This window comes from Arachis stenosperma, chromosome 3 (genome assembly GCF_014773155.1).
Source record: "Arachis stenosperma cultivar V10309 chromosome 3, arast.V10309.gnm1.PFL2, whole genome shotgun sequence".
Classification (NCBI taxonomy): Eukaryota; Viridiplantae; Streptophyta; class Magnoliopsida; order Fabales; family Fabaceae; genus Arachis; species Arachis stenosperma.
In genome coordinates, this window is record NC_080379.1 from 1746741 (window position 1) to 1818829 (window position 72089).

The 72089-nt window shown below is 36.4% G+C and overlaps 5 protein-coding genes across 6 annotated transcripts in view; 2 read left to right on the top strand and 3 right to left on the bottom strand.

The window, feature by feature from the left end:
* LOC130968771 (uncharacterized) overlaps positions 1-2675 on the bottom strand; it is a 7540-nt gene extending 4865 nt beyond the window's left edge. Inside the window, exons 1-8 of the mRNA XM_057894223.1 lie at positions 2333-2675; positions 2000-2209; positions 1610-1860; positions 1395-1481; positions 1082-1232; positions 729-871; positions 415-606; positions 1-301 (exon numbers count right to left, since the gene is read on the bottom strand). The exon at positions 1-301 is cut by the window's left edge and continues 2257 nt beyond it. Coding sequence (XP_057750206.1) covers positions 1-301; positions 415-606; positions 729-871; positions 1082-1232; positions 1395-1481; positions 1610-1860; positions 2000-2209; positions 2333-2501 — 1504 coding nt within the window. The 5' untranslated portion in view covers positions 2502-2675. The remainder of the gene's footprint in view (positions 302-414; positions 607-728; positions 872-1081; positions 1233-1394; positions 1482-1609; positions 1861-1999; positions 2210-2332) is intronic.
* Positions 2676-4634: 1959 nt separating this feature from the next.
* LOC130965284 (V-type proton ATPase subunit a1-like) lies at positions 4635-14194 on the bottom strand. Its single transcript, XM_057890032.1, has 19 exons — positions 14160-14194; positions 11809-11929; positions 11127-11171; positions 10540-10659; positions 10220-10327; positions 9815-9928; positions 9528-9701; positions 9230-9367; positions 8860-8967; positions 8624-8731; positions 8281-8429; positions 7912-8065; positions 7421-7581; positions 6383-6589; positions 6112-6295; positions 5939-6022; positions 5419-5615; positions 5278-5337; positions 4635-4839 (listed from the first exon to the last, which is right to left on the bottom strand). The coding sequence occupies exons 1-19, from the start codon at positions 14192-14194 to the stop codon at positions 4635-4637; spliced, it is 2472 nt and encodes an 823-aa protein (XP_057746015.1).
* Positions 14195-26051: 11857 nt separating this feature from the next.
* On the bottom strand, positions 26052-28009 carry LOC130969255 (L-ascorbate peroxidase, cytosolic). Its single transcript, XM_057894902.1, has 7 exons — positions 27547-28009; positions 27115-27163; positions 26938-27023; positions 26731-26810; positions 26545-26647; positions 26370-26428; positions 26052-26256 (listed from the first exon to the last, which is right to left on the bottom strand). Exons 1-7 carry the CDS (start codon positions 27904-27906, stop codon positions 26241-26243), a joined length of 753 nt encoding a protein of 250 aa, XP_057750885.1. The 5' UTR covers positions 27907-28009; the 3' UTR covers positions 26052-26240.
* Positions 28010-49900: 21891 nt separating this feature from the next.
* LOC130969174 (uncharacterized) lies at positions 49901-50266 on the top strand. The gene has a single exon (XM_057894797.1). It carries the CDS (start codon positions 49901-49903, stop codon positions 50264-50266), a length of 366 nt encoding a protein of 121 aa, XP_057750780.1.
* A 6860-nt stretch (positions 50267-57126) lies between these two features.
* On the top strand, positions 57127-64389 carry LOC130967684 (uncharacterized). Of its 2 annotated transcripts, none has more exons than XM_057892654.1 (14): positions 57127-57303; positions 58160-58259; positions 58858-58985; positions 59234-59387; positions 59517-59626; positions 59893-59976; positions 60067-60115; positions 60200-60291; positions 60562-60691; positions 60854-60933; positions 61019-62487; positions 62948-63061; positions 63140-63883; positions 64088-64389. In XM_057892654.1, the coding sequence occupies exons 2-13, from the start codon at positions 58167-58169 to the stop codon at positions 63712-63714; spliced, it is 3078 nt and encodes a 1025-aa protein (XP_057748637.1). In that variant the 5' UTR covers positions 57127-57303; positions 58160-58166; the 3' UTR covers positions 63715-63883; positions 64088-64389. The 2 variants fall into 2 exon arrangements, with proteins under 2 accessions (XP_057748637.1, XP_057748638.1); XM_057892655.1 differs by having other exon boundaries at positions 60565-60691.
* Positions 64390-72089: the final 7700 nt, after the last annotated feature.

Below are 72089 nucleotides of genomic sequence, written 5' to 3' on the forward strand. Positions count from 1 at the left end.
CCATTTCTTGCTCACTTATCTTTCCAGGGCCAAATGAATGACTTTCCACTACTGATGCTGTTAAACGATTACTATTTACTTCAGTGCTTGCTTCTGACCTTACATCTGGCAAACTGAATTTCTCAGTGCAGTTATTTATTGTGTTTTCAACAGTGTCAGACCCTTTACTAGATACTTGTGGGAGTCTTGCCTCATCCATACAATGTCTTTCCAACTTCCTTAATTTGGGAAAATTATTCTCTTCAGGTTTGCAAGGTATAGAGCTTTTCTGTAATTGGCTGTGTGAATTGGAAGGTTTGGCCTGCAAAGCAGTTAGAGTTATAAATAATTAAATACGAGATCATACGCATAAGCATCATTTTACAGATGTGTAGATTTAGGTATCAAATATGGAGCCAAATAGGGAAGTTATACCTGAGAAAAGAATCCCAATGAGGGAGATGGCATCCTTAGGCCTGATGGTTTTGTTGTCTGAAACTCTCTCACTTGTTTTTTCTCATTAGTCTCCAAAATAACTTGTGGGACACAAGCTTCTGAAACATTAGGTCCTCTAGATCCTGATTGATGCTGTCCAGATGGTACAGATTTTTCTGAGATTGAGCTATCCTGTGCATGTTCAAAAAACTTAGAGAATAATCGCATGCTTATTATTTAAACTAAAATGACTAAACAACTGATGAAGCAAATAATATTGAAAGCTATAGCCTGTAGAAGGTTAAAGTTCGAACCAAATGCTTTCTAGCTTCCTTGTTGACAGTTCTGGAAATTGAACATTTATCAGCCTGATCAACTTTTGGCTTATTTGGCAATGGCACAATTCTAGGGTTTTTTGACAAGCCTTTTGCTCCAGCATACTTTTGGATATTAGTAGCTGTCGAAGAGACACAAAGTTAACAAAACACAAGCAATTTATTCATCAAATTGAGATTAAAAACCTCAATCAAATTGAATTGTATGACTTTTCGATTTCACACTATAATTATTAATACCAAACAGTAATAGTTTGCAAACATCTCTCTCATATTTAGAGTTGTCAAAGCACCTATTAAAAAAAGAAACAAAAACAAATTGCAAAGCTTACCCGGATGTGCATTGTGATTTCTCTTAGGTAAACTTGTGCTCAACGTTCCTCTCCTGGGCGTATTTGTAACCACCGGTGCATTGGATTTTGGATCAATATTAGTGGCTTTTGATTCCCTATTTGTTGCCTTCACTGGTTCAGGTCTTTTCAGTTTTCAAAGTAGTCAAGGTCAAGGCGTAAAGAAGAAAACCTTTCTATAGTTAAAAATGAAAAGATGCAGAAAACCAGAAACACAAACAACTCAATAAAATAAAATAAGCAAAACACTAAACACCTACTTAACATATAATCTAGGCAATCAATTGCAAGGATATGAAGATGAAGCTGCTGGCCGGAGACACACGTTTCGTTTAGGTCTATTCACAACAGTATCATTGTTTGCAAGCACCTTCCGCTTAGCCTAACAAATCACATATGGTAATCCAAAATTAAATAAAAAAATGTGCATATGATAGATCATAGATATAAACAAAATAATTAAAAAAAAAGGAAAACAACAACAGCAGCAGCAGCAGAATAGAGACTAACCACAGAAGCAAAGGCTTTAACCTTGGTTGATGCTCCAGATTTAGGAGATAGAAAAGCAGCAGCACCAACGCTTCTATTTTCAGTGCAAACAACACCTTCCGAGGATTGCTTAAACAAATTATCTTCAATTTCCTTAAGTGCTATAGAGGCACTAGCTGGTTCTTCCTCGTTGATAGCTTTCAACACCGTGTTAGGCCTCTTAGGAGTGGCAGTGCCACTAATCATAGAAAGTTCCAACGGGTTCAAAACACCTTAATCAATTAACAATCAACATTAATAACTAATTATTAATTATAATTTAGTAATAAATATCACCTTAAAGTGTTTTGCCGCTAATATTCCTCAACTTTATCGATGTGAATCGAGAAATAGTAGAACTGAAAATTATACCTTCTTCCTCGAAGAAAGCACGATTCCACGCCAAGCTTTTTCGCAAATTGTAGCCTCCTTCTTTCTTCTTCCTCTTCATCTGCTGAGGCTCCATGCTGAGCTTCGCCGCTTCCGGTTTGTTGTTCCAAATCACGTTCTCTTTGTTGTTCTTACTGTCTTTCTTCGTCGCGGCACTGGCGTTTTCGGAGTTCACGTCACCAACCCTACCATCTGCGGCATCACACCATCGACAACCGCAGAGGACTACTATTTGAAATCATCGACTTCTTTTGTGAAAATTTTAAATGAAATTGGAAATAACGTAATATAAGAGTTAAAGTACGAAGCACTAACTTGTTCGAGGGAGAGATCGGACAGATATTAGAGGAGAGCAGGAGAAGACGGTGGACGCGGCGGCGGCGGAGGAGACGGCAGAGTCGCCTCCGGCGGTAGAAGCATCTAAGAGTAGGGAATCGTCTTCGGCTGTGATTTCTAAGAGTGGGATGTTAGAAATGGAATCCATGATTTTTCTTCTCTTCTCATCAGTATCGCAGTGAATGCGAATAGATCTGGATTTGGACTTGGCGTTCGGTTACGGTTATTATTATTGTTGGATCTGAATTTTTGAAACGAGGGTTGAGCGGGAAGGGAACAATCACCGTCGCTTTTATACGAGGGTTTGAAGTTACATGATGAGTTCACCTTAAAAAAAAAGGAACTTACAAGATGAGGTATGTGAATTTGAAAGAACTAAGAAGGTGCCATCCAACGGTACGGGAATCAATATGATTGGTCAATGGTCATTGAGCTTAGGAGCTTGGGTTGTTCGGTCGTTAGTTATTTTACCATTTCTTCCAATGTGGCCCGTGAAGTCTAGCCTAGACTTCGGCCCTTTACTGCCCAGATTGAAAAAATAATTTAATTAATCTATTTTGAAAAAATAACTTAAGAAATAAATAACTATATTAAAAATAATTTATAAATAAATTATTTTGTATTTAGATTTTTTATTTTAAAAGTACTTATTTTATAAAAATATAATAAAAAATAATAGGGTAGTGCTAGGGAGCCAATGGTTTAATTGTACAATGTGTACAATAGGTTATTGTGTTATAAAATAAACATTACCTATATTATTCAGAATAACCATTTGAGTACTAGGCATAATAAACATCTCAAGTCTTCATCCAAAAAATTTGAATTGATTTTGGAGTTCACCAAAGATCAAATTCTTGACCTTTCGGATCTAGAACTCTAATACCATATCATGAACCCACTCATCCCAAAAGCGTAACCTGACATGACAATGTAACACTAATACTCATATATCTAATACTTCCTACTAATACTCATATATCTAATACTTCCTAAACCTCCATTGTACACATTGTACGCTTAGACCATTGGCTCCCTATATTTTCTCAAAATAATAATATTACAAGAGAAGTCATTTTTTTAACTTCTCTATAAACTCTTAAATAACTTTTTAAAAAGTTACAATTTAATTTTAAAAATTGCACCAGACATTAATACTATTACTTTTCATAAGTCAAAAAGCTCAAAAATTTTATTTTTGAAGCTTCCCAATAAATTGAGTGAGTCCTTGACTACTTTACCAAGTCCTTGACCAAAGAAAAACTATATTTAATTAGCTAAATCCATTTAATTATCTACTTTATTAGCCTATGCCTTAATCTTTCCTTCAGTTATTCTGCATTTATTTTGTTCATTCGGTCATTCCATTGCAGGGAACTCTAATATTGTGAAGGTTTTTTTTTTATGAAGAATTTTAATTTCGAACAAAATATTTTTTATGCAAACTTAATTATTTATTTAATATATTAATTTCAAGAATGTCAATCTATAACTAGGACTATTACGTGTCTACAAATATTCACTTATATACTCGTTTTAGTTTGGCTGTGTAGCTGCCACCATGACAAGTATCACCACTGTTTTGTGATTCCTCTCTCCAGGGTCACCAGGGGCAGAGGATTAATATATAGTTGATTGCAAGTATCGAAATAATTTTAACAAATCAAAAGCAATAAAGATGAACATGATGATGCATTTTTATTTTATTTTTTCATACGAAAAAGAAAGCATATCTAAGCTGAGGATGAATGTCAAATCCAAAGACGAAGCAGCGGGAAACATGACTACATCACTTGATTGTTGCAGAGGGCATGTTGAAACGCGCGTGAATTATTCAAGTATGTTGCTAGCTATCATTAAAGAAAAGTAAAATGGTATAACTGGTGATTAATCATTACACGAAAATGGTCTACAATTCTACATGCCAGAAAAGCCTACGCTACATTATGTGTGTATAACCCGAAACAACAAAATCCAACAACTTCGTCTCTTTACAAGAATTACTCTAACCATTCCCTTCCCTTATCTCTTCCCATTTCCTAATCTAAGAAAGAAAACCATTCTATTAAGGATATCATCCATGTCAGTTGGCAGAAATCCGTTGCTCCAGCATAGCCACAGGAAAATGAGTCAGAACTTTGTGGTTAGATTGAAATATCAGGCAGCATAACATCAAGCAAACTTCACGTCCAAGCTACCACCACACTGGGTTAGTACAATTTTTCATTTTGTGATCCTTCCATTGAAGTATGTCTTGACAATAAACACACACAAGAATGGATCAATTTTCATCATCTATTAAGGAGGCAAAGGAAAAAGGTTTGAACTTGTAGCCATCGCCATAGTAGAATTTATTTTGAAATTCTACCCAATGAAGACGCAGGGCATGAAGAAACGCACTCAGACTCTCCATCATGAGTAGTATAAAGGCAGTTGCAAAGGCAAAAACAACTAGCCCTATTATCCGAATGATGAGATTTTCATACCTGTTATAGTTATTGATAAGGAATGACATCAATGATTAGGATAAACTGATGACATGAAGAATAACAATGCAACAAATAAATGCAAACATTGAGAGTGGATAATTCTGGAGCCTAAACCATGGCCAAAAAAAAAAAAAAAGAAAGTAAACATGAGAGCGTGCTTTTAATTTCATGGGAATCTGAATTAATTTAACTTAAATTTCTTCACTATCTCCCTAGATGCATAAATATTTATGGTTAACAATGGAAGTTAGATGCATGGTATTTTCATAACACCTAGCCAGCAGAGTACATCAAAGGCCGTTCCAGTGGAATGTATATTTATGGGGAAAAAATCCAAAAGAGACAAAGAAAAGTGAAGCATTTCAATAAAGGACATGAAAACAGCCCAAGTAAAATATTGTACCATATAAAGGCTTATATATAAATCAAACTCACCCCCAAGCAAGAAGCAGGACTTTCTCATAAAAAACAGTAGAAAGTTCTGAGTGAGCCAAGCTGCGAAGTGATGACAAAAATTAATGAATGAGCAGCGACTGAAAACAGAAAATTAAAGAAAAAGCCGAAGCTGATTAAAACCTTAATGCCCAAAGTCGAAGATAAGATGCTGTATTTGAAACTGAGCCTAGAACAAACTCAATGGCGTGAATCATTTGGTGGACAAAGACCTCACTGAAATTGAATTCCTCCTGATGTTGCCCTGCTGAACCCGGTTCCACCTCAGTCTCCATCTCAGTTGTATTAAGCTTACCATAAGTTTGCCCTTGAAAAAATCTCTATAATAATTCAGGATAGAAGAAGATTAATTGCCTGACAAACTCAATGGCCATGTGTTATTAATAACTGGCTATGAAGGAAAGTATAGAACAAGTTGAAATATGGCAACACAAAAAAGTCAGCATAGCCTATAGAAGTAAGTTAGAACAAGCATATTTTAGTCCACAGAAAAAGATCCTGTAATGGATCTCAAGTTGAGTTGAAGTTCAACCACCTTCAGCGGATCAGAATCCTAATAGGGGAAGCTCAAACCCCGACATAATTTACACATATCAAGCTTTCAAGCAATAAAATAAGAGAACCCTGAAAGCAAAAGTGGCACCTCATCATAAAGCTTCTTTAGTATAAAAGGTTTTGGAAAGAGCATCCAAGGAACTGCAATTAGAGCAGAAAGTAACAAAACTACCTGCATAGAAGCCGTAACTCAGAAAAACGAGGAAATAGAACAATAATATATTTATGAAGCAACAATGAAAAAAAGAACCAGAATCATACTTGAAGTACCCCTTGGCCCCAGAATAACTGATTCTCACCAAGTTTCTCAAAAGGGCTTAAAAACATGTAAATCATTACATGATAGAGGTCCGCTTGTGAGCCAGTACACCACTTAACAACAATGAGAAGGGAAAGATACCCAAATAGACTGTTGAGGAAAATCATCTGTGGCACAAACTGGTACCTAGAAAGCAACATGAAGAGTAAGTTGAAAATTTTACTCAAAGGGCGGCAACAATAATAGCTACATCGAGTTAGAAGAGCAACACACCTTATATCTATTGAGTTACCAAAAAAACAAGCGTTGAAATAACTCAACATAATTCCTAAGTTCATATGCACCACACCAAGTAGAATGGACATCTTCATCTTGAGGGAGTTAAGGAAAGCCAATTCTGAACGACTTCCACGCCATCTGGGATCCACACCAAATGGGTATGTTTCTCGATATTTGACTAAACCAATGGTATGCGCATCCCTGATAAAATGTGGAGAATGAAGAAAAACCAAACAGCACAAAGTTAAGACCAGTTAAAAACAGCTTCCCAATCAAGTTCTGAAGCTGTAGAGAGCATTAACAGACAAGTGCATCTTTGCAAGGGACGGCAATAAATTATTCCTCATGGCATAATTTTTTCAACTTATAAATGAAACATCAATAATTTCAAATAAACAGAACAATAGTTTTCCTGTTAGAATTGATCCTATATAAGTATAACAAAAAATAGAAACAAATGTATGATAATATGTACAAACTTCAAACAGGGAGGAAAAGTCAAATAATATTTGCTTCAGTCTTCAAGGATAACTGGCATATGTCACGGTAACTCTTATAAGTTAGAATTGGTAATTGATGGTGTCAAACGAAATGATTATTCACATTGTCGTTCACAACTTAGCAGAAGGACGTGAATTGACATCAGAATTTTAGAAAATGTAAAATTCGGCATATCAAGGAGTTTATACCATAACTTGAATGTTTGAACATAGGACCTCAACCCAAATGACATACATTTCATCAACCTGGCTACAGAACATATTCGAGAATACCTTTGTACATAAAATGCATTAAAGAAGAGAAGGCAATCAACTCATGTTCACAGCAATACCCAACTCCGAAACGCAATAACCAAGTTATTGAAGAACTTTTTCTTTTTATAAATGGAATAGCTCTCAACAATAGTTTTAATAAAGAATGCACAAGTGTAATTCAAAGAAATAATAAAGACAGCATAAAATACCAAGTAATGCATCATGTATTTAGGAAATATAACAAATAAAAAATACTAGCACAAAAGTTATTGAAGACCTGCATGAATTATCTCGGCATTTGTAAGCCGACACTCCAAATATGTGAAAAGGAACACAGAAAAATTCATTGTAGATTAACCCACAGTAGATTGAAAATAATGACATTAAAAGAAGCACATAGCGCCCGCCAAATAGCATCTCCATAAAGCTTCCAAGTCTCTGGGAGAAATAAAATAAAACTATCAGGTGTCTAGTTCCGATGCCAACTTTCAAAGTGCAAGACAAAAGTAAGGCATAACCGGTTTATCTGTATGCAATTATGTGTTTCGCAGAAAATAAATAAAATTTTGTTTTCAATATATTAGAAATTACACTCTGATGCTAGTCTGCTCGTAGTAAGTGGACGTACTAGCTTGTTGAACATCACAATGATCTTATTAGACATTAGATGGAAAAAGAATGATGTTCAATTGATGTGTCACACCCATTATGCATTTGATATAATCTTTTCAATGTTTACTTTATTTGTGACAGTTACAATGAAATCACCTGAGCGCTGAGCTTTTTTTCACATGCTATAAGGACTAATGCTCCAAGCAATAGGCAAATTCCATGACCCCAGTCCCCAAACATCACCGCGAAAAGAAATGGAAATGTAATAACTGTGTAAACTGCAGGATTCGCTTCTTGATATCTTGCAACACTGCCATTAAAAATGTTCGTCAGGAGTATTTTCAGTTTTCCAATAAAGTTATACTTTGTCTTATTTGTAGTGCATCCATGTTGATCTGACGGTTTATTTATCAACTGGCATAGAAGCTATTCATGTATTTCCAATTCCACGAAAAGTAATTAACTTCACTGCGTCTTTAAAGCTTATATGCTACTCTTACAAACCATAATAAATATTGTGCTCACCCATATGCATCAACGATTTCCTGATATGGGCTTGTGAAATTGTTGGTCCTAAAATATGTAGGCGGAGATTCCAGTGCATCCATTGAATGAAAGATTATGCCAACTAGTGAATTGCTATCAAAAGTTGCACGTTGCAAAGCCTCCTGAATCTGGAATATCTTAAATGCAATCTCTTTAGTGATAAACTGATAATATAAATAACCGGTAATGCTAGAGAGACAAAAAAAACAACCAGTTTTATTTAGCATTCATTAGTTGCTGCTAAATCTTTTTGGTTACCAAACATTTCCGATAAATAACAAAGTGTCCCAATTATTAAAAAAAAAATTTAGTTGGGATCTACCTGTGCTGTTGCAGATATAGGGCACCATCCTTCCCCAACAAGACATTTTTTTGTGACATCAAAGTTTAGCATGTTCAATGTATCATAGACAGCTTTCTCTCTTCTTACCTAGGACAGGATGATGAGATTGAGAACCATTACTTGAGAATTATTATCAGAGATTAGTACACTTTTCTAGCTACAACAGACAGAACAAAAAAAATCTGAGACGATTATATTCACAAGTTAACTCTTACCATGTCCATCCATTTTTCAACATTATCTCCTACAGAAGCTAGAGCCTTATTCCGGTGCCTAGTCCCAGCATCCAAAGTAGCTTCTATGTCAGCAAGACGTGATGAAACCTATGACCACCAACTAAGCTTTTCAAATCATATTGTTTTCAATTTCCTATGTATAAGTCACAAATGACGACATAAATGATATAGAGCAGCAGAAACAATCTACTTGGCAAGGCACAGTTCATTTCAATATAATTCACATTTTCTCATGGTACTACTCAATACCAATGAATGATACTGCCAGAAAACAAAACTCAACAGCTTTATGTTACCGTATTCTGAAATCTTATTTAGTATATAAGGATCTTCTTAAGCTCATGTTTACCTCGTTAATTATCTGCCTCTGTTTACTTATATCTTCAGGGACAGGGTAACTATGTGCCCCAAACGCCTCACAAATTTTCAGAATCTTTGTTCTTGCTCGCTCCCCAGAGAAAAGCACCACAAATACTGCTTTCTCTATCTGGAAAGAAAATTTCAGAGGTCAGTCTTCATGCGGACAAAGAATCCATTGATCAGAAAATAAATGGAGGCATAAAATGGTACAATGATTACTTAAATACAGAATAAGAAAATTGTAGCCGAAAATAAATCATCATTAAAGTAATAAGAAGAAAGAAAACCATCTCATTTGAAATAGGATCCATGAGTTGGTCATCAGCTGGTTCCTGATTGAACAGCATGTTGCCTCTTGTAGCACGAAACAACATCCTTTCAAAGCTAAGAACTTTGGATTTACAAATTGTGCCGCTGATAAATCTTAAACCAGATTGATTTGTTGGCTCCATACTCGTTTCCTATTAAATATACAAATAATTGAAGCGCATTCCAAGATAAATAAAATTGAGGGGAAATAAAAGGTAATAGACTAGAGGATTCTAAACTTTTGAATGATGAAATTACGAAGGACCTGTTCAAACAAAAATGGTGTCTCAACATAATCTCCTTTTGAGTTAATATTCTCCTCTAGTTCTCTCTCTTCTGGAACAGCATGGCCATGATTTGAAAATAGAATAGCAGATGCCTGAAATTTACCCATAAAATTATATCATGGATACAGGGAAAAAAGTATATAGTAAGTATTTTATATCAAAGCAAATGGATTAAAATAAAATCAGAAACAATATTAGAATAAGTACAGCATTCTAGTATTTAATGCGAAGTTGTGATCAGAAAGAGCACTATTTGCTAACTAAATTCGAGCGGAGAATATTATTATAATGAAGATAAGAGGAAGCAGATGATCAACTCTAGTACTTTCAAAGAAACATGAGGTTATGAGAATATGTTCAATACTAATCACAAAACGAAATACCTTTTGCAATACAACTTTGAACTCCAAGAGTTCCATATATGATTGCTGAAGCTTCTCACTGTTAGAATTCATTTCAGTTAGCACATGTTCATGCTCAGCAAGTTGTATCTGTTTTCAGAGGAATCCAAGAGACTAAAAACGTCAGCTTCGAGTGTTAAAGTTTCCACATAAAATAGGAAAATGCAGATAACTGACTTAAATTACATCATGTCATTTCTAATTTCTTATCCTGCATCCTGAACATATTAACTTGAATGCAAGCCCTAGGGCACTCACTGACCATATCTGTTGGGGAAAAAGCAGTAAAATAAGAGAAGGACCTCTAAATCCTCTAAGTGAATATCTGGCTGCATTACTGGATCAGAAGATACTACACCAGCTTTACTGATTTGATCCTTGAAGAATCGTAGCTTTCTTGAAATTTCTGCACATCGCTTCACCTGTTAAATACAAATGGGAATTAATATTGATAAATAAATAAATATAGACAAGTAAAAGCATAACCCTGACTTTTGAAGATTGCTGATATCATATCCAATCCAAAAATAAACTAAAAGCGATAACTTTAATGTTTTTTCTATACACGAAGTTCGGTTTACGTAAATTCCAGAAACTTGAGGGAAAACATCTTTTAAAAAACTATTCCAAAGTTACAACAAGTTTTAAAATCAAATCTTGAGGATTTGGATAACAATAGTCTGATTGACATGAAACGATTAATGCTATTTGTCATATTCTTCCAACTAAGTGTATTTAGCAGGATCTCCAATAGGTTTAAATTCCAACTTCACCTCAAATATTGACAAACAAAAATAATACATTTTAAACTTCAATGCAGAAAAGACAACAAATATCGGGGTATAAAGAAACCAACAGGATTCCGGCTAATGAGAGCAGGGAAGATTACCTGGTTAACAAACGTTCTCTGAAAGGGACTTTTCTCAGCATTTAACTGTAGATGAAGAAAGTATGTTCATAAGAGCACAATTATTTTAGATCTTAGAAGAATTTTACAGCAGCAACGTCCAAACCAGGAATTCTGGGAAGGCCAAAAGCACTTCCAGAAGCCCATATATACATCAATGATTCATCAGAAAGTAGTAACTACTTAGGAGAGACCTCCTATAATTATAAACATTCTAAAGAAGTTATGAATGACGAATAATATAACAACAATGAATTGTGAACTGAACTACGCAATTGTTGACCAGCTCTTCAATAGTAAATAGATTCATCATGCAAAGAAATTTCACATAAACACTCAGAACGTTCGATCACAGTTTTCACTAACTGTGCATGTGACAAACAACAAGAGAAACACCATTTGCCATTACCAGATTCATTTCAACTGTGAAAATCAACAACATAGCAATCTTCAACCGTTCCTTGAGAGATACGTAAACAGTTTTTCAGTTTTCATACTGAACTCGAACAAAACGACGAACGAACTCCAAAAACAAACACGAAGAAATCATTCTTCCAAAAGTAAAGATAAAAAACGAGCGAAAAAAATCAAAATGACGGAAAATTTGTGTAAGTAAAAGAAAAAAACACGAAGCTGATCTATGAAAGAGTATTATGGAACGTACGTCTCGGAATTGGAGGAGGCCGAGTTGGCCGAGATAGGAGACGGCTCGGTGAGCGGACTCGGCGGGAATGATGAGTTGGACGAGCGTCATCTTCTCGGAGCGCATCAGATCCATCGGCGGGAGCCGTTCCATTTTCCCGGGAAACAAGCAGGGAGCGGAACTTCGCGTTTAGATCTGAGAAAAGAAAATGAAAAACTTCTCTTTGTTTATTTTTATTTTTATTTTTTACGTGCGAAGAGTGAGAGGTTTGGAGTGCGTGTTTTTTCCTTTTTTTTTTCTTTTCTTTTTTTAAGTTGGAGCCACAGGCATCGGAGTTGATGAAGATAATGCTTGCAGTTTTGCAACTGTCATTACAATACACACACGAACACGATGCAACGTGATGGAACGAACTTGGCGAAAAATAAAGAAATTCAGAGTTTAGTGTGGGAGAAATTACAAACAGAAAACATGGTTAGACACCAAAAAAAAACAGAAAACATGGTTACTCTCTATTTCAAGTTGAGACTTGAGTCCATCAACTTGGATGGAAATGGTTACTCTCTCTTTGTAACTTTGTATGTGTTTGGTGTTTTTCAATCCACTTAAAAAGAATTGATTTTTTATTAATTTATTAGATTCGAAATTATATAAATATATATATATACTAAAAATCAATCAATAAATAAGTTATAATGTATTTTCTGTATTTTTGTATAAGTATATATGTTAATTTTAGGATAAATTTTTGTGTCATGTGACTATGAAAAAATAAATCTCTTCAATTCTTTTTAATAATTTAGAGAATAAAGTATAATTTTTTATTATTAATTTTATAAATAAAACTAAAAAAATTATGAAAAAAAAGAGCCAGATAAAAGGACTACATTAGGTGAAGTAGTCCTTTTCTTGACAATGAACCTTAGATAATCTTACGTGAGCAGGATAAAAATACTACATTATATTACATTTAGGGAAAGTCTTGGGGCCAGCAGCTTTTTGAAAATTTGGCCAGCATTTAACCATCAAGAGAAAATTGAATGATCCTACACCATTAGATTTAATCTCACACCATTAAAAATACTCTTGATGGCTACTTGATGGTTAGAAAACACAAAAATTGTTGACCCCCTAACATTTCTCTTACATTTATTCTCAAGTTGCTTTGTATTGTCGTGTGAAGTGGAATTATTTTAAAATTTAGGCTAGCATTAGCTAAAGTTTGACATTAAAAGTTATATACAAAGTCTTAATAAAGTGTAATAAATCATATTTAATTTATCATTCATGGAATGATCCATTAAGATGGATTTAAAAAGGAGATTGAGATTGAATGACAAAAATTAAAAAAAATATTAAAAGATAAAAAATTGATTAATTTTTTATATTATATTTAATTTATTTAAAATATAATACCGTGTTTAGTTTTAAATAAATATAAATAGAAGCCCTAATTTATTTTTAAAGAGGAACAAAAATTAAAATTTAAAAAGTTAAAAGAAAATATATTTTAAAAAATTTATTAAATTTCAGTATCATATGTATTCATTTTTAAAAAGTATAAAAAAAAATTGAAATCTTGTATCCTAAAATTTAAATTTTAATTTCAATCTCTATCTATTAAATATAATGTTAAGTCCAAGTCCTCTAATCTCAGTTACAATTTCAATAGCTACAAAGAAACACAACCTAACAAGAATATAAGAGAAATTTGAAGTATAGTATTTTCTTGTATATAATATTTAATTTAAAAAGTATAGTGAGACAATGAGTTTAATGAACAATATGAACAATAGAGTTAAAAAAAATTAAATTCAGATGATAATTAATTAAAATAATTTTTAATAATTTTAAATTTAAAATTTAAAAAAATATAAGAATTTATAAATGATATAATTACGTATACAGTAACTTCTCTTCTTTGTGTGTGTTTCTGCCTTGTAGTGCTATCCTCTCGTACATTCTCTTCCACTCTCTCCGTCCTGACGCCGCAAAGAACACCACCCACCGCCATCCAGAACACCAGCCGACACCGCCCAACTGTCCACGAACCCCCGACGAATACACTTCCTTTGCGCACATTTCGTTCGTCATGCAACCCACCAACGCGCCATTATGTATGCAGATGGTCGTTTTAGTGAGTAATTGGATGGTTATTTTTTATCACAAACATCGGGTGTTCATTTCTATACTTAACTGGATGGTTATTTTTACTGTCAGGGGCAGAGCTAGATAAAATATTAGAGGGGGCAAAAATATTTACACAATAAAATAAGACTAAAATAAAAATTTAAAGGAGTTAAACTGAAATTTAAAGGAGTTAAAATGAAATTTACATATAATTTACATGTAAAAAATTAAAATTAGGGGGCCATTGTCCCCCTTTCCCACTATGTGGCTCCGCCATTGGTTACTGTTTATGTAGATGGTTGTTTTTTGGGGCTTAATGTGTTCTGTTAAAATAGCAATGGAAGAACAGGCCTTGCTGTGAGTTAGTATCCGTCCGGTAGCATGTCGACGACGGCTGGGGGTGGGTGCCGTAGCAGCAACGGGGGCGACCTGTTCAGCGGACACGAGTTCGACAGTCTGGGACGCTAGGGCGGTGGTGGCAGGATGCAACCTCCAAACTGGGTACCGACGCGGGAGATAGCGGCGAGCCAGGTACCAGGAACGCGCGACGGGAACGACGAATGACTTCCTCGACGCGGGCTACCGGCGGATGACACAGAGACTCGCGACGGTAAGGTGGCGTCCGTCCGAGCTGTTGGTTGCCGGCGATGAAGACAGACGCACGCGAGAGAGGGGGTGGACTAGGGTTGAAGCTGAAGGACGGTGATAGTGTCTCTGATGTCACGGAGGAAGGATGGTTAGTGAAGAACGTCGGGGTTGGCTGCCGGCTGGGGAGGAAGAAAGATTTGGGGGTGAAAATTGTTTGTAATTAAGGTTTGGATGGTTGTTTTTGTGAAATAACTGAATGAGGGTTTTTAGATTTAGGATAATTTATGGAGTGATATTCATTTTTACCCATATTGGGCTAAATAATCAGCCAATTGTTCACATTGTCAATATTCCTTATTGTCTCCCTATCGAGATTGTATTTAATTTGAAAAAAATAGTATTAGTCCTTTTAACCAATTTTATATTGTTGCTATTATATACATTTAATAAATAAAATATAATTTAATAAATATATATTAATTTATTCATATAATTCTTTCAAAAATGTCTTTATCATATATAATTTATAAAAAAATTATTTTATCAACTCTAAAAGTTAATCCTATAATCTTTTTAGTGCATGTTTGGGTGCCATTATTTTGTTAAAAAAAGATCTTTTTTCAATGAAAAAAGATCTTTTTTATTTTTTAACGTGTTTGGCAAACTTCTAGCAGTAAAAGTAAAAGCACTAGTAAAATAAAAAAAAAAGATATTTTTTGAGAAGCTGTAATTTACATCTTTTTTTAAAAGATCTTTTTTCCTTTAAAAAAAGATGTTTTTCATGTAATAAATAAACAAAAAAGTACTTTTATATTGTTATACCCAAACATAATTGATAGATAAAAATACCTTTTTACATGAGATATCCAAACATAAAATTACTTTTGCTTTTCAATAAGATCTTTTAAAAAAAGATAACTCAAAAAAAGATCTTTTCTTAGAATCTCACCCAAACAAGCCCTTAGTTATTGTATAATATAGTTATCATCTTAACTACTCTTAAATTTGTTATTAGAGACAAATACCAATTCGGTACTCGAAAGATTCAGGTCATGATAAACTAGTACCCAAAAGAGTTTATTCGCAAAATAGTTCCTCAATAATTTTTAAATTTGACAAAAAAGACCATTCGTCACTTGACTTTGTTTTCATTGACGGAAAAATATTGAGTTGGACAAAAAATTTGATAAAATTCCCAATTTACTCTTGGTTCTACTGTCACTCTTTCAAAAGATTGTTATATTCCTCCTCCTTCTTCTTCATATATAGAAATGGAGAACCATCATCATCTGTCACGCAACATCATTATCATCAGGCCAAACTCATCCATATTTTGGAAGAAAGACTAAAACTTTAGCAACTAAATGATAATCAAAATTTATGAATAAACCAATTTTCTTCTTTATAATAACTCACAAACATGTCAAGAACAACGAGGTGGGGAAGAAGAAAAACGAAAGCGGCAACAAGGTAACCAAAAAAGAAAAACGGCAATCAAATATAATCAAAACAAAGCACATTATTAAAGCAACAATAAAATAGATGAAAAAAACGAAAACAACGCTACAGATAAGCCTGACGAAACTCGCCCAACCTGCACTAGAACATCTCCTCCATCAACGAAAAAACCTCTACCTCTAAGAATACCACCACCACAACAAAGACGAGAAGAAGAATACAAATACAAATACCATATTCCAATCTAAGAGAATGTGATGCGACAAAAATAAAAAGAAATCTCAAGAGAAGCACGAAGATAGTGGCATAAGGGTGAGCATTGTTGCGATGCAGTGAAGATTTAGCAGTAACAGCTGCCATGGAAGAAGCTTAAGGCATTGCGATATTCTTCTTCAGCAATTTGGTTCTCATGGTCTCATAGAATCTCAATATTTCTTTTCTTTTCTAGATCTTTTTTTTTCATTTATTGTTTGTAAAAAAATCATTTTTTATTGTTGATAAAAAACAAGATGATAATGAAATTATGTAGTGAAAAATTAGAATGATGGTAGAATTAAAATAGGGTAAGAGATTGGTGACAGTGATAGTTGGGAGGAGGGGGTTGGTGGCAGTGGGAGTTGGGAGGAGGGGGTTGGTGATTAAGGGTAAATTAGAGATTTAACAAATTTGTTGGCCAACTCAACGTTTTTTGTCAATGAAAACGGAATCAAACGATAGATGATCACTTTTGTTAAATTTAAAAATTCTTCAAAGACTATTTTGTCAATAATATCTTTTATATACTATTTTGTCTGTATCTAAATCTTTTGAATACTGAATTGGTATTTATTTTTAGTTATTATTATCTATATTTAATTCATAAAAATATGAATTATTAGACTTATTTTGTATGTAATAATAATAATAATAATAATAATAATAATAATAATAATAATAATAATAGTCTTTGGGGGATTGGTTAAGACTTAAGAGAATAGGGGGAAATTTTGGTTATTTCCACGCAGCATTAGATGTTAGGAGTGTTCGCGGTGCGGTTTGGTTCGATTTTTTAGGAAAAAATCATCTGATCCGATCGTTTAATTAAACTGCGATTCGGTTTAGTTCGATTTTTTTGTCAAGGTCATTCGAACCAAACCAAACCAATTAAAATCGGTTTGGTTTGGTTCGGTTTGTTTGGTTTTTTCAATCAAATCAAAAAAAATTCTACCATACTATTATGCAAAGTCATAACATTGAAATTGACAAACTGAAATACACAATAGCTAACAAAGTCTTGATCTAATTAAATTTAACGACAACAGAATTCAAATATGACAATTAAAGAAGTTTAATAGTTCAACAGTCAATACAACTGAAAATAAAAATAAATTGTCATTAAACTGATAGCAAAGTTATGGTGTCTTCTCCAACAAAATAGCTAAACTTCTTAATGCAAACCAACCTGAAAAAAAAAACAGTTACATAATAAGAACAACAACAACAACAATAATAATTATAATAATAATAATAATATAAGGAGAACAATTCCTACCATAACAAGATGTACTCAATCAGACTCAACACCAGAATCTTCTTCATTGGGATCACGTATGGGTGCAACTTCTACAAAATATATAAAACAAGAAACAATCATAACAAATAATATATATTAATAAAAACTAGATTAAAATAAAGAAAATTATAAGTAGAAACTTAACTATACCTAATTCCAACTTCTCCAATTCCTCGATGAGTTCCTCAAGGACAAGTTTTGGAGAGTTTCGAAGCCAATTTTGTGTACAAATTAACGCTTTAGCTGTCATCGGAGTTAGAGAACTCCTATAATTATTCAACACCCTTCCTCCAGTACTAAATGCGAATTCTGAAGCAACTGTGGAAACTGGCATGGCTAAGACGTCTCTTGCAATCTGCCCAAGAATTGGATATTTAGTGGAATTCACTTTCCACCAATTTAGAATATCGAATTGCACGCCACTCTTCTCTAATGCCTCCATAAGATATAACTCCACCTCATTCTTGTTAACACTCTCATTGAATTGCATTTCCTTCTCAAATTCCATAGCAAAAGAAGTTTCATGTGCCTCAAGCTCTTGTGTGCTAATTCCAGGAGGATCTTGTCAAGTAGATCTTTGATAGTTACCACCAAACAGCCTATAGCTATCAAACACCTTGAAAAGCGTCTCCTTTACCTTTGAAGTTAAGAATTCAGCATCTTCTTTTTCATACAACTTTTCAAAACTCCACTTAATCAATTGAAGCTTATACCTAGGATCAAGAACAACTGCAATGAAAATTATCATGTTTGTGTTCTTTATATTTCCCCAATACTTATCATACTTGAACTTCATTTTCTCAGCCATGCCTGAAAGTACCGTATCTAAGCTTCCCATCAAATGCTTAAGTGTAGACAATATTTTACAAAAGTCATTAAAGTGTTGAAAAGATATCATAAACGTTGAACCGGAAACTTTGTTAGTAACCTCATAAAATATTTTTAAAAACTTGACAAAATGTCTTGCATTCACCCAATCCTCAGACCTAGGAATCCCACCAGACATCATAGCATATTCAGAATCTCTCTTCCCCAATCGTTTAAATGCCTTTTGAAACTTCAAAGCACTTTCAAGCATTAAAAAGGTAGAGTTCCACCTAGTAGGAACATCTAAATGGACAGTGCCTTTTTCCAGAATTCTAGCTTCCTTAATCATAGTTTTAAACCTCTCAGTACGACCCGGTGATGCACGCACAGGCCGAACTGCATTTCTAATCTTTAAAATTGACTCATGTATTTCTCTCAACCCATCATTAACTACAAGATTTAAAATATGAGCACAACATCTAACATGTAAAAACTCTCCCCTTAATGGATGTGAGTTCTAATCCTCCATTCTATTTTTTCAAGTAAGGAAGTGCAACATCATTTGAACTAGCATTATCAACAGTGATAGAAAAAACCCGGGATATCCCCCAGCTCAACAAGCATCTCTCAATCTTCCTACCAATTGTTTCCCCCTTGTGATTCTTAATAGCACAAAAATTCAAGATTCTTTTTTGCAGTTTCCAATTAGCATCAATATAATGAGCAGTAAGACAAAGATAGCTCAAGTTTTGCACAGCTGACCAACAATCAGTTGTCAAACAAACATTTTGATTTGATTGAGAGAAAATAGACTTCAACTTAATTTTTTCATTCAAATAAAGCTTCCAACAATCCCTAGCAACTGTGAGCCTTCCAGGAATTGGAAACTTGGGTTGCAAACTACTCGTATAATAACGAAAACCCTCCCCCTCAACATGTGAAAAAGTCAATTCATCCACAATAATCATTCTAGCAACAAATAAACAAATCAACTGCAAGTAGCAACAAATCAACACTAATGAATAGAATTACCAGTAAACAGCAAATGGTAAACATTACCTGAATCGGTGGCTCGGGCTCCATATTGACTTGGGAGGAAGGCTGAGTGGGAGACTGGGAGGTGCTGCTGTGCTGGATTGAACTGATGGGTTAGGGTGGTGGCATCTCAATGGCGACGGCGTGGTGCTGTGCTGCCGTGTCGAGTCAGTCGGTGGTGGCGTGTTGCTGGCCTTCTGGGTCAATGGGTGGCGTGCTGGCCTGATGTACGACAGGCCGACGGCTTCGTGTTGGACTGTTGGGATCTCTGCTCTGTCCGTGTATCTGCGAAGAGGAAGGCTTCGTGTTGGCATGATGTGCGACAGGCCAAAGGCTTCGCGGTGGTGGGTGGTGTAGGAAGGTGTGGCTGGGTGCGCAGGTGTGGAGATTTGGAGAAGAGAGAGCGATGAGTACTGAGCTAGGTTAGGGATTGGGGATTTGGGGGTTAGGGTCAGACGCTCACACTCGCGCAATTTTGTTTGGGAGTGGGTGTCTGGGGGTGGGGTTAGTAATGTTTAGAGTTTTTTTCTTAACCGGTTCAGTTCGGTTCGATAAGGGTTTTCAAAGTCAAAACCAAAAACCAAACCGAACCGCACAGAAAACAGCAAAATAAGTTTTTTTCGGTCTTTTGGTTTTCGATTTTTTCGGCTCGGTTCGTCGGTTTAGTTTGGTCCGGATCGGTTTTGAACACCCCTATTAGATGCGACCGTGGAGTACTCTTGTACACAACCACAACAATACATTGAAGCGATAATGTCGCTGAGGGCTTTTTTTATTTAAAGAAATAAAAGAAATACATTAATTATCAGAATACACAAGGATAGAAAGAAAGACAAAAATGCGCAAGGCCACTTCAGGAAAAACATCCGCAAAATGAGTTAAACCTTCATTTTAGGAGGAGCATCAGCGAATTGGATCTGACATGGCAGAACCACTTCTACCTCGGCAATAGCGAAATGGACATGAATAGCCAATTAGTGACTGGTGCCCACAAAATATGCACATCAGGTGAGGCAGACACGAAATAGTGTCCAACTCATTAGTACTACAAACGAAATGATACAATTAAGGTGTACCGCATGCGAAATTGGTTCCGAGTTTCGCTATATAAACGCTTGTGGCTACCAGTGTGTTACCATAGAACTATTCTCCTGCAATCTCTTCCAATTCCAAAATCTCTCTTCCACCTCTTTACTTTCTTTCTCTCTTAAATATCGTGGTTGCCAGTTTTGCGGTGTCTATAGCTTCTGAAAACATCTATGTCATCATATATTCAAATGTAAAAATTTTTCATACAGCAAAAAGTATTATATTTGTTTGTGATGATCCACTTTGGATAATGATTCTGCCACAAACATCGTTGTAAGAACTAAAAAAATTGATTCTCGTGAATACTGGTATGGTTGGAAAAAAAATCACGAAGTTGACTTACAGGATGCCAGTTGCAGTAGCCAACTCGTTTGCATATTAGAAAATGCAGATTAAATCTGACCAACATGTTTCGATGATGTTTTCTTATGATCGTAGCATTGGAAGCATATATTCGTTGAAACTTGGTGTGAATCTTCAAGATATTGGTGGAAGCTCATCTAGTTCTAATAATGTGGAGCATGTTGGAAATTTGGGATCGGCAGAATTCGTTCCCTTTCAGGATATTGGTAGGGGTCGTAGTCCCACCTTTAAAGCGTTTGTGACGCCAGAATAAAATATAGAAAATCGGCATGCAAGTCCCTCCTTTTCCAACCTCATTGCATTCCCAAAAGGTCATGTTGATGGCTTGGCAGACACATCTGATGAAGATGACATCAAAGATTTTAGCGGTGACAAAGCAGAAGTTGTTCACGAAACCTAACCGCTTTATCGCGAGACAGTTCTTCCATTTTGTGCTGAATCGGGAGGTGGGGTGGGGGTGGTGTATTTAGCAGCCGTCAGCATACTATCTATCTTTAAATCTTGGAACTTGAACTCGACTATCACAGAAGACAAACCAAGTAACTATGCTTTGTCAGGTGAGATGGAGCTTGAGATTGGGTTGAAGTTTTTCAATAGAGAAACAACGATGCTTGCTGTCAAAAACTACAACATCCTGATCGTCTTAGATAAGGCTCAAGTTTCTGCCGCCTAATTTCCATGCTTGGATACGCCAGATCCGACATGAAAATATCAACAAATCTGCCATACGGAGTAAGAACACGGGTGGGCTACAATTAAAAAAAAAAGATGAATAATATAATTGAAAATACTCTAACCAAGATTAAATAACAACAAAATTAGTTCTAACAAGAATACTAATAATGTAATTCACTAAACATAATCACTGAAACTAACCTTCTAAAGCAAATGTGCGGCAATATGAATTTCATCCAACCGATTAAGAGTTTCTTCCATGTTACTTCCACCGCCACTCATTTTTTTTCTAACCCATAATACAAAATTTTAAACCCACAGCACAATGTTTGACTTAGTCCCCTCCCCCTTCTCCCTTTTTATATTTGTCCCAAACCCCTTCACCTTTATCCATGATCACCCAGCTCAACCAGTGCATGCTCGTACGAGGACTAGTGCTCATTGGAATTTGCAACTTTGACTGACGGGTCGCCATTTCATGGTCGTCATACATGAGTTCCCCAATTCGTGTGCGCCGCCAATGAGTTGCTCCATTTCGCTGCTGCTGCATCTGAAATGGGCCACTTCGCAAGCGCCATCCACGACTTTCTCTAATTCGTGGTCGCCAGCAATGGATTGGATGGTCAATCTTTCAGTCTGCCATCACAGACGCAATTTGCGAGCGCTCCCCCTAAAATGAAGGCTTAATCCATTTCGCGGGTGCTTTTCTTGAAATGACCCTACGCATTTTGTTTGTTTTTATATTCCTGCATATTAAAGAAATTAATGTATTTTTTATTTAAATAAAAAAACCTGCCGTAGGAGCTGCACCACGCATGGGATGGAAAAAGCTTTACCACCAACAACGCCAACTCGAGTCCTTTATTTAAGATTTTCATCTACTTATTGGTTAACTTAAATTTGGTCAATAACTTAAAATCCAGAATTGTTATATTAAGTTATTATCTGCTTGGTTGTTCATTACTTAGTTTTATACTACCTAGATTTGGCCAATAACTTAAAATCCAGAATTGTTAATTTGATTATTGTTTGCCGTTAATACAAATACTAATATTGACATGGGACACAATATTAAACATGCAGACACATAAATTATAAAAAGAAGGGTTAAGGATGATTTTGATCTCTATAGTTTAGGTCGAAAATTTTTCATCCCTAACCCTTTTTTGCATACAAAATCGTCCCTAAAATTCAACGTAGTTTTAAAATCGTCCTTTTGGACAAATTAATTTTTTAAATGAAAAAAATACCCCCTTTTCTCTTCTCACCACTGCCACTTCCACACACTACCACTCCATCACCATCTCCATCACTCCACCCACTGCCATCCCATCACCATCTGTTCATGAATTTAACAAAAAAAAAAAACAATCTTCAACAACAATATCAAATAAATCAAAATCAAATCAAAATAACAGTTCATCACTAAAACTATCATCATTAACAAAAAAAAATCATCATCATCATCGTCAAGACTCATAACCAAGAACAAAACTCATAACTAAAATTCTTCTTCATCCATTAACAAAACTCATATCCAATTATAATAATCAGAAATCTTCAAATTCATCTTCAATTACAAGAACTAAAAATCCATAAGTCTAATTACCAAGAACAGTCAACAAAACTCAAATGAATTGCTTGTGATCCCCCTTCGATAGAGCTAAAGGTTCTAATCCCTCTGAAACTCTTGTTGCATTTGGATTTGGATCTGTAAAGTGAACGGTTATACATATATTTTAAGAAAAAATTATAATAAAATCAGAAGAAAGGAGAAAACAAAGATAAAATTATTTTTTTTTCAATTTTTGTTTGTACCTGACATTCCTGAATGTTACGCATTTTCTTGGTGGCTGATTTTGAAGGTGTTGTTTGATTGTGAGAGGAAGAGACACTACTGGAGGACGCAAGGAACATGACCACTACCACCACCTCCCCGACGACGATGAGGAACACGAGAGCCAGGGCCAGACGTGTCGCGGTGAGGTGAGGCGAGGGCGAGTCGCAGGGTGTTGGGCCACCGTGGGGAGCTCTCGACCACCGGAGAGATTTTGGAGAGAAATTAAGTGAGATAACATAAGATGAGAAGACACCATATCCAACTCAAAACCTTAAGGTGTTAAGTTAATGGGTCTCTCATCTTATAAACTCCTCACTCTTCCTTACTTTTTTTAATGTGGGACTAACTTTATGCACTCCTCACACTTGCAACATCAACAATCTCCTCCTTAAGTGTGAGTCTCCACATCAAGTATCAACTCCCCTTTTTCTAGCTCTTTCGCCACGAGTATTCGTCCATCATACCGCCGCAAAACACCGCGAGACACGCCGCCCGGACCACCTTTCCCGGGAAGACTTTCGATGCTTCACCTTGAATACTCCTTAAAACAACCAGATCGATTAACCATCGACTCTGATACCACTTTGTTGGGCCAACCGTGGAGAGCTCTCGACCACCGGGGAGATTTTGGGGAGGAATCAAATGAGATAACATAAGATGAGAAGACACCACATCCAACTCAAAACCTTAAGGTAGTAAGTTAATGAGTCTCTCATCATATAAACTCCTCACTCTTCCTTGCTTTCTTTGATGTGGGACTAACTTTATACACTCCTCACACTTGTAACATTAACACAGGGAACCTAGGGCACGAGTCGCGGCAAGCTTAGGGCCAAGTCGCAACGCTGCGAGGGCGAGGGCCAAGCGACGACGAGCTTCCTTCTCTCCGCTTCTCGGGTTAAGTACGATTTTGGTTCTTAAGGTATAGGTCAAAAAATTTTTTCGTCCCCAATTTTTTTTTTTTTTGCATACAAAATCGTCCCTAAGATTTAAAACCAAATTTTAAAATCATCTTTTTTACTTAAATATTAAATTTTTTGACTAAAATATCTATAACAAAAAAATTATAAAATAAAAAAAAATAAGAGAAAGATAGTGTTTCTACTCCTGCGAAGAGAGAAAGAAAGAAGAAGAAGGGGGAAGGGAAGAAGAGGAAAAAAGTGTCCATGATCCACCTCTGCCTCCGCTTTCGCCGCCACCTCTGTACGATTTTGGTCCCTAAGGTAAGAACGATATTAAAACCAAGTTAAACCTTAGGGATGCTTTTGTATGCAAAAAAAGGTTCGGGACGAAAAAAGTTTTTGGCCTATATCTTAGAGACCAAAATCGTTCTTACCCCCTGCTTCTCTATCTGAATTTTTGCTTCTGTCTCTAAGTTTCTGCTTCTCTCTTTTTGTGATGGAGATAATGATATTGAACTGAGGATATAATTGTCTGAGAGACGATTTTAAAACTACATTGAACCTTAAGGACGATTTTGTATGCAAAAAAAAAGGTTATGGATGAAAAAAAATTTTCGACCTAAACCGTAGGGATCAAAATCGTACTTAACCCTGAAAAGAATAATGCTACATATTCAAGTTTGTTTATGAACCAAGTCCAACCAAATTAAATAATAAGACTAAAAATAATACTAGTTATAACTGATTTTTATTATGTTAGACTAACTTGATTAACAAAAAAAACTTGAATGTGTAACATTAATCTTATAAAAAATACCCCTAACGTTTAATTGTATTCAATTTTGTTCTTAATATTTTCAGTTTGTATCAAAATTATCCCTAAATATTAATTTCATCTGAAATGTTGGATATAAAATTGAAAACATTTAAAGATCATTTTAAAACAAATAAAAAACGTTAAAGAACAAAACTAAATAAATCAAAAATATTAGAAATAAAATTAAATAAAATTAAATATTATGAATATTTTTAAAAAAAATTACAAACCTTAAAAATAAAAAATATACTTTACTCTAAAATCTTATAAAATACGAAACACAACATATATAAAACACAAAATATTTTTTAAATAAATTATAATAATATTTTTATATTTTATTAATATTAAAATATAAATATTTTTAACTATTTTTTATATTTTTTAATTATATAAAATATTTAAGATATTTTTATTTTAATAATTAATAATATATATTATTTTTAATCTCATTTCAAAAATTATAAAATTGAACACACTAACACATAATACATATAATGAATGCGTAGTAAAATGGAAAATAAATCCTCTCAATTTTTTAAATTTCTTTTAATAATTGAAAAAATAAAATATAATTTCTCACTATTAATTTTATAAATAAAACTACAAATAAATATAAAAATAAAAATAATAAAAAATTAAATCACACTTAATACTTAAAAAATTTTTTTTAACAATTAAAAGAATCCATTTCATGGGTTTTATATTATTTATGTTAAAATAAAAAAAATATTTGGACCACATTTTTTAAGGGAATTAAAAAGTAAATAAATTGATAAATAATAATAATTTAATCATCTTTAATTTTTGTAACTTTATTAGAGGGACTTGATGTTAAGAAAGAAAAGGACGCCGGTTTATCAGCGAAAATTTTACAGGGCAAGTTAAAAATCCCCTAGCATTTCTCGATATATAAGGTGAAATACGGGAGAAAATAATTGTAAGAAAAAAAGACCGCGAGGCTGAACATTGCCAGTTGCCACTGGAACAACGTTATTTAACAACGGATTAACAAAGAAAACGAACTTTCTTGCATTCATCACTGTTCAGCAAAATACATTCAAAAGCTAATCTCAAATCTGAGAAACCTCATTAGAATTAACAACCATGTCCAAGGAAAATGAGATAAACATCACGGGCAACCATGCCTCCCAAGACACACCCCTAAGCTCCCACCCCGTCAACGTCAAGTAGCTCTTAGGCATCAGCAAACCTGTGAGTTAAATTTAAGTACAAAAGTCAGCTCCCAGCTAACAATGTGGAAATTGAAAAAGCAATTGACACCGCCGTGTACACGTTAAGAAACATAGATGATGAAAATCTTACCCAAGCTCAGAGAGCTTAAGGTGTGCCTCAGCGTAATCAGCAAAGAATGCATCTTCATCCTGAAATCCGTCAAATGAGAAAATAGTGGTTACATACTACTCAATAGTACCCAATCATCGTATGGTCAGATAATTTCAAGTTAATGTGATGCAAATGAATGCCTCAATATACATACCGCAGCATATTTCTCAACAAGAGGGCGGAATACAGGGTCACTCAAGAGTGCCTTATCACTTGGCAACTGAAGGAGTCCTTCCTTCTCACCACTCAAAAGCTCCCTGCAAAATGATCATGACATTAATAACAAATTTTGTTGAAGAAACCAACAGAAAGAGCATCATCAAAGATAATCCACACTCACTTGAAGTAAGAGTTGTCAAAGATGAGGGGATTGCTTGTCCAAGGACCTTCAAAGCCAGAACGCTCCTTGTGTGCAGCTCCCTACAATAATATTTGGCCAAACCAGTTAATAGCAGTACGAAAATTTCCTTTCTCACAATCACATGAAACTAATAATCTAATGTGACTAAAAATACATAAAATCCAAGGGAGGAGGAAAAATACATACAAGAGTGTGACCACCAGACAGGGCAACAATGTCCTGATCACTTAGTCCCATAGCCTTGCCAAACACGTCCCTCAAGTGGTCGGATCCTGCACCACAGAAAAAAATCAAACAACTTAGATAAAACACTAAGAAAATCTTATAATCAATTACGAAACATTACAAGTCTAAGATACGTACCCTTAGTTGCATCGGGCAAGCGACCCTCGGGTGGTGGCTCGGGCTTGTCCTGATTTTAAAGCAATAATATTAATTACCACAGTCAACAGAATTTCCAAATTGAAAGAAAAACAAACGCATACCAAATTGTTCCTTCAAAACATCAAATAAAATCTAAGTAACAGATTTCTTTTCCAGAAAAACAAATAGGGGAAAACGAACCTTACCAAATAATTTCAACAAACACACAACAATTTATCGGCAAAACAAAATATATTAAAAGGTAAATTTAACCAGAGAGCAGTAACAGTAGATAATTCCACCATCATATTGATATTGCTATGATGATTAAAATCATGACAAATAATACAATGATCATTTTAAACTAAAATATATTTTTAAATAAAAAAGAGAATGAAAAAAAGGTATAAAGGAATACACAAGGTAGAATACCTCTCTTCCAGGGTGGAATGGAATTTCAGGTCCACCAGTGATCTCAACAGCAACTACACCGGCCAACTGGTAAAAGTCAGCGTAGGACAACGTAGGGAATTGCTCCTTGATCGGCTCCAAAAGCCTCACAGCGATGTCGAGTCCAGCGTTGGCGCCATGAGCAAGCTCGGATGGATGCTTAATGGTTCCGAATGGACCTCCACTCTTTGTAGCCACATCAAAAGTTCCAGCAGAGTGCCATGCTAAACGGAGCATCAAAGGAGCACATCGCTTCTCAGCAATGAAGCCTCTGAGCTTCTTCCTCGCCTTCTCAACGGCCTTCTGGTAATCAGCACTAACGGTTGGGTAAGATTTCCCCATGGCTTGACGTTCTTGAAATCGGACGAGTGAGAGCGAAAAAAAGGAGCGGTTTAACCTAAAGACACGAGGAGAGCACAAGCCAACAGTGGAGTGTGGAGTGTGCGTGGTGAAGATACATATAAAAGGTTTGGGAAGAACAGAAAGTTCTAGTAGCTAATTTTGGACGGTTAGATGGGTTATGATCTAACGGTGAGTGATGATTTTGGAAATCAACGGTTGCAATGGGTTCCGCACGTGTATTTCTCACTTTGGGTCGCGGGGGTAGGTGTGGCATCATAATGTCACTGACCAATTAGATACAAGAGAAATGGAAATTAAATTGAAATTAAGAAGAGATTGAAAATTTGGAAAGGGTGCATTTATTTGATCCTCTTAATTCTTTAAAAAAATTGAAAGTGTAAGGTGTGATCTCTAATTTTTTATTATTCTCACTTTTATATTTATTTTTAATTACATTTATAAAATTAATGGTGAGAGATCACACTTTACTTTCTCAATTGTTAAAAAAATTTAAGAGGATCCATTTTCTATTTTAAATTACTGGACGGAGATTTAGATATCGAAATTCAATATTATGTTTGTTAGCTTAAACATTAGTACCAAAATTTCAGTCTCTATTCCAAAATTTCAGTATTTCAATACTTTTAAAAAGTAGAAATACAAAAAATTGAAAATTTGGATCACAAACTGAAATTTTAACAAATAATTTTTTTCAAAATACCCTTATCCAAATTTTCACATTTCTGATTTTAGCCACACACAACGCAAATAATCCAAAAAATTTCTTCCTTATTTGTTGTTCTTTTTTTTTCTTTGTTGCTCAAAGAACGACTGACAGTATCGTCATTGCGCGCTACGCCAGTTGGCCCCCTCTTCCTTTTTGAATTCTTTCTTTTCCTCTTTTCCAAATTCTGTTTTTTATTTCTATGAGTGTTTCTCATGTGACTCATGAATCGCCGTCCAAAAGGCCTGGGTTTGAGGTTTGGAGGCGTTGAGGGGAAGGTTTTAAGAAAATGGAGAGGGATTCTGGTTGTTGGACGTCAATAACAGCTAGAGACTTGCATTGTTACAGCGATAGCTTGTGATTGTGGGATTACAAAAGAGATGAAGAGGAGTGTGAGAGCATGCACTTATTTCTTCTATTGTGGTTGCTATTACAGGTGTGTGGATTGATTTCATTATTTGAGGAGTTGGAGCTTGTTGTGATGGTGTTGAAGAAGAAGAGGGGTTAGATGGGTTTAATTAATAAGAGTATTTATTTCGGGGGTTATTTAAAACGGTAATTTGGACTTAAACGTGAAGTTCAGGTTTCTTCTGAAGCAGCATCCGATTTATGCTGGTGCTGAGTTGTCACCGTCCGAGTTCCTCGTGAGGAGGTGAAGATGGTACTTACAAGAAACTCCGACAAGAACGGTAAGCAGGTTTGTAATAGATTGGAACTTGAATATACGTGAGGGTATTAGTGTATTTACAGTAGAATAGATAACTACCTTTTAGAGTAGTTTCATATTTGAGGGTGAATAATTGTTTCCTTTTCTTGGAAAAATTGTTGAGATTTTCTTTCTAGATAAATAGAAAATATTTTAGGAGTCCGTTACTTATTTAGATAAGTGAGATTGAACTCATGTTGTTGTGTCTGTCCTATATAAGGTCAGGTAGAAATAGATTAGAATGATATCTATAGGTTGAGCTTATTCATTTTGAGTCTGGTTAAATTGTAGGTATATGAATAGTATGCAAGAGACTTCGACAAGGACCGTGAGCAAGTTTGTAGTAAATTGAGACTTGGATATACCTGAGGATATCAGTGTATTTACGGTCGAATATATAACCATCTTTTAGAGTAATTTCACATTTGAGGGTGAATAACCGTTTTCTTTTACCGGGAAGTTGTTGAGATCTTCTTTCTACATAAATAAAAAATATCTTAGAAGTTGATTACTTATTTAAATAAGTGAGACTGAACTCATATTACTGTGTCCAACTTATATAAACAGTATTTAAGTAATTTTATTTATTTTAATCTTTATATTTATTTAAAAATAAACAGAATACTAATATATAATTCAATCTTATATTTATAATATAAAAATTTAACTTAATTTTTATTTCTCAGTCTTTGTTTTTTTTTTAATGATAAAAAAATTATGATAAAAATTAGATAAGTTGGTGTTTCATAATTAGATTTTGTGACATTAAAAATAACAAACTTAAAGGGATAATTTAGTGACAAAACTACCCTCGTTGACGGGTAAGTACATGAACGGGATTGTGACGCGCTTTGTTTTTATAACTAGGAGATTTGTTTCATATAATATTGAATTATTGAAATTGATATTGACATTGATTATTGATGTTTATACTTCGGTGTTCATTGCAATTTTCGAAAGAGTTTAGACCATAATAAAAGTATATATTATTCACGTATTTTATTTGTAGCAGTATGTAATGACGTATGATTTTATTTTTATGATATTAAAAGAAGACACACAACACACTGCCATTGGATGGAGGACGACTGAACTCTGAAGTATGCCGAGGGGGTATTCATGTAATTTGGCCTGAGAAATCGAAAAGGAAAAGGGGCATGGATAATGGAACGTTTTTGGGAAGAAAAAATAAGCGCCCACAGTGTGAACGCATTTTGGCTTGCGAAGATTCCACTGGGGAAATGTTAATCTCACCCGTTGAGGCATGGCTCACCTACTTGCTCGCGCAATTTTATTGGTTCCCACGAGGGAAAGCGGATAATCCGCTGTGGTGCGCTCGCAAAATTCAAACAATCAAAATGAGAAAAGGTTTGGATTTTATATTAGAAAAAGTCTGAGAGTGAATTATAATATAGGAAAATTTGTAAGTGTGTCGTTATACCGATATTTGAGTGATTTTTAACCATTGATTTTAATTATAAAAAAATATATATAATATATATAATTAAGATTAATAATTAAAAATTACTGATATACTAATATAACGGTATATTTAAAAATCTTTTTCAGCCAATTTTTTATTTTTTATTTTAAAATTTAAAAAATTATTTATTTCTTTTATAAAAAATATACTTTAGTTAATTGGTTCTCCTAATTAATTTTCTAACAGAATTTGAGATTCATGTCATTATTTTTTTAGGTAGCATTTGTTTTGAGGTATTGAGACAGAGATTGAGAGACTGAGACTCAATATTATATTTGTTGGTTTAGAAATTAGTATTAAATTTTCTATTTCTGATCCAAATATTTCAATATTTCAGTACCTTCAAAGAATAAAGACAAATGAGGCTAAAATTTTTAGAGATGGAGACTGAAACTTCAATAACATTTTATACCTAAAATACTTTCATTTCAATTAATTAATTCCAATTTTATCCTTTGTATAAATTAAATTAAAATTTCATTTTTGTTTCAATTTCTATCTCTCATTTTACATCAAACAGAATACTAAAATTTATTTGAATCTCTATCTCTTAATCTTTGTCTCTTAGTCTCAATCTCTATTTCTCAAGCAAACGCTACCTTATATAATATCGTTTGCGATGACAATTAATAAGTCTCACAGATAAAATATTTTACACGATATCATTGTTTTACTTTTTGACCAATTAAAAAATATATATAACTCTATTTATAACTATATATGTTATCTTCTATAAAGTATACATATTTGACAATATTCATATATCGGATATATTTCAAATTATTATAATATTTATACGATTACTTGTTTATTTCAATTAATTAAGATACATTTAAATACTATTATGTACTAGTTTGTTTAACGGGTACTCTATTATATAGATTGAGTGATACAGAAAGAAAAAATAAATTCTTTTTATAGTTTTTTTTATTATTTTATTGTTATTTAAAGTGTGGATCCTATCTTTTTCAATTTCTCTTTTATCCTATAAAAAAAATATCTGTAAATTTACATCTTTATTATATAATTCACCCTTTAATTTTTATCAATATACTTAAGTTTATAAATAATATGTATTGTTAATTAATTATTAATATTAAATTTAATGAAATTTAATATATACATAAATGTCTATCGTGTATCGTACGTTATTTTTTTTTTTGCTGGCAAAAAAAAAATACTTAATCATCCTATAGACCTATACCCATTCGCATATAATATATATATACACATATTATATACGAATTTGGATCTTTTAAATTTTAAATTTCACTTTAAAAACTAAAATGTGATTTTTCATCATTTATTTTATAGGTAGAACAAAAAAATATGAAAGAAAATTTATTTAAAAATAAGAGATCATATTTTACCTTCTAAAATAAAGTTTCAAAATTTAAATGATTCAAATTCACTATATATAGTCTAAATTGAGTAAATTCCCATAGTAGTCTAGTCCCTGAGATTCGCGTGAATACTCAATATAATTTTCAAGATCCCAATTTTTCCATTGTAGTCTTCTAGATAGAGCTCCGAGCACTCATAGTGGTCCCTGGACATATTTATGGTGATGAGTCATCACTGGAGCGCTTACGTGGTGACATTTTGCCAGGCTGGAGGGCTCCAACGATTAGCTGAGCTGGCTCATTTCGAATTTATACCCACGTTGGTCTCTTCCACTATATTTAACCCTAAATCCCCGAATTTTTATAAAATTTATCCCTTCTTCTTATTCATCGATCTCTTCTCATTCTGCTGTCTAGGACTCTTGTTCATGTCGATGATGCGTGATAGTAGCACTATATGTGGAAGCTTTGTTTATTCTCCATCTAGCTGGAACCGGACGAGAAAGTCAAGCAAGAGCATAATAGAGTAATCAAGTTGCAAGACATGAATATCACAAGAGTAACCAAGTTGCAAGACGAAATATCTTCTCACCTTCCAACATGCTGAAAATATGTATGGGACATTTACAATGTAATATGTATTTGTCTTCTCAGAGTAGTTCAGATCATCAATAGATGATATTATTGTTAACTACAATGACATGAATGACAACTTAGTAACAGTGTTATATATAAAGAAAATTGTTATTAACAAGGAGGAAAGGATATTACAATAGGTCTCGAGTCCTTAATAAAAAGAAAAAGCATAGCTCAACAATATTAGAAATATCCAAAAACAAATAAAACTAGTTGACAAAGGTTTTCTGGCCTAAAATCAGAATCTTGGAGTGCAATTGAGCATGTCATTTCAGAATGAGCATCTCTATTGAGTAACCTAACAATCCTATTAATTGTGAATCGTGAGTTGATCTATATAAATCAAGCGAGACTATTAGTTTCTGAAAATGAAACATCATCGAGAATAACCAAATAAAAACTCATAGCCATTTGTCAACAAAGTCTTGGTAAGTATATAAAGGAAATTTCTAAATATCTAACTAAAAAAGAAAAATGAACAAATAAAAGAAACATAAATAATAAGTTAAGAGGATCATCAAAAGCATAAACTTACGGATAAAATGTTGTCAATCTCATTTTGTACTCTCCAGTTTAGAGAATCAACTAACTACAACATGATAGAACAATTATGTTACGAAAAATTCAGTTTTTACAACAATTAAGAACATACTTGCTTAGCATTAAACAACATAACAACGGACTTAAGTATGTCTTACCTTTTTATGAGCCTTGGAAGCATTCCACTCCCTTGCTTTCAAAAATCATACTAAAATTTCGGTCATATATCCTTGATGAACATTCTGCATATCACCTAGAATTAAATTTTAAAAAGGGAACATTTAGGTACACTTTATGAAATTTGCATCCATCCAGAAAAAGAAGAAACTATTAATACAACTATGAATAAATAAATTCTTCAAGCAATTTAATGAATAATGTTAAAGATATACAGTGCTACATTGATGAAAACTTCAAAACTTGAAAATCAGATCTCAATTTATCCCCTTTCTATTAAATCAATACAAATTATAAATTCCACCAAAAAGCATGCAGGAGAATAGCAGCACTAATTAGTTAATAACATGAATGAAATATTCAAAATTACTTTAACCATCATGACTTCAAATGGCCACACTAGACACAATCCACCGAAAAAGAACTAATAGAAAATAATTTACACAGCCACACAGTACAAAGAGATAAAAAAACAGCACATGTTGAAAACAAGCAAAAATTATACCAGATAACAGAAAGGGACAGCTTATAATGAATAATTTGAAATGTTGAAATTAGATCAGAATGAGTATCTAGAAACAAAAGATAAAGAAAGATATAAAATGGGTTACTTGAAAGGTTCTCTGCAATGGCTCCCCAACTAAGCATAATTATAAAAAGAGAAAAGAAGCAATTTTTTAACATGAGTGTTCGGTAGTCGGTTGCCGGACAGGTTGGTTGGTGATTGGAGGGGGTGAGAACGCCTCGATTGCGGTCGTACTGGGTTCGGAGTTGCCGTGTTGACGATCCCCCGTTGTGAAGGAAAAAAGGGGGGTGCCACCTGCAAAGACACTCCGACACCCTAGTCAGATAGTGTGCAGGCGGGGAAAATGATGGGAGAAAAGGTGACGTACCTCGAGGGAAGAGCCAGTCTTCCCCTTATATACATGTCAGTAGTGGGCCCCTCATGGGGACAGGCCCATATCCTCAAGGACGCTGTCCTATAGCTACGTGTGAGCCGTACGGGACGCGTGTCCGGGTCGGTTGAAGGGCGCGTAACCGGGCCGAGTGGAGCTTGGGCCGGGTTGACCCGCGGGGATCCTGGGCCAGGCCGTAACAGTGCCCCCACGCGCCAGTGGTAGTCGTGGTAGCTATCAATGGCGTGTCGTCTCGCATCTCATTTGTTCTCGTCAGGTCGGCCGCTCGTGGGAAGAATATGCCCCCAACGCGCGTGTCCCTTGGTTGCATAAGCAACCGTTTCATCGCATCGTTCCTTGCGTCGAGCATTGAATGCTCATAATGGGGTGGAAAAACCCTGTTTGCAAAGACTATTCTGCCCCCAGGTTTTTCGCGCTTCCTGGGAGGCAGTTTTTAAACAGTCAGTTTTATGCTTCTGCACTTCTTCATACTTCCCATTTCTTCCTTTTTCTTGCTACAAAATTCCATAACGTTGTTGTGGTGCCTTCGAACCCCCCCCCCCCGTATCCTTCCGTGCTTGCAATTTCATCCTCCTTCCTCCAATTCAGGTAATTCTTGAATTCTTTTCTTTTATGCTTCTTTCTTGCATGCTTGTTGCTTGGTTTTTGTTGTTGTTGTGTAGCCTTTCGATGGTGGTTAGGTGTGTTAGGGGGGTATCATTCCAGGGTAGGTTTCCCCTGACCTTTTTACGTTTTAATTGTATTTAACCTTAGTCGGGGAGTAGCGGGGGTAGTGTCTGTATTCGGCCTGAGCAACCGATCTCTTAGACTGACTGGATGGTACCCCCATGTAGGTATGACCCGCACGACCTCCCGGGCTTCTCCTTCTCCCGCGGCGTACGATCCCTACGCTTGGGTCGTTTCCGATGTGAAGGACTCGCCTAACCAAATGGGTGAGGAGGAACTCACCGAGTTCCGACAAGCCGAGTACTTGTGCGGAGGGACCGATGAGGAAGCCAATTATGACGTCTTTGTCCCGGCTCCTCAGGAGCGACTATATGAGATCAACTTCAACCATCCCCGAGTTGCCGATTGGATTTGGTTCTACAAATCCATGTTTACTCAAGTTGGGGTTCGTATTCCGTTTTCCGCCTTCCAAATGGCGCTTTTAGGTCGGATTTCCGTGGCGCCGTCGCAGTTGCATCCGAACAGCTGGGCCTCAATCCGCTGTTTCGAGATGGTTTGTGAATACCTTGAGCTGCCGATATCTGTAGATGTTTTTCTTTTCTTCTTCAATCTTACAAACCCTTCGAAGGAGGGGAAACATAAAAAGGGGTTCATGTCTTTTCGATCTGCCCAAGGTCGGAGGATTTTTGGTTTGTTTGAGGACTCCTACCACGGATTTAAGGACAAATATTTCAAGGTCCACCCTGTCAAAGGTCATCATCCCTTTTGATTGTCGTTGGAGGGGGTACGGCTTATCCCGATCTATTGGAGCTTCGGGGCAGGGTCAAATGCCTTCGTCAAGGTAACCTATAAGGGCATGTCTGCGGTGGATAGGAAGATTGCCGATGTGTTGATGGCAGTCTTCGGGAGGAATCATGTGAATCCTCACCTCCTCATGGGTGATCGGGAGGCCGATCGTAATTATATTTGTGAGAAGCCTCTGCTTGTTTCGCCTCTTATCTTCTTGCTTTTGTTAACATTTTGTTACGACTAACCGACTTCACTTCCTTTCTTACAGTGGGGATGTCTGCCGAGATAACGAGTCTCCCTAACTTGTTCCAAACCTTCCTGTGTGCAAGTGATGACGAGGGAGGTAATGAGAAATCTGCTGCTGAGAAGTCTGCTGCTCCCCCGGAGGACAAGGCTGCTTCCGAGCAAGGGGCTGCGGTCGACCAGACCGGCACCTCGGCTCAAGGTGCCCCGATCGAAGGCGACAAGGCGGTTCATGCTTCCCCCTTCCGCGAGGTGATCGGCACTGGGGGTTCGACGTCTAACCCCGATGCCGATGACGAGGTGGAGGAGGTCCCCAGCCTCAAGAGGAAGAGGAAGATGTCGTCCAGTCCTGAGGGGGTTCTTACTGTCATGGAGAGGAATTTTGATGCCGGGAATTTCATAGATTCCCAGCTGATCCCCGGTACCGAAGAGTATTTCCATGAGTCATCTCTTGCCGGGCAGGCGAGGTGGATGTACTGCACCCTTTTACGCGGCGCAGTGATAGCTCGGAAAGCCGAGTTCGAACTGTCTGGGATGGAGTCCCTCCGTAGGAGGTTGGAATCTGCTGGGAAGGCTAATAATGAGTTTAAAAGTGAAGTTGAGACTCTCCGGGAGCAGCTGACCCAATCTAAAGAGAAACTTGATGCCGCCGAGAAGAAAGCTATTGCTGCCGAAAAGAAGGCCACTACTGTTGAGAAGAAATTGGAAGAGTCAGACGCCACGGTTTCACGTCTTGTTGAACGCGAAATGGCTTTAGAGAGTCAGGTCGGCGCGGCACAGAAACGGGTGGCCGAAATCGAGAAGGAGAAGCAAATCGCGGAGGCCGAACTGGCAACGTGGAAAGCAAAGTATAAAGACGTCGTCAAGCAAGGGAAGGGTGCGATTTTGGAGACCGAGGAGGCCCTCAAAGCTCAGGTTAAAATTGTTGCCCCTGAGTTCGACACGTCGGCGATCGGCGTTTACAAGGTCATTATAGACGGCAAGGTTGTTGACGTCCCCAAGAAATGAATCCCCTGTGTAAAACATTTTTGTTTAGCCGTTTTATTTTGGCTTTTGTGAACAATTTGACTTTTTAGTCGTTTGCTCGCTTTAATGTAGTTAACTTTTTCTTATTCGTCTGGTTGTGTTATCGTTTCTATTAACCGTTATTGGTTTATAGCCGTCGCTTATATTAACGAGTCGTGGCCTTTTTGCGTAGTCGTTGGTTATCGCGGTAGTTGACGGGCTCCCGGGGTGATCAGTCCCGGGGCCGCGCATCGTTGTCGGGTTGTGATAGGACGGGTTGCCTGGGAAAAAGGAAAGGGAACAAGACACGAGAGAAAATTTGCACAAGTATATCTTATTCGGTAATTTGCATAAAGGACCCATAGGTCATAATGGAAAGTTCAAATCCGCAATTTAACCACTTAGCTCAGTTGGTCGGCGTGTCGCCCCGTGTATTAGGAGTAGAACCTTCTCAAGTTGTTTGCGTTCCATGTTCTTGGGACTTCCTTACCATTAAGCCTTTCTAACTTGAACGCGCCTCTACCCATCTTTTCTTTGATTCTATAGGGGCCTTCCCAGTTTGCCGCCAGCTTGCCTGCTCCAGGGGTCGGTGGGCCGATGTCGTTTCGCCTCAGGACGAGATCGTTCGGCTCGAATTTCCTTTTGAGCACTTTGGTGTTGTAGCGTAGGGCCATTCTTTGCTTTAGCGCCGTCTCTGTCAAATGGGCCATCTCTATGGCCTCGTCTATCAGGACCTTTTCCACGGCTTCCTCCACTCCTTTCAAAAGTAGCCGGGGGCTCGGTTCCCCGATCTCTACGGGTATTACCGCATCTAACCCATATGTTAGTCGGAAAGGAGTCTCCTTAGTGGAGGATTGTTCGGTTGTTCGGTAAGACCAGAGTACCGAGGCTAGTTCGTCGGCCCAAGCACCCTTTTTATTATCCAATCGCTTCTTCAGCCCTAAGAGGATAATCTTGTTCGCGGACTCTACCTGTCCGTTTGTCTGGGGGTGTTCTACCGAGGAGAACCTCTGTCTTATACCCAGGCCGTTGAGGAATTCCGTGACTTCTTGTCGGTAAATTGCATGCCGTTGTCCCAGATGACGACTTCTGGGATCCCGAATCGCGTTATCACCTGCCTCCACATGAATTTCTTGCAATTGGATGAGGATATGCTAGCTAGTGGTTCAGCTTCTATCCATTTGGTGTAGTAATCAATGGCGACTATGAGGTACTTGACTTGCCCAGGACCGACTGGGAAGGGTCCCAAGAGGTCGACTCCCCATTGAGAGAATGGCCGGGAGGACGTTAACAGGCTTAACTCGGAGGCCGGTGCCCTGTGGAAATTGGCGTTCTCCTGACACTTCACGCATTTTTTGACGAACTCTTTGGAGTCTGCCATCATTGACGGCCAATAGTATCCGGCTCGAATTAATTTTCTTACTAGGGCCTTGCCTCCTATGTGGTGTCCGCAGCAGCCTTCATGGACTTCCCTGAGGACGTAGTTCGTTTGGTCGGGGTGCAAGCACTTCAATAAGGGCTGGTTGAGCCCTTTCTTGAATAGCTGTCCTTGGATGACGGCGTATTTGGCTACTTCCCTTCTCAGTTTCGCCGCGTCCTTTTCGTCGTCAGGGAGTTTGCCATTCTCTAGGAAGCTAGTGATGGGGTCTAGCCATGAAGAGCCCAGCCTTGTCACGTGCAAGGTGACCGCTGGCTCTCTCGTCATACCTTGGATGAGAGACCGGTTGCCTTCTCCCGGTTTAGTGCTGGCCAACTTTGATAGGAGGTCTGCCCGTGTGTTCCTTTCTCTAGGCACGTGGTGGACCGTGACCTCCTCAAATTTTTGGCTTAAGTTTTTGACTTTTTCCAAGTACTTTTGTAATAACGAGTCTTTGGCTTGGTAGCTCCCGTTTACCTGGGAGGTGACGACCTGAGAATCGCTGCATATTTCCAGCCTTGTTGCTCCGACTTCCGCTGCTAGGGTCAAGCCCCCTATAAGGGCTTCGTATTCTGCCTGGTTGTTCGAAATGGGAAATTCGAACCTGATCGACTGCTCGTATACGACTCCAACCGGGCTTTCCAAGATGATCCCGACACCTCCAAATGTCTGGTTGGAAGCTCCGTCCACGTGGAGCTTCCACCGTATACTCGTTTCTTCGGTTGGGTCCCTAGTTACTTCTACCAGAAAATCTGCCATCGCCTGCGCCTTGATGGCTTGCCGGGGTTCGTATCGTATGTCGTATTGGGAGAGTTCGATGGACCAAGTCATCATTCTCCCCGCCAAGTCGGGTTTTTGAAGTACTTGCCGGATTCCTTGGTCCGTTCTTACGACAACCTGGTGACTTTGGAAGTATTGCTTTAACCTCCGTGAGGAGGTCAAGAGTGCTAGAGCTAGCTTTTCCAGTTTGCTGTACCTTAATTCTGCCCCTTGCAGGGCTCTGCTTATGAAATAGACCGGCTGTTGAGCCCTCCCTTCTTCCCGCACCAGAACTGCGGCCAGGGCTTCTCCTATTATGGCGAGGTATAGGTATAGCGGTTCCCCATCCTTTGGCTTCCGGAGCACAGGTGGTGCCGCCAGGATTTCCTTGAAGTGCTGAAAGGTTTCCTCACATGCGGGTGTCCACTCGAACGCCATCCCTTTCTTCATGAGGTTAAAGAATGGCAGGGCCTTTGTTGCCGATGCTCCGAGAAACCGGGATAATGAGGTCAGCCGCCCCGCCAACCTTTGGACGTCCTTGATACAACCTGGGCTCTTCATCTGGAGTATCGCTTGGCACTTCTCCGGGTTGGCTTCTACCCCCCTCTGAGTTATCATAAATCCTAGGAACTTGCCAGCTTCCATGGCGAAGGCACATTTGAGGGGGTTCAGCCTCATGCCGTGTTGCCGGAGAGACGCGAATACATTTTCCAGATCCTTTAGGAGGTCGTCGGGTCGCGTTGTTTTCGCGAGGATGTCGTCGACGTAGACTTCCACTGTCTTGCCTATAAGATCGTGGAATATCTTGTTCATCAGCCTTTGGTATGTTGCCCCTACGTTTTTCAGGCCGAACGGCATTACCTTGTAGCAGAAGGTTCCCCCCGGTGTTATGAACGCCGTCTTGTCTTCATCTGGACGGTGCATCGGTATCTGGTTATAACCGGAGTAGGCGTCCATGAAGCTCAGGTAACGGTAGCCCACCGCAGCGTCGACGAGTGCGTCTATGTTATGGAGGGGAAAACAATCCTTAGGGCATGCCTTGTTAAGGTCAGAGTAGTCTACACACATTCTCCACTTGCCGTTGTGCTTTTTCACTAGAACAACATTCGAGAGCCACGTCGAGTAGTCTATTTCTCGTATGAAACCTGCTTCTAGGAGGCTGGCCGTCTGCCTGGCCACTTCTTCCGCCCTCTCTGTCGACATCTTTCTTCTGCGTTGCGCTACCGGGCGCGCTTCCGACCTGACGGCCAGATGGTGTGACATGATTTTTGGGTCTATGCCCGGCATGTCGGCAGGTGTCCAGGCAAACAAATTCCTATTGGCCTTTATCATTTCGATCAAGGGCTCCTTTAACTCATGTGGGAGGTTCTTGTTGATGAACGTGAATTTCTCCTCCGTGTCGCCGATTATGAATTTTTCCAGGTCCCCTTCTGGTTCCGGTCTAGGTTTGTCGTCTATTCTGGCGTCCAGGTCAGCTAGGAACACACCGGACGCCTCTTTTGATTTCTTTCTTAGGGAGAGGCTGGCGTTGTCGCAGGCGACCGCCGTCTCGATATCCCCTCTTATGGACCCTATAGATCCATCATTTGTAACGAACTTCATGACTAGCAGCTTCGTGTTGATTATCACTTCAACATCGTTTATCGTCTTCCTTCCCAAGATGATGTTATAGGCGGTGGAATCTCGGAGGATCACGAACTCGGCCATCGTCGACCTTCGACCTTGAGTTTGTCCTACCGAGATCGGTAGGGATATTACTCCGTCAGGTTTAATGAAGTGGTCGCCCAATCCAATGACCCCGTGTTGGTGGGTCGTCAGATCGGCATCCCTTAGCCCCAGTGCGTCAAATACGTTGCGGAACATGATGTTTGAATCAGCCCCTGTGTCGACAAGGATGCGTTTGACGAGGCCGGTTCTCACTCTGGCCGTAATGACCATGGGAGGGTTTTCCGGGACGTCATCGAACCATTTGTCTTCCGGGCCGAAAGAAATGGATGGAGGGTTCTTAGAGTTTCGCACCAACGAGGAGGAGACCGCCAAGACCTTAGCATCTTTCTTGTGCGCCGATCGGGATTTTGGCGCGGTGTTTTTGGCTGTTACCACGTTTACCACGGTGAGGCCGTGGTCTCTATCTTCTGGCTCTTGTCGCCGCTTTGCCAAACGGGTTTTGGCTTCTTCGTCATGGTCGCGATAGCGTCTCCTCGGCTCTCTGATAAGATGAGAGAATGCTGCTAGCTTGCCTTCCCTTATCGCTTGTTCTAGTGCATCCTTCAAGTCAAAGCAGTCCTGCGTTTGGTGACCGTAACCCTTGTGGTAGTCGCAGTAGAAGTTCTTGTTCCCTCCCGTACGGTCCTTGAGTGGTCGGGGCTTCGGCAGGATCCCCTTCTCGGCTATTTGTTGATAAACTTCCATGATGGGAAGAGTGAGCGGGGTGTAGTTGGCAAATTTTTCGACCCGGGGGAACGACCTGGGAGCCTTGCTTGGCACCTCTTCCCTGGTTTGTTCCTTCAGTCTTTCTCCGTTACCGGGTTGCCGTAATTGGCTGTAGCCGGACTGCCGTTTATTGGCAGCCACGACTCGGCTGACTTCTTCGTCGTTTATATACTCTTTGGCTACCGTCTGGATCTCGTGCATCGTCCAAACTGGTTTCGTGGTAAGGTGTTTTCGAAAGTTTTCGTTGAGGAGGCCGTTCGTCAGACAAAGGCTGGCCACCGAATCGGTTAGGCCGTCGATTTCCAAGCACTCGTCGTTGAACCGATCCAGGTATTTTCTGGTCGACTCTCCCTGTCTCTGGGTTACCCCCAGAAGGTTGATCGGGTGCTTTGCCTTTGCTATTCGTGTTGTAAATTGGGCCAGGAATGCACGACTGATGTCCGAGAACCCGTGGATGGATCCCTGCGGTAGGCCGTTGAACCATCTGATCGCGGGTCCCGCTAGGGTTACCGGGAAAGCTCGGCACCTCACCTCGTCCCCTACTCCCTCTAGATTCATCCTCGCTTCGAAGGCCGTGAGGTGTTCTAGGGGGTCCTGAGTTCCATCATACCTCATGTCCGTTGGTTTGTCGAAATGCTTCGGCAACCAGACTTCTAGAATGGATCGGTGGAATGGGGTGGCGCCCATTATCACGGGTTGTCGTGTTTTCCCGGACCTCCCTTCCTCGTCTTCGCGATATCGTGCCGTGCGGCGGGCTTCCCTACCTCGGGAGTAGATGATCGTGTCATGTCATCTTCTTGGGATCGGGGACTCTTCACGCGTGCTTTCCGCTTCCGTTCGGGATGCGGAGGCGCGTCGTAGACGGCTTCGGTGGGAGTCCCTCTCTTGGCTTTCAGATGATGGGGTGTAACTGGGATCGGTGGTTCGCCCGTCGCGCTCCTGGTCGGCCAGTTGTCGTTCCAGGTTCTGGACCCTGTGGCGTAGCTCTTGCATTATTATGGCGCTGTCGCCGCCCGTTCCTCCAAAGAGTCGTGCCCTTGTGTGTTGTTCAGTGTGTTGTCGGGGGGACCTTCGTCGTCCTCTAAGTGAGGCGACAGAGGCCGCCCCTTCCGCTCCGGCTCCTCGGCCTTGGTCTCCGGGACCCGGCACAACATCCATTAAGGCAGTCCCCACAGACGGCGCCAATGTTCGGTAGTCGGTTGCCGGACAGGTCGGTTGGTGATTGGAGGGGGTGAGAACGCCTCGATTGCGGTCGTACTGGGTTCGGAGTTGCCGTGTTGACGATCCCCCGTTGTGAAGGGAAAAAGGGGGGTGCCACCTGCAAAGACACTCCGACGCCCTAGTCAGATAATGTGCAGGCGGGGAAAATGATAGGAGAAAAGGTGACGTACCTCGGGGGAAGAGCCAGTCTTCCCCTTATATACATGTCAGTAGTGGGCCCCTCATGGGGACAGGCCCATATCCTCAAGGACGCTGTCCTATAGCTACGTGTGAGCCGTACAGGACGCGTGTCCGGGTCGGTTGAAGGGCGCGTAACCGGGCCGGGTGGAGCTTGGGCCGGGTTGACCCGCGGAGATCCTGGGCCAGGCCGTAACAATGAGCATAAGAAAAAAGGAAAAAAAGTGAGAGACCCGGATGAGAAAAAAGAGCAAGGTTTAAGAGAGAGATAAAAAAGGTAAGACCTTGATCCATGAGAGATTTGAGGTTGTTGAGGACATCCTGAAAAACATCCTCCATCCTGGCAAAACGAGTAAACCTCAACCACGCTAACAACTTGCATATCATGAAGAACCAACAATGTATTGAAAATTCAAGGTAAAAAAAAAGAAGGTTATATTGAGTCTGATCACAATGTCGGAACCTCGCGCTTCTGGTAGAAGAGGGGAACAACAAAAGAGTCTTTAGTCGGATTACTTCTTTTCTCCAACTTTTTTAACCTAGCAAATAGAACTTTACAGTAACGCCATTGATGAAGAGACGAAGATGAAGTGAGAGGGTAGAAGAAGAAGATATGAGTGAAGCAGCGTCGTTATTTGCACTCAAGAGCGCCAAACCAAAATGACGACGTTTTGGAGTCTTCCAGCGTGGCAAAATATCGCCACGTAAGTGCTCCAGTGATGACTCATCACCAGAAATATGCCCAGAAACCACTATGAGTGCTCAGAGCTCTATCTGGAGGACTATAATGAAAAAATTGAAATCTTGAGGAGTATATTAAATGCGAATCTTAGGGACTACTATATAGATTTACTCAGTTCAAATCATAGCAATTTAGAAAGATAAGTCTCGTACTAGAAAAGCTTTTATTTGTGCCTCGTTACCAAAATTAGATAATCATGCCTTGTTCACTCACAAATGGAAACCATCACATGGAGGGAGGAAAAGTTGCAAATTCATGTAGATTCGAGCTTTATCATAATATGTAAATTTGGAACCAGAAAATTAGAGTTTCTTGTTTGAAACTAATTACTTTTTAAATGACATTATGCAAAAGAGATGGGTGATATAATATATACTATTGAGATGGGTGATATAATATATACTATTATATTAATAGACGTTAACATAATTTTATTTATTAAATATAATGTAAAAATAGTAAATATATTATTAATCAAAATATTAAACACTTGATAACTTGATTAGGAAGTATTGAATTAAAACTTTTTTTTAATTGTCCACGATATTTCTATTCTCATCTTCCAAACACAATGCGAGATTCGAATCATTGGCACTTGTTTAAATAAATGAGTGAATTGATTATTTAACCAATTCTAATTGATAATTGAATTCAAATTTTAAAAATAGTATAATCATTTTTTATGAATTGTTTATTGATAATAAATTTTGATATTTTTTTGGCAGAAAATTTTCGTTTATCACTTTTCCATCTAACATAGAATTTTAGTTTGGGCTTCTAGTAATTCATCCAGATTACTTAAGTTAAGGCCTATTGAAAACATGAATGGGCTTCTGTGATGATGATCGGACTGTGAAACATTTGACCCCATTAAAAAAAAGGAGATATTTGAAAAGTCAACTCTAACCTAGATTTTGTCAAAGAGAAGTTCTTCAATATTCCATTACCTACTGTCTACTGAACCCAAAAATAAAAAAATTACATCACCTAAAAACGGGGGAGAAAGTAAAAACTCGTAAAAAATTAGTTAGTAACAATAATCAATTAATCATGTACAGTCACCAAAAATCAATTAATCATGTACAAAGTGTGCAATGTTGAGGAGGAAAAAAATTCACATGCGACCTTATAATAATGATATAAATTTATTTTTAATACAAAAAATTAAATATATATTTAATTACGTATCATCATATTAAGTAAAATAATTATTTTAATTAATCATGTCGAATATTTTATCTTATCAAAATTAAGCTCTAAAAATATTACGTTAATCATAATATGCAATTTAATATACTGTCTACTAAATGTTCTTATTCATATATTTGTTTTGTTAATTAAAATAATCTAAACACACAATTAATTAATTAATAACAATCCTATATTTATACGAATGTCAGTAGTGTTTGATATAAGAATACCATTATTGAATACTCTCTCGTGTTATTATAAAATGTATTTCTTTGTTACTTTATGTTTATATGTTAACAATTTATTAAATCAAATATAAAAATTTAACCGTCAAAATAGTTCAAAATACCGTATTCTTATCATGGCTAAAATTAAGTTTTTAATCTTTATAAAATACTTAAGTTTTTTTAATTTGATCATTAACAAATTTTCTACCATTTGTTTGCTTCATTGAGAGTTGAGGTGATAAATTAGATGAGTTTAATTTCAATGCACTGATGGTATAAAATATTTTTATCCTAGAATTATATACATTTTTTTTAGACAACTATTTACACAGATAATATAAAAAATAATCATTTTTATTGATGTGGTGTTATATGATTAAATATATGTATAAAACTATTAGATGTCGATAATACATTTTATTATATTACTATTCAAAGTATTAAAGTCAATCTTTAATGAAATAAACTAATAAATATAAATAAAACATAATTTTAAAAAAATTTTCTGAAATATAACGAGAAAAATATATAAAATTTATGGTGTATCCAATACGAATAAAATTATTTTCCAAAGTTTTATACCAAAATGCTAATAAATTATAATTCAAATGACATAATTTTTCTATCTTCACCTAAAAGTCTCGAATTCGAATATCAAGTTCCATTTCGAAATCCAGTACATCCTTAACCAAATCTTCATATGCCAATTTTGCCGCAACCTCCCATAACTCCACCTAGTCCTAGTCCTCGTTCTGATTTTCTACCTTATCATACTCATTTGATGGGTTACTAAGTTACTTTCTTAATGTCTACATGAACCTTCCATGATCACACCTTAGTGACTGTTGTTGCAACTTGCAAATTATTTTAATTCCACATTAGGGGGTAGATTTTCTACAAGCTGGCAAAGTGTACTAATAAATATAATGTTGTATAATTCTGAATTTTTCTATGAGATGCATATATATTTTGCAACGTTGCTATCCATAACTCGTCTTGATGTTTGGGTCTTTTGCTCTATTTTTCCAAAGTACTCTATTTTTTCAAATGTTCTAATAAACTTTGTTGACAAGAATAATTTTTTGCGAAAACATTTTAAGATCTTTCCATTTATTTTCTTGATTATATTTGGATTTTTAACAAAACTTTGATGATTCTTTAGAAAAAAAATAATTGAAAGGAAAAAGACAATAATAAGAACTTCGTGATTCAAAAATTTCATTACTATTGAATTAAAACTATAATATTTTAAGTCATATTTTATCTCATTCCTCACTTATATAAAGAAAGGCCTGCTTGTCACAATTGGCACTTACATCATAAGGCAGGCCTGTTTTTAGTGCTTAATTTATATCATTGTTCCTAATGTTTTTTAAATAAAATAATTTTATTTATCATTATATTTAAACTAATAAGTTTTGTTACTATTATACCATTTTTTATATCATTATTCTCTCAAGAGTAAATTAGGTTGATAAAAAGAACTCCAAAAAATGCTAACTCACAGCCAAAAAAAGATATTAATTAAATATATATTCTAAAAAAATCTTTTAAAATTATATTTTGATACAAAATTCTGCGATCGTTATTAAAAAAAATAAAAATTTTCATCTTTAAAAATTGTTAATTTTATGTTAAGTGATTTTTTTAAAAAAAGATTTTAATTATAAATGATCATGTTTTTTTAAAAAATCGAAAGATCAAATTATGTTTCGAATTTCTATTGTATATTTTTTAAATATTTATTCAAATATTTTCACAAATGTTCGAATCAAATGGATAAATCGTTTACTAAATATAAAAGTTTTTTTACTAAAAAAATATAATATTTATTGATTATTTTTATTGCATTTTCAAATTTTTAAAAAATTATTTTATCATTAGCGACTAAATTTTTCACATACCAAATACGTAGCTATTTTTTTTCTAAATCTTTACTCCCTTTTCAATTTGGCTCCGCTAGGTAGACAACGGAAAATCTGAACAACGTGAATAATGGGCAAGAAATTTGGCCCACAAAAAAATACTCCACCTAAATTATCCAACCAAAAAATCTCATTCAGTAATTCAAAAATTTAATCATCCTCATACTTAGTAAATTGAATATCCAACATATTTTAATTGTATCTAACTAAACCCATTCTAATCAAATAACCATCCACATAAGAATTAAAATAACCATGTACATACCTACTAAATGACCATCCGGCTAAAAATTAAAATAATCACCCACATACCCACTAAAATAACCCAAAAACGCAACGTACCAGATAATAAACGACGACCTCATGCTAGACGAAAATCCCAGGCTGAACTTGGCGTCGTTCTTGACGACGTGGATGGATCTAGAGTGTGACAAGTTCATGATGGCCACCATTAAGAAGAACCACGTTGACATGGATAAAGGGGTGAGAGAGTGCAAAAGCAGCGCCATTAGCAGAGTTGGAAGAGAACCTGGTGTGTTAGTGAGGGGCGACGATGTCAAGAGTTTTCAGCAACGACGACCGTTGCGGGAGAGATCGACGGTGAAGGGGTGCAAAACGGCGCCACTAACAAGGTTGAAGGAGAACCTGATGCGGCAGTGAGGGGGTGGCGGTGTCAAGAGATTTGCGACGACGACGATAACGGTTGTGGGAGAGATCAATGCCGTTGAGGGGAGGCGGTGTGATGCAAAACGTACCGTATATAAATGTGTAAACGTACATGGTGGTTTAAGTGCTAATTCTAATTTTTTCAAATTTTAAAATCCGATAGTAATTATTTAAGTAATTAAGAATTTGAATTTGAATTTAAAATTTACATTCCTTTTGGTAGCGTTTTTTTGCGAGACAAAGACCAAGAAAGAGAGACCAAGAGACAGAGACAGAGACAGAAATAAGTATCAGTATTGTGTTTGGTATGGAAGTGTACAAGACTGATTTATGTCTCAGTATCCTATTTGGTTTGAAAAAAAAAAGTAGAGACTAAATATTTAAAATTACCAAAATGCCCTTAATTTTAATTAACAACCATAACCCCCAAATCTAATTTCATTTTCCTCAGCATGCAACCCTGACCCCCTTTCTCCTCTCCTCTACCCTTTCTCCTCTCCTTTCCCGTAAAGGAATCATGTAGTCTGACCCGCCGCCGGTCACCTTCAATGGTTCGAACGACGACGACGCCTCTCCAAATCTCCATCGGTTCATCTTCGTGGCGCCAGTTGCTCCCTTAGATTTGTGACATTGCTGCCGTTTGCACGCCCGTGAGTTTGCGTCGCCACCATCTCGAAGCTGTACCTCTAGTCTCCGTTGTTTCTCTATCAATGAATCTGATATCTTCTGTCAATTTACCTTATTTGCTTGTTAATTTTGTAAAGTTCAAAGATGATAATTTCGAATGGCATTTTTTATTCTCTCATTTTTTTATTTGTGAACATTTTTTTATTTGGCCTAATATGGATGAGAATGTGTAAATTCCTCACTATCTAATTTGAGATTTGCCCTGATTTGCTTAAAATTGCTGATTTATGCTTCATAAATTGTTGAAGATTTCTGAAATTATTATATCTGAGTTCTTATTTGCCCTCATTTGCTTTATATTTCTGATTTATGTGTCATCTTTTTTTTTAAGATTTGGGAATTTGTGATTGCTGAGTGTTGATTCCATGGTTTGCGTATTATATAAATTTTTTTTACCTTATTTATGCTTGTTAATTGCTGATTTGTGAATTTGTGATTGTTATATTTATAAATTTATTTATGATGATTACCGTATAGAAAAACAAAGAAGATAATTGGAGAACTATTTATCAGGATTTGGATCCTCTAAAGTTTGAATTTTACTTTAGAGAGTAAAGTGTGATCTTCTACCCTTGAATAGTTTCTCTTTCATGTTTATTGTTGGTCCCACCTATGAAATAAATGGTGAGAGATCACACTCTAAAGCGAAATTCAAACTTTAGAGGATCCAAATCCTATTTATCATAATTATGTTCCTATTATCACTCTTTTTTCTTATCAAAATTAGTACACATTGATGTGTTATCTTTAATTGGGAATGTATTTTTACTACTGTCTAACATACTTTGAGTGTGAAAATTTATTGAAAAAGCTAGAAGCACCAACATTTAATTTTTAAAATGACAAAGACATCTCTTCTTTGGAAAGAGAATGATCCTCTCCTGGCCATTGAATTGTAGTATCCGTCGCCCCTTGACTTGAGAAGAAGTCTCCCTCCCCTCCTCTACTTCTTTTTGTACATCATCCGAAACTGAAATCCAATATTTCCTTGAATCAAAAAGAAATGTAACAAGATGCAAACATATAGAAAATACATCAAACATTGTAACAAGATGCAAACATCGACAATACATCAAAACTAAACTGCCTTACCACTAAATCACTAATGTCAACATTGTATACCAAATCACCACATACCTTAATTGGTGTAGTTTCATCTTCAAACATATAGAAAATATCTTGAATTGAAAAATTTGTTTTGATTAGCTTCATTAAATAATTTTATTCGGACTAGTTGATTCATTCTTGTGTTGTGTTACTATTTCTTGATAGCTGTTTTGATTTTTGCTTACTGTTAAATGTATAGCAGCCTGGTTAACAATGGCTTCCACAAGTAGAAGATCTACAAGTGGTTCGTACGGCAGTGGTAATGTAACGGGGGAACGTTTTTGTGAGTGTGGTTTAAGAGTTCCGTTACAAGTCTTAAATAGCATTGCCAACCCGGGTAGAAAGTATTACGCCTGTCCTATAAGACAATGTGGATGGTTTAGATGGGCAGGTCCAAGTATCCAACATTCTGACATTGGAGATTATAGCTCTTGTCAACTGAATTCTAATTTGAAGACGATCGAACGAGTTAAAAATCTTCATACTGATATTGTGTATCTAAAATTGTTAGCGTTCCTTCAACTTGTTGTTTCTACAGTCTGTGTTGTCTTGGTCATAGTATTGTTGTTTAAGTTGTAATTTGACCTTTGAAATCAAATAGACAAATGACAAATTATAATAACTAGTTTGAGAACATGTTTCAGTATATTTTATTATTAAATATAAAATGAGCACATGTTTCGGTATGTGTATAAACTCATTTTTATTTACATTTGCATGTAACATTTTATTATTGAAGACCCAGTTCCACTTCTAAAATGTAGGGCTAGAGCTGAATCTGATATTTTCAACATTTATTCTTCTCTTTCTCACTCTAGTCTTTTTTACTTCACCACTGCTCTCACCATATTCTTTTAAAATAAAAAATAAAAAATATTGTGGTACTATCATTCATATACCCCTAAGAAACCAGCATCACATTTTTTTTCATGCTCTTCTTCTATCTGATCACATTCTTCTTCATGTTTGCACATCATTCATATACCCTATACTGTAACGTCCTCTGTCATTACAAAAGATAGATAATTCTTCCACTTGGTAAATGACTATTCTTTTTTATTATCCAAAGTTTAGAATGGGACAGTTGATGACAAAGAATTGTCAGAAATATCATTAACATGATCATGACTATAAGTATTGTACTTAGCCAACAATTCCTGGTCAAGTGACCAAAATAAAGACCATACCACAATACCAAAAAGATTGTACGAAGAACCTACACCTATTTAATACATACCAAAATAAAAGGCATTACCAAAATATCTATCCAAATGTATACCAAATATAAGTTTGTACGTTAAACTATCTTGAATATAACCATCTCACAAAATACTAAAACCCTATAGTGAAAAACTTAATACCCTAAGCCAAATCCACATAACAAGTGTCGGTCACTTCTCAACTTGATATAATGGAACGCATAAGGCCAATCATCTGTGAATCTAACAAACCCCAAAAGTGTGCATACACAATAAGACTCTTGGCAAACTTCAAAATTGTCCTCACCACTTCGTCATCATTGAACCCAAGCTGTGTGAGCTTCTCACCAACCTTAACTTATCATTCACACCAACAATGGCATCAGCAAGTAGTTGGGCATTCTTCCTTTGGTTAGCCAAAGATTGTTTGATATGGTCAGCCATCCTCTCCAAAACGTCAGCTTGCTTTCTCTTCCTCCCATATCGCTTTGTGCTTTCTCCACTCGCACCAGCTTCAGAATGTGAGGCTTATCCTTGCACTACTGGCCCTCTGTCGTTGTCTGGGTGTGGAGACATCTCAGAGTCATTAAATCCAATTGTAGTGTCTTCTGTCTCTTCGTTATCCTGTTCTTTCGCATCAAAGTCACTAACTGCTGCTGCTCCTGTGGCTTTATCCCTGCCAAATATACCCTCCAGCCGATGAAACATAGGAAAGGGCTTGCCAGGACTGTCGAACTTGGTTGGATGTGTCTGTAAAAATATAAACCCGATTTAACAAACATGTCTAAAAAAACACACATTAACTCTGACCAAAACAAACACACATACAAATTATAGTATTAACTCTTCACCAATTATTACACATTGTTTTTACGTGTCACTTGTTTTAATCAATGCAATTTGTAGAGGAAAACATGCAAAGGGAAATACAGAACAAAAGAAAGGTCAAATTCAACATGAACAAAAGAGGTAAGCACAAATTTTATTTTACTCTAAATCCCATTCAAAGGTGGCTTAGATACAAATTTAAAAGTGGCTCAGATTCAGTATAAACCGTATAATTCTATACAAATCTTAAAAGAAAGATAATTAAAGGGTACCAAATGCTTATATGATATATTAAAAAGTATGGATCACACTCACCTTCAACCATGCATCAAGGACATCTTTGCTGTCAACTTCGACACATTGTTTCTCATGATTCCAGCCGAATTCACTGCATCCAAGCATGTTAGCGGCGTATTGATACTTCTCTTTCAACCGCTTGTATTTATTCTTGCAGTGCTTCGCAGTCAGGGTACAACCGGGGAATGCCTCCAGCATCTTCAGAGCCAGTTTCTCGAATGTTATGAGTTTGAATTGCCCACAGTCAACCCTCTAACCATCTACCATAAACTTCTCCATGAAGCTAACAAAAGCATTAGTCTCTTCATCACTCCACATGCGTTTGTTGTCCATTTTCACCTACCAAAATTAAGATAATCAACCTTGTGAAAAATTAAATATTGTGAACATAAATTAACTAAGTTAAAATAAATTAACATAACTTAACAAAAAATAATAAAACAGCAAACAATAACACAAATAACCACAATTAATCCACAGCCTACAATTCACGCCATAAGCAAGTACAAATATGTAAAACTGAACCACAAACAGTTAGTTGCTATTACAAATTAAGAGGTGCTATTACAATGTTTCCCGTCTCAACATGTCATACAAATTAAAATACAGCCATTACAACACTACTCAATCGATTACAATATTCATTACGCTGCTCTTACAACACTACTCCATATGACTTATTCACCATTCTTCATACATCTCAGTTGCTATGTTGTCACACCAGTGAATCTACTCGTTCGTATTTTCAACCACATCAATCATTCAATCATGTGCTTCATCTCCATCAGGCATAAATTCATCCAATATGCTACCTTGCTCCTCCAGATCCATATCCATACTAATTCGAATGACATTTTGCAATAAACAACAAGCAATAATTATTTGAGATTGTGTCTTTAGAGGGTAAAAGCTATGGCTTCTTAAGATGGACAACCTCTTCTTCAGCAAACCAAAGCATCGCTCAATAATATTCTTGGCGGAAGAATGAACCCTATTAAAATATTCTTGGTAATTACGCGGTGTACGTGATCCTTGGGCCCACTCTCTAACATGATATCGAGTGCCTCTATACGGTGCTAGAAATCCCAGACCATTTGTGTAACCAGCATCAACTAAATAGCAATTACCTATAGACAAGTAATGCAAACAACATAAGCTTAACTATCGTGAACTTAAGCTATATGTATAGTCTTAACTCCAAAGATGGCATAATTACCGTGGGGTATCTTAAGACTATTACGACGAGTTATTGCATCTCGAAGTATCCGTGAATCAGATGTCGATCCCTCCCATCTACTGAGTACATAAACAAAATCCATCTCCCAGTTACACACTCCTAAGACGTTGGTGCATATTTTACCTTTTCTTGTTCAGTATCTTGCCTTCTCAGACTTAGGGATTGTCACCTCTATATAAGTGCCATCTAATGCTCCCAAGCAACCCTATCATCCATAGAAAGTTATGATACTAAGATATAGAATCCTTCAGGCAAATATGAATCATACACAACATCGAGTAGGCTCTACCTTAAACTTTCTCCATGTGGGGTCAAGACAATCATCTTCAACTGGTGTAGCTTTGGCAAATAAAATGCTTTGAATACGTATTAGCCTTCAAAACTTTATTAAAATACTTACTAATTGTCTTTCTGGACCTACAAAATCTAATCTGCAGACTACGATTTTTTTGTGTGCTGCGCTAAGATAATTAAGAAAGTCGTAACCTGCTCCGGCAGGTTTACATGACCATCATCTTTAAGTCTTCCTTGAACTTGGAGCAACTCACACAAACTAGCAAAGGCATTTGTATTCATTCTCAACTCCCAAACACAATTCCCATCACCCTCACCAACAATACACTCTAAAGCCTCACGTTTAATTCTATTATTCATTCTTCCGCCTAATGATAGTTGGCCACTAGTTCTATCCCTAAAGTACACAAATAGCGTAAGCACAAAGAACAACATCAAATCTTCATGCTTGGATCTCGTCTCTTCATAAAAACACACGCATCGCTTAATAATCTCCGACCGCTCCATTTCTTCCTAGCAAAGTCATTACATTAAAAAACGCATAAACATTTAAATAAATCTAACACTTCTTGACGTAAAATCTGCTATATCTTCTTATAACCAAAAACAAGATCAAGAAACTGGAACCAAAAGACAGTTAACACTATTTACTTCTCAATTTTAATTTAGTTTCAATTAGAAATCAAAACAGAAAATACAATAGAAACATACATTAAATGAAAATATCAATTTTCCTCTCTCATTTCATATACTGAAAGTGACTTTTTTAGGTATTTTAAGCAAATCAAAGTCTTCCAAAAGTTGTTGTGGTTTAAATTGAATGAGTTGTGTTAAGAGTTTATACTTTGAATCATTCATGATTATCATACAAACTATATTAATATCGTTGAGATTATTCATCCTAAGAAGTTAAACAAGAAAACGTGAAAAGGCTATTAGACTTGTGCATATTTTGAAAAAAGTAGTTGGAGTTATACTAACTAACAAGGTCTTAACAAGTCACGTAAATAAAAAGAGAAAAGTTAATTAGACTTGTGCAGATTAAATAATTCAAATGAGCTTAATAATCATTAATTTTAAAGATTCAAATAGACTCAAGACTATCTTACCTTTTATCTTTTAAGCTAAAATAAAAATTCTACTTCATTTGATAAGAGACAGGTTTAGTAAAGACAACAACAACTTAGCCAACTCCTGAAATATGTTAAATTTGCAAAACTGATCCTGATTAACATGTTCCCCTAACAAAGTGCAATCCAATTTCAAATAAAGTGTTTGGTGCAGTTATACAAAATTTTATTAGTTATAGTTGAATATCAAAGTATATTACTGGAGTGACACTACTCTTTAAACTACAACTAAGCTAACAAATTTTTCATCTATACGATTTCAGAAATCACTTTTAGTGAGCTGGTTATAGCCACAATAATCATACATTTACAAAACGATTTACACAATTTCACATTAAACAGACATAAATTTTGCAAAAAGAGCATCAAAAGTTCAAAATCAAAAGCTGCATAAACATGAGTTTCAAAAAAATCAAGCATGACCAGAACTAATTCATAAGAAGCACAACACAAACGAAATTAATAAAACAAGACATGAGAACATAGAATCAAATCCACAAAAGTTATCTACGCATCTATACATTAGAATAACGAACCAAATCGCATTGAAGAGAGAAAAAGAAAGATTCTTTATATGCATCTAATAGAACAAAGAACCAAATCCACAGAACGTTAGTCGCAACATAAAAAAACGAACAAAATCAGTAAAGAAATTTGGCCACAACTAACCTAGGTTACACAAGCTATGATGACGATAAGGAAGTTGTTGAATCCGACAGCAACAGGGAGACTCTTTCAATTGGGTTCCTCGAACGTTGTCTTGTGAAAAAGGAGAAAATGAAGACATGAGAACACGCGGCTTAGGAAGATGAACTTCGACAGCGACTCACTTACCGTGCAGTGGTTACAACAGCGGCGACGAGGTGGCTATCCTGACACTGGCAATGCAGAGGCTGCAACCTAGACTTCGAAGAACAAATGAGAAGATGGAGTGAGGGGGCTGCTAACACTGAAGTCTTAATCTGAAGAAAGGGTAAAGTTGACATTAGTTAATTAAAATAGGAGTATTTTAAGTACAAAATATTATTAAAGTTTCAGTCTTTGTCTTTAAAAATCTCAGTCTCCTGTATCCCTACTTTTTGAAGGTATTGAAATATTAAAATTTTGGAGACAGAGACGCAAATTTAAGTATCAATATCAAATTTAAATACCAATCTCTAACTCAACAAACATAATACTAAATTCTTGTCTACGAGTCTCAATTCCAATTCCTGCAAACAAACACTACCTTTTAGACGGTTGTTCGCTTTTTCACTATATACATTGTTTCATATACATTGTTTCATATACTTTTCCTTTTAAATTTTAATCACTATGGTCACCGTATCTCCTCCTTTGCCGCACAACACGTCGGCGCCATCTCCTTTTCTTCTTTCCACTACAGGAAATATCATTATTGTCCATTACATTGTTGTAATAAGACATACAAAAATAAGAGATTGAAAAACCGTGGACATATTCAAATCCTAACAATGAAGGGTGATGAAGGGTACTATTTTAATGAAGTTGAAATTGGCGTGATATGAATAGGATTAGCTCCCTTGAAAATTTGGGAGACACACATGAAAGATTTTCATTGAGCTTTAATTTGTAGCTTCGTATCATCAATCTGTACATAGAGCATTTCTAAGTTGTTTGCTATTGTTAGCGCAATATGGTTGTTGTGGTGGTTAGGGTGAAAAAGGAGGTGGAGGAAGTAAAGGTGACAATGATGAATAAGAAAAGGGTTTATGGAGGACTAGTGAAGAAAAGTTGGGAGGGAAAACAAAGAGGAAGAAGAAAGTTGAGGAAAATAAAAAGGGTATTATTGGAATAAAAATTGTTAATTTAAACAAAATTTTCTTTTGAAATTTAGGTATGAAGTTGACATAAATTAAATAATAAGAGTAATTTTAAAATTTTAAAAAATTTAATAGACAAATCACCATTTTAGAATAAGGTAACAAATAATAATAATAATAATAATAATAATAATAAATTCATTTGATTAACTTTTCATATTCGACTAATTTTTGTAAATATTGGTCAAATTTTAGTGTAATAATAATTCACATAAAATATATACTCAAAAATATATTATATATTTTTAATATTAAATATAAATTCAATACCTAAGTGGTATACTAAAGTTTGGTTAACATTTAAAAAAATATATGTCGATATTCCAGTGACAATTATTTTGTCTACAAGCACATTCGTCGGATCTAAAAGAAGCCAGGTGTCAGTCATCGGGAGCACCACGTGTTACCGGAAAGATCCCAGCCAAAAACACTCGAACCAGCTGTGGCCTAAAGAAGCTCGGCAAAACCGAACATGAAACAGTGAGTGGCAATCGTCGTAATTAGCTACAAATCCAAGGCCATTTAAGTGACCTCTATGATGCACACAATTGACAGCGACGCGCAGATAAAAAGAGGGAAGAGAACCAAAAACGCCATCCAAACAGCACCTTCTCTTTCTTTCTCTCTCTTTTAAAAGACACCTTGTGGTTTTTCTCTGCCCTTTTGTGCTCTCTCTCTATTCTCTTCGTCTTCGTTATCGTGCGCTTCTTCTTGTTCTCTCTATTTCTCTCTCTCTTCGCTTTCGAGACAATCTCATCCTCACAGTTTTTCGCGTTTCGATCTCAACACTGTGAGTTGCCGACTCCTCAATCCCTAACCCTAATTTCTCTTTTCTTTCCTAATTGGAACAGAGAAGAGAAGATGCATCTTCTCTTAGATCCCTAATTGGTTTTTCTGATTAATCAAATTAGCCCCCGCTATTGACGTCATGGAATTCTGTTTTCATTCGCCTGTTTTCTGATTTCAATTTTTCGTAGCTCGTCTTTTCGGTTTTGCTTTACATGTTGGATATTTTGTTCTCATTGATTATCGTTCTTTATTGTTATTTAATCCGATTTTATGTGTTTTGATGGGTTGTCCAGTTGATCTGTTCCGTACTTGTGTTTGATTCATTAGAGATCTTTTTGGCAATGATTTGTTAATTGAATCTTATGGAGTCCAAAGATCGTGTGGGTGGGTTAGGGGTTTATATGGATTCTGAACTCGCTTTATTTCTTTAATAATTGTTTAATGTCGATTTATTATATCATATTTTGCCTTATGTCCGGTGCTCAGATTTTTGAGCGGTGGTTGTTGGTGACTGTGTTTCTGAAGTGAATGCCTTAGTGTGTAGAGACACTGTGAACTTTGAATTTAGGTCGTTATATTGATTGGTGTATGATGATTAGCGCTGTTTAAGTTGTGCTTCGATTGATCTTTTTTTTTCTTTTGGGGGGGGAGGGGGGTGATTCATGTGTCCTATTTTCCTTGAGCTCACTGGGTGTGGATTTATTTTTTCTTTTTATCTTTTCTATCTTCAATTTTTTGGGCTATTAGAAGAATCTTCTGCTAAAGTTTATGACGAAAATTATTTATTATTGAAATAATGATATAATTATGTTTAGTTGACTAACTTTGGCCTTATGGCTTATCCTCTTTACATTCAGAGCCATCATGAGTGACGAAGGAGAAAGGACTTGTCCTCTCTGTGCTGAAGAGATGGATTTGACCGATCAGCAGTTGAAGCCATGCAAATGTGGTTATGAGGTTTGACTCTATATAATATCTTATGGTCTTGAAATGATTAGGAAGCTTTTATAGTGACATTTATTTATTTCAGAAGAAAACAGCGTTTTATATTCATCTTGTAAAGGCTACTTGATTTCCTTGTCAGTTTAGTTACTTATTTAGTGTATACAACATTTCGTTAATCTTGATATTTGAACAATTGTTATTTTTTAAGCTTCAAGTTTTAGCCGTTATTACGCCGAATTTATTTGGCTTGAGATCTTTTGAGTTGGCATTTGTTGTTGATATTTTTTTTAATTAAATTTGCGGCATGACTGGCGTGTTTCTATAGTTTGTACTGTTGTGATTGTTTCCTACTCCTTCCCTTTCCCCATCTTCTGCCATTGTTGTACCAAAACGTGAAAGTGATAGAAGAGAAGGGATGGAGGGAGTTTCAACTTCGGTGAGGCTAAAAATGGTGGTTAAAACACAGTATCCCTTCTTTTTCTCTTCCAACTCATTTCAACTTTTACTTGTGATATACTAGATGCTGTCTATGTTTGGTTTCCTGATTATATGTCTTTATCACAAGATTCATTCCAATGAATGTCAGTTTCATCTCTCCTTAATTGTGCAGATATGTGTCTGGTGCTGGCACCACATAATGGACATGGCTGAAAAGGATGACACAGAGGGTCGATGCCCTGCATGTCGTTCCCCTTATGATAAGGAAAAGATTGTTGGGATGGCTGCAAACTGTGAGAGGTTGTTATGTTAACCATATATTTCTGTATGCTTGGAAATGTTATGTTGATTCCCTAAGCAATTTTCATTCCCTAGCATGGTTTGTCAAAATAAATTTTTTCAACAGATATATTTTAGGAGATCTCAACTTATGTTTCACGTGGAACAACTGATAATGTCAGACAAAGAAGTTTTCGTTATTAGTTTTTTAACATTCCAAGCTATTATAAAGTGAAACTAGCTCTTCACCATTTTTGTTTTGCTTATAGATTGGTGAATGAGATTCATATGGAGAAAAAGATGAAGAATCAGAAAGCAAAGACTAAATCTTCTGATGGCAGGAAGCAGCTCAGTAGCGTGCGAGTGATTCAGCGCAACCTTGTTTACATAGTTGGGTTGCCTCTCAACTTGGCAGATGAAGAAGTAAAATTTTTACCTTCTCATTGCTTGAGTACCTGATTGGTGCCTTTTCTAATGCAGAATGTTTCATCCTTGATTTTCAGTCCTTTCCCTGATTGAATTTCCTTTTTATTTTAATCACCATTTATACAGCTTCTCCAGCGCCGAGAATATTTTGGTCAGTACGGGAAGGTCTTAAAAGTGTCGATGTCGCGGACAGCTGCTGGTGTTATTCAGCAGTTTCCAAATGAGACATGCAGTGTGTAAGTTATTTTATTGTGTGGTTTAGTTTTCTCCTCACTGGCATTATGGTTTTCTCGGTTACGTTGCCGTGTTTTGTTATGCGTTGTTTTGGGTTATTGAACAATTCTTACAACCAACAAAATGATTTCAACAAGAGTTATAGGTAGCATGGACTTAAAAAAGGTGGCAGCATATTTGTGCCCCTTTCTTTGATATATTCTATTTGTCTGTACAAACATGTTTAATTACTTTAATGGGCAGTTCCTAATTGGATGTTTTGTTTCAGATATATTACTTATTCAAAGGAGGAAGAAGCAATTCGCTGTATTCAAAATGTACATGGATTTGTTTTGGAGGGTAGACCTCTAAGGTACAAAAAACATACATATTCTTCTTTTTTGGTTTGCAAATGGCATGTATGACCCAAAGTCTTGGTTAACAATTATGTTCGCATTTTCAGGGCTTGTTTTGGAACCACAAAATATTGTCATGCATGGCTCCGAAATGCGGTATGAAAGATACTGTGTTTGCAGTTTTTTAAGTTGTGCCTTAATTGGTTATGCTTTTAATTGGGGAAATATCTCTATAACCAGCCTTGCAGCAATCCTGATTGTTTATACCTACATGAGGTTGGCTCTCAAGAAGATAGTTTTACAAAAGATGAAATAATTTCAGCATACACCAGGTACTTTTTTATAACTTCGTTTCAAAACTTTTCGGTTATAAATAACATCTATCATTGTTGATATTCAGCAATTTTTTTTATCATGATGATTTTTTTTTCTTTTGTAAAGTCAATTAGATCAATTGTTATGTATTTGGGGGTTCATTTTACATAAATTGAATCGTTAACTGGGATTTGGGCAATTCAGTTTCTGAATTCTCTTTTTTGAATCTTGAACTGAATATAGTGCTTTTATATAATTGTTTGTTGACTTGCTCTCTTGTTTTGAAGAAGTCGAGTTCAGCAAATCACTGGTGCCACAAACAACATGCAAAGGAGGTCGGGGAGTATATTACCTCCACCGTTTGATGATGGCATGAATAACTCCTTGGCAAAGCCTATTGTTAAAAATGCTTCAAGTGTAAGATTTTCTTGTGTTGTGTACTAATGCCTCTTTTTGGTGTTATCTTTCGATATGTTGTCTGTTCATCTTTTAGCAATTGCTAAACTACTTGTGAAGTGTATTTGTGCAGCCATCAGTTGAATAGGAATAAACTGACATTTATATTTAATGATGAATCAGAACTCTGTATGCACAGTAAGAGGTTCACCTCCTAATGGATTTTGTGGGAGACCTGGAGCTCTTCCTTCTAGTTCTTCATGGTATGGTAATATGTGGTATATATACTTTGAAAGGTGAACTTGTCCTGAGATAATTGTGTCTAACATATATTCTGTTTTTTCCTAGGGGAACCCAAACTACAAATTGTCAGCCCTCTGCGGGAGGTCAATCATGTCAAAATGGACCAGCCAAGGCAAAACCTGATACAGTTGGCAGCTCACTACCTTTTTCAGCTGCTGTTGTTGGTACAGTTCAGGCTTCTGCATTGCATTGTGATGTGACAAAAAGGCCACCATCAGGTGATGGGAGTCATGGTATGCCTAGAGTGAAAAATGGGCTGTTGAAACCCATTAAACAATACAATAGTGTCGACATTGTGGCTAGTACAGGTGATAAAACTTTGGCTTCAGACATTTCTCCCGTGCCTACAAAATTGAATAGCCAGTTGTCTTCTCTGACTTCTCAAGATAGTGATAGAGGTAGTTGTACTACACTAAACACCGTAAATTCCACTTACATCACTGGACAATCATGCAGCTCTGGTCCTGAGGAAGCAGTTACTGCTACCAATGAAGAGATTCAGAATTTGTCCTGTGAGTTATCCTCCATTGACATTGATGGAGATGCTGCAAAAGAAAATTCCAGCATAACCAAACCTAGTAGCCCGCCTTCTGATTTCTTGATTAAATCTCCTGAAATTCAAGGAACACAGCATAATGTTGACAAGTTTAGAGATTTAATAACTTCAAATGAGGCTGGTAAAGGTGCTAGCTCAGATAATGGGGTTTGTAGTTCAAGGGAACATTTAGATTGGAGATTGGATTCTCATTCACAATTAGTTTCAGATAGTGTTGAAGATGATGTAGCATCTTTTGATAATCAAAGACTTAAGGATCCAGAAGTTGTTTGCCGATCTTATTTGCCAAAGTCAACTAGTTTCCTTCATGTATCAAGCCATTCTAGCCCTCATCTTCAGCAGCTTGGTGAATCATGTACTGGTGCAAATGCTGGTTCTGTGTCAGCTAATGAAAGAGATGGGAATGAATATCTTTCAAATTCCTCTGTATATAGTGGATACCCTGAAAAATTGGTCAGCAGCAGTTCTTATGGTTTCCTTGATGAAAGGAACAGACAAAGCATTGGAAGATTAGTTAGTGAAGCAGTTAATACTGGACGAGATTGTGCTATTGATAAGGGTGAGAGTAGTATAATTTCAAATATATTGTCTATGGACTTGGATCCATGGGATGATTCAATGACATCACCGCATAATTTAGCTAAGTTGTTGGGTGACAACACTGAAAACCAGTCTGCTTCGATGAAGAAATCTAGCTCCTGGAAAGTTCAGAGTAATAATCAATCTAGATTCTCTTTTGCGAGGCAGGAGGAATCCAAATTTCAATCCCATGATGTGCATCCATCTTATGGTGTGAGCCAACCACAGCTAAAGACGTCCTCGGTCATCCATGATTTTGTGGAAGGAGATTACTATATGGATAAATTGGGCATAGCAAATGGTTTTTCCACAAGTAATTTTGAGGATGCTGAAAATATCAGCAGTGGTCATTTTCTTCACTCTAATAACAAGCTTTCAGGTGGTTATAAAAATAACTTCCCTTAAACTGACTGCACTACTCTTGCATTGAGTTCTTTTCTGGCATATATTGGTTTTGTTATATCTTCTATGTCACACACTCCACTTCTTTTGGCCCTTTCGCTTGGTACTATCATCACTTCTGTGATTTTATTAGTTTGTACTGGATATTGATGTGTATGTTAGAATAATTTTGACGTTCTATTTTGTTCTGCAAAGCTGATTCGTCTTTGCTGTTGATGGGTTGCTAGATGGGAAAAAGAATTTTCTATGTCAGGCTAAATGCCAATTGCTTATATAGTTATATACATACCAACCAAGATTATATTTCAAATTTGTATTGTTTTAAGTTGATCACTGCTTTTGAATGAAAATCATATCACATGCTCATAATATTATAGCAAATGTTAGCTGTTTCTAGGCTTTGTATAATCTTACACCATGCATCCTTTGCATTACAGCTGTTTCAAGAGCACAGGTTTCAGCCCCACCAGGATTTTCAGTTCCAAGCAGGCCGCCACCACCGGGCTTTTCTTCTCATGAGAGAGTGGAGCAGGCTTTTGACTCGATGCCTGGTTAGTTATGATGTCTCTTGACTTACGCTTTTTTGAAATCATTTATTGGTTGGTAATGAATGTTCTTATTTTTGACAGGGAATTCATTGCTTGACCATTCCTCCTTTTTGAGAAATTCATATCAAACAGCCCCAACTGGAAATATTGGTGGTGCAGGGGATATTGAATTTATGGACCCTGCTATTTTGGCTGTTGGTAAAGGGAGATTTCAAGGGGCACTAAACACCCCAGCACTTGACATGCGATCTAATCTCATGCCACAGTTAAATTACTTCGACAATAATGAGGCCAGACTTCAATTATTGATGCAAAGATCTCTCTCACAGCCTCAACAGAATCTTCGATTTCCGGATATTGGGAATACATTTTCTCAGCTTGGAGATTCTTATGGTATATCTTCAAGGTTAGACCAATCCCAGGTCAGTAATATTTCCCCATACCCTCAGATGTCTCTGCAGCAATCTACGAATGCAGTCATGTCAAATGGGCAGTGGGATGGGTGGAATGAGATGCAAAGTGGAAATAATCTAGGCGTGGCTGAACTTTTGAGAAATGAAAGATTTGGATTTAATAAATTTTACTCGGGATATGATGATTCAAAATATCGGATGCCAAATTCTGGTGATCTGTACAATAGAACATTTGGGATGTGACCTTGCGAGCCTATGTATTCTCTTATTGTTGGCATTGGTGAAGCTGTGCAGAATTGGACAGAACAGTTTTTGTGTCACGGAGATGAGACTGACTCCGGATTGGTGTAATGCTGTATTGGGCTACCTAGTGATGAAATTCCCAAGAAGCGTTAATCTATAGCTGCAGTTGGTAATTATTGATCTTCTGTTCTCTTGATTCTTTATGGTTTAATTGGTTTATATCATCACATTAGCACTTTGCCAGTGCATATGACAATGAAAATTAAGTGCCTTTTTTTAAGCCTTAATGAAGGGGTATAATGTTATCGTCATGTAAACATTGTCTTGTTCTGTAACTATGCCCTCATGTTCCCCCTTTTCTAATCCATTCCAGTTCTGGATTTGCGGACGGGAGCTGTGCTGGTGTTTTCAAGGCATCAACCATCAATGCTAATGACTAATGTGATCAAACTGCCGGTGCTAGCAGGTAGATCTTAGTTGAGTGTTTTCCCTTCGGAGGGTGAGAACTTGTTGGTTCAAAATCACATAGTTTAAGTCACATATTTATTGTTGTATTTTTCCGTATCGTTTAACCTCCCTTGTGGGTATGTGGTGTAATACTGTGGCATGTCTGGCTAAGCCAATTGGCTCCTTTCCTTTTTTCCCCCTTAAAAAAAAATCTCCAAGCTCAAGCAAGCTCTCTCTCTCTCTCTCTCTCTCTCTCTCTCTCTCTCTCTCTCTCTCTCTCTCTCTCTCTCTCTCTCTCAACTTTATGCTTGGGTTGATGGTTTTGAGAACGAATGGTAGCCCGTGGTAATGTTATGAGCTTCCTTTGTTTGCTATTAAATTTTACTCCACTCCATGTCACCATTTAAATTCTTTTCCACTTCTCTCCTTTATCTTAAATCCTAACAAATAACAATGCCTACAAGTTGATCTCCCGAATTTGTTACAATGTGCTTATTATCTCCAAAACTGTCTAGCAAGACGCTTAATATTTTAATGCTTATTTTAACAATTGATGGGAGTGTTGCTGCATATTTTTTGTTAACAGTTTCGTTGGTTGATTTGCATTTTCTGAAAAATAATAAGTTTTTAAGTTTAGGTAGATAAAGTGTTATTAATTTTATTAGTAATGAGCAAAGCTGTGGGGAGCATAACTTAGTAACTTACCTAGCTTATTTATCAAAAACAGAAATAAGATTAGGTGTACTCGAATATTGTGGCATAACAAGAACCCAAGGGTTAGGATTATGGGTTTGAACTCTCCTCGTCTCTGCATGTATCTAGGCTTCAGCTTTGGTCCTTCCATTAACTTGGTGTGTTTCAGTGCACACGATGTTGGAATTTTGAGATTTCATTCTGACCCTCTAAATGAACGTATCTCTAGCTTGCCCCCTTAATGTATATATTGCAAAGGCGGATGAAGCTAGGAAGAAGAGGAAACAGAGGCAATGGAGGAAGAGTGGCAGATATTGGATGGTTGATGGGACGGAGAGGATGAGAGGAGGGAGCTGGGTAGAGGAAGAGTAGGTGGAAACCCAAAATTGTCAATACCCGTAAGGACGAAGGCAGCAGTGGCATCATCCTCGCCTCTACAGAATGGCGGTCTTCACCCATCCCACAATAGCGACTCTGGCCCAGACTAGTGCTGTTGGTTGTCACCGATGCTGTTGGTGGAGTTCGCATTGGTTGTCACGCTCAAAGCTGAAAATCTCAGCAACACTCAACGAGAAATCATGATGGGTTCCATGGTAGTTTTAGACTTTAAGCAACTAAAGGGATAAATAAAAAATAGAGTAATTAAGGGGCGTAATAGAAATATAACCCAGGATAGTTTTAGATTTTAAGCAACTAAAGGGATAAATAAAAAATAGAGTAATTAAGGGGCATAGTAGAAATATATTCATTTACAGTTTTACAAAAGAAAACTAAAGGAAAGAAAATGCAGAGAATGAAAATGAATGGAAAACAGTTTTCCTTTGATTGGATGTGAAAGGAAATTGGATGTAAAGGAAAAAAATTGATGTGGGATCCATGTTTAACTTTTCGCTTTTCGAAGAAAACTGAGAAAAATTTGTAAGAGTAATATTATAAATTTACCCTTTGTGTTATATTAATATATTGTAATTTATATATAATATAGATAAAAATATTAATGTAATTTTATTCTATTATAATTTTTTTAATCTCTTTTTTCTTTCTATCCAAACAAAATAAAATTTTTTATTTATTTTTTTTTCATTTATTTTTTCTATATTTAAACAACACATAAAAAAAATTTAATTTTTTTATTTTTATTTTATTTTTTCTCTCATTTTTCATTTTGTATCCGTAGTGTTAGATTGGTTAGAATGAAATCTTCAAAAACCTAAAATTGTGTGCATCCAGACAAAGTTATTCCTAATACATTTGACTAAAGTTTGGTGTATTATGTGAATAAAGTATAGGGGGACTCATAATAATAATAATAATAATAATAATAATAATAATAATAATAATAATAACTAATACTGAGAAAAATGTATCTTATAATTGGAAGACTCAACTCGAGTCATTATTTAGTCCTATGTACTTCTATTTGATTATTCTATTGGTTTTTTCTATTTTTACTGTTTTTAATTAGGCTTATATATATTCAATGGAATCTCTATATTATTTTTAATTTTGCAATTAAGTATTTTATAATGTAAAAAATATTAGAGTTAACTGGATATTTCTTTACAAATTGAAGGTATCGACAAATAAAAACCTAATTAGATTTTTTAACACGTTTTTTGGGCAAAATATTTTGTTTATTGTAATGTTTTTAACATAAAAATAATCTAATTACAAAATTAAAAATAGTGTAGGGATCTAATTGAATATATATATATATATATATATATATATATATATATAGAGAGAGAGAGAGAGAGATTTAATAAAATTATAAGAACTAATAGAATAATTAAACATAAAAATAGAATAAAATTTCTTTTTAGTCATATCCTTTTTAAATTTAGACAACCTGCACTTTAACTGTTAAAAAATAATAATCCGCTACTTATACTTCCTTTTCATTAAGCGGCGGGTTGTCCTTTTTCAATATGCAAAATGGAGATTATTTAAATTGAAAAAAGACGAGCGGAAAAGAGATTTTACTCTAAAAAATATTGCACGTAAGACGTAACTATGCTCGACTTTGACAAAGCATTTAAAACTAAATAATCAGACCGAAGAACTAACAGGTATAAAAACATGGTAGCTACTAGCTAGCAACCATAGTTGATTGCCCCTTCAGTCGTAACATGTTATGATTTAGTTACCCTGCCAAGTCTCAGAACTTGCTTCATCCTAACCTTGATGTTTCATTGTTTTGTTAGGAAAAAAAAAATCGCGATGGCTTAAATCGGCAACTACCATGTGCAAATTTTTATGCAATATTTGGAATGGTATGTAATATCGTTGTCGGGATGGATTCTAACGATAAATTGGAAGTGGGACTGAAAGCATCACATTTGATGATTGGGCATGGGATTTTGTCATTGGCAAAAAGAATTAGCAGGTTCAATATATATAACACATCCTACCACGGTTAAACAATGCATAACACAAATTACTTAACAACATAGCCTTTATATTGATAGCAGAAATTGAATTGTGATTTGAGTTTATTTGTCGTTAATTGTCATAATCTTCTTTGGATGTGATTGGTGAATAATGAGCTATAGACAAAATATAAATTGGGGGAAAAAAGTTTGTATCGACCTCTCCAATGGAGTTGGGTGACATGTATTCAACTGTTTTTAAATATAACGTTTTTTGTGTTAATTTATTTATTATTTAAAATGGTAATTGTTAAGAATAATTAGTATCATTTGTATTTATATAGCGTATCTGTATATTAATTATAAGAGTCTATGTTTTTATTACTTTGATTTTATTAGCAGCTATATATACTCTTATACATCGTACTTTTCCTTCAACTGAATAATACACAAAAACACTTTATTTAGTTTTGTCTCTTCTTTCTAACATGGTATCAAGAGCTTAGGTTCTTTTTTTTTTTTCATGAAAATTCGTTCATAATCCTGTTTTTTCCTCTTCTGGCAGTGTTCTTTGGTCTCTCTTTTCGCTCATTTTCCGACGCTTTAGTTCGTCACCGCTTTTACCATCGTCTTCGTCTCTTCGTTGCGAGTTCAATGAGTCCAGTCTCGTCGCCAGAAACCACCACACGCGCCGCCACGCACCACCACGCGCCGTCTGAAAGTCGTCGTCCGTTTGACGTGTCTTTCGACGTGGCTGCTGACGTGGCAGACCGTCGGACCCTCCCTAAGGTTTTTTGGTGAGCTCTTTCCGATTTTGCCGTCAAATTTCTCATTTTTTGTTCTGAAATTGCAATTTTCTCTCCTTTCTTTGATCTTTGTGACTACTATTATGGAAAAATAAAATGTTTTTTCCGCCACAGACAGAAAGGATAATTTCTGTCGAAACTGTAACTGTTCCGGGCACCTCTTCTCCAACTGTCCCTCTGTTGAATGCCGCACATGTCACCAGAAAGGTCATATTAGCTACCATTGTTCACAACTGTTCTGTCATTATTGAAAGCTCTCGGGACATTTAATTACTACCTGTCCTACTCGCCCACCACGTCCTGATCAACTCAAGAATCATTCTCGTCCCACCTTCTCCAAGACTGTGCCTGCTTCTGCTGTCTCTCTATCTGATGTTGCGTCTCTTCTTCAGCATCTTATCACCCTTTCTGATAATACCCCTGCTGCTTTTTCGACTCCTCCAGGTAATTATAAATGGTATTTTGACTCGTGTTGCTTTAATCATATGTCTCCACTGCGTGATATTTTCTCGTCTCTGTCTACTACTACAAATGCACCTTCTGTCAATATTGCTAATGGTTCCCTCTTGCATGAAACACACAAGGGTTCTATCTCCCAGTCGACTCTTGATCTTCCTGATACATGCTATATTCCCAAATTAAATTTTAACTTATTTCTGTTGGTCAACTTGTTGATATGAGCTTTGATGTTACCTTCTCCATTTCTGGTTGTCGTGTACAGGATCGTCGGACGGGACAAATCATCGGGATTGGACGTAAGGTCGGAAGGTTGTTTGAACTAGAAAATCTCCATATTCCTCCTGTACCAAATCTCTGTGCTGCTTCCTCTCCATCTACCCTTCACTTATAGCATCAACGTCTTGCCACAGCTCCTTAGGAAAATTGCATCCTCTTGTGTCTCAGGGTGTTTTGGGTCAGGTTCCTAATGATCTTTTGATTGCATTCCTTATCAAACTGCCAAACAACCTGCTTTATCTTTTCACAATAATTTCTCTCTTGCTTGCTCTCCTTTTGATCTCATTCACTCTGATGTTTGGGGACCCGCTCCCACTGCTTCCATGGGCGGAGCTCGATACTTTGTTGTTTTTATTGATGATTATTCACGTTTTACTTGGTTATATTTGATGACTAATCGCCATGAGTTACCTCATATTTATATTAACTTTGCAACTATAATTAAAACTCAGTTTTCCAAGGTCATTAAGGTTTTTCGACGCGATAATGCTATGGAATACCGTGACTCCAAACTTTTAACCTTCCTTGCAGAACAGGGTATTTTGTCTGAGTTTTCTTGTCCTGGTACGTCTCAACAAAATGGACGAGCTGAACGTAAACACCGTCACATTCTTGACTCTATTCGTGCCATGCTTCTTTCTTCTTCGTGTCCTGAACGTACTTGGGGTGAAGCAGTTCTTACTGTTGTTCATGTTATCAATAGACTTCATTCTTCTATTTTTGGTAATGTTACTCCCTTTGATCGTCTTTATCATATCTCTCCAGATTACAATTCTCTTAGAGTTTTTGGTTGTAACTATTTTGTTCTTCTTCATCCTCATGAACATAGTAAACTTGAACTTCGGGCTCGTATGTGTTGTTTCCTTGGTTATGGAACTGAACACAAGGGTTATCGTTGTTGGGATCCTCTCTCTAAACGTATTCGCATATCTCGTCATGTTTTCTCGATTCTCCTTTGAGTCCATTCCTTCTACTCAGTCACCTTTTTTCACTAACCCCGATGTTGATCTCTTTCCTAGTGACGATTCTACAGGTTCTATCTCGAGTCACCCTCCACAGCCTCCTGTTCTTCCGCCTTCTCCATCCCCCGATGATTCCCGACCGGACGCCGATCCTGCTCCTATCGTCATGTCTCCTCCTCACACTCATTCTTCTAGGGTAAGAAATCCCCCTCCTCATCTTCTTGATTATCATTGTTTTTCTACTATTCTTCATCAACATGAACCTAAGTCATTTAGAGAAGCCTTCACAAATTCACATTGGCAACAAGTAATGCAGGAAGAAATACAGGCACTTGAAAAAGCACATACTTTTGATTTGGTTGATCCTCCTTCTAATCAGAAAGTTGTGGGAAGCATATGGGTATACAAGATCGAGACTCACTCTGATGGTTTCATTGACCGTTACAAGGCACGATTGGTTGCTCAGGATTGTACGCAAGAGTATGGTATTGACTACTAAGAGACTTTTGTTCCTGTTGTGCGGCTCACATCTGTTCGAGCTCTTCTAGCTATTATTGCGGTCAGAAAATGGTCTCTCAGTCAGATGGACGTGAAGAATGCCTTTCTTAATAGAGATTTGAAAAAGACGGTCTATATGAAACCCCCTCCGGGTTATTCTTGTCCTTCTAGCAAAGTTTGTCTCTTTCGCAAGGTACTTTATGGACTTAAGCAAGCTCCTCATGAATGGTTTGACAAGTTTAACACTACCATATGCAATCTTGGTTTCACTTGCAGTCCTCATGAGAATGCTCTCTTCATTCGTAAAAGCGACCATGGAGTTGTTCTTCTACTTCTGTATGTTGATGACATGATCATTACTCGAGATGATGTTAATGGTATCTCTGATCTTAAGGCATCCCTTCAGCGTACTTTTGAGATGAAAGATCTTGGTTCTCTCAGCTACTTTCTTGGTCTAGAAGTCATATCCACCGATGATGGCATCTATCTCTCTCAAGCTAAATATGCTTCAAATCTTCTTGCTCGAGCCGGATATACAGATAGCCGCACTGAGTCTACTCCTATTAAGTCTAATGTTCGATTTACTCCTATGAATGCCACTATTTTGGATAATTCTACTCTTTATCCCTTAAGATTTTAGAGTATAACACTTATCTCCTCTAATTAATTTTGACAAATATAATACATATCTTATCTGATGAGTGATGACAGACGTTAAAAATAGCCTCCACACTAATGGAGGTTATCTTATTTGATGAGTGATGACAAACGTTAAAAATAGCCTCCACACTAATGGAAGTTCTGTTTATCTAAACTATCCATAAATTATTTTATACTTACTCTTTAATATATAATATTTTTTTGGTGTCTCTTTAATATATAATAATATATATACTCTTTTTCTATTTTCCTCACTTATTCTTTATTTTTGGTTGTCTTCTACTTTAATATTTAAAATTTTTATTCTATTTTATCTTTGGATAGTGTTATATATTAATAAGTACTCAACTTTTAGGTGTATAAATAATTTATGGTAAAAATTTACATACACCTATCTTTATATAAAATTATTAATTAAAAATAATTAAACTATTTAATATATTCAACTAAATTATTATTTAATATCTTTTAACTATTACTTTCACATAAAATAACTTCACGTTAGTGTACACCTTAATTTATTTGTAGTCTAAGTGGCAGATAACATTTTGCTTGCTATTGTAGGACTAAGTCACAAATTAATGAAGGAAGACTTGAATACTTTCAAGACACTCTTAGATTTTTTGGTACATTTAATTATTATTATTATTTTGGTGTTTACGATATTCGATCCAAAAGACTAATAACTAATTTATAGTCGATTTGAGTTTTATTTAAAAATCTGTCATTATTATTTTGTTTTTTTGTTTTTGGTTATACTAGAGTTACTAGTACTTTTAAAGGATACACTGTGACGTTACACGTTAGTGGGATGGTAAGCCATCTAAAGTGTTTTTTTTTTTTGGTATAAGCCACATAAAGTTTTGTTAATAGTAAATGGGATTAAACAAAGGCCTGCTACACACCATGTGGGCTTCCAATACAACCCAATTCCGTGTCATCTTTGGAGCCACGCGTTTGAGGTTCTTCTATTTATTTATTTGGTGTAGATTTGTTTTCTAATTTTAAAATGGAGCCGTGGATATTTGCACACACTTTAAATTAAATAACTTAATAAATATTTTCTTTTTCTTTTGCCAAATCTTCTGGACATCATTTTTTATGGATTTGGCTAAATTTTGAATTTCACTTTAAAAAGTAAAGTGTGATTTTTCACTATTTATTTGATAGGTGGAATAAAAAAAAATATGAAAGAAAAATTATTT

Bases quoted from the DNA above. Each gene is read 5' to 3' on its own strand.
- LOC130965284 (XM_057890032.1), bottom strand. From the start codon at position 14,194: ATGGCGGAGCCACATAGTGGGAAAGGGGGACAATG. The intron at 11,172-11,808 runs GTACGTTCCATA...CTTCATCTACAG, and splicing joins GCCTCCTCCAATTCCGAGAC to TTAAATGCTGAGAAAAGTCC. The intron at 8,732-8,859 runs GTAAGAGTTAAC...ATCCTGTCCTAG, and splicing joins TTGAAAAATGGATGGACATG to GTAAGAAGAGAGAAAGCTGT.
- LOC130969255 (XM_057894902.1), bottom strand. From the start codon at position 27,906: ATGGGGAAATCTTACCCAACCGTTAGTGCTGATTACCAGAAGGCCGTT. The intron at 27,024-27,114 runs GTACGTATCTTA...TCTGTGGTGCAG, and splicing joins CTTGCCCGATGCAACTAAGG to GATCCGACCACTTGAGGGAC. The intron at 26,429-26,544 runs GTATGTATATTG...GACGGATTTCAG, and splicing joins TTGTTGAGAAATATGCTGCG to GATGAAGATGCATTCTTTGC.
- LOC130969174 (XM_057894797.1), top strand. From the start codon at position 49,901: ATGGCTTCCACAAGTAGAAGATCTACAAGTGGTTCGTACGGCAGTGGT.
- LOC130967684 (XM_057892654.1), top strand. From the start codon at position 58,167: ATGAGTGACGAAGGAGAAAGGACTTGTCCTCTCTGTGCTGAAGAGATG. The intron at 58,986-59,233 runs GTTGTTATGTTA...TTTTGCTTATAG, and splicing joins ATGGCTGCAAACTGTGAGAG to ATTGGTGAATGAGATTCATA. The intron at 60,934-61,018 runs GTATGGTAATAT...GTTTTTTCCTAG, and splicing joins CTTCCTTCTAGTTCTTCATG to GGGAACCCAAACTACAAATT.